Genomic DNA, 72,089 nt, shown 5'->3' on the forward strand with positions numbered 1-72,089 from the left:
AGAGATCGATGCAGAAGTGAAGAAATTGGTGAATAAAGTTGTTATTTTAGTTTTTCTGTGCATAAAAAGCATTCCAATTAAGGTTGAACCACTGGAGTCACATGGACTACCTCAATGACGTCTTTACCTTTCTGGGCCTTGAAAGTAATAGTTTTGTAGTGTTGGGGAAGTAATGGGAATGCATTACTTCCCATAAAAAGTAACAAAGTAACACAATTAGTTTTTAGGGAAAGTAATGCATTACGTTACTTTTACATTACTTTTGGGGCTTGCTTATGGTTTTTTTAATAACAAAAACCCACAAGTTATATTTTTTGGCAACTGTAAAGGCCCTTTCACACCAAAAAATAATGAAGGGAATAATGAAGCCTCTGCTGCTGCACCTCACTCCTGATTTCTCTTAACGTGGGGACAGGAGAGGTGTCAGTGAGGGAATTAATGGGAAAACAAAGTAACTTACTTATTTAAAAAAGGATCTCAGATATTTTCTTGCATATTTAAAATGTGTTACATCACTAATTAATTAAAAAAGAAATCTGATTACATAACTCGTTGGTTATATAATCTGATTACATAATAATTAATAATAATTCCTTACATTTATATAGCATTTTTCTGGGTACTCAAAGCACTTAGGGGGGATCTCATACATAACCAACACTGGAGACAGGAATCTCTCGGATTTCATTATAAATATCTTCATTTGTGTTCTGAAGATGAATGTGTTTTTTGGGTTTGGAACAACATGAAGATTAGTAATTTATGACCGAATTTTAATTTTTTTGGGTGAACTATCCCTTTAAGTATTTCCAAGGTAGGTCACGGTGTGTTTACATTCAGATACCAAACTAGAGTTATGCTGTTTCTATGAACTTTGAGTGGTTTATTCCGGCGACAGTATATTGTTTACTTGTTTTGAATTTCGTGAGCAAAGTACGATGAATCACCCTTTGGGCTGGAAAAAAATGAATTATAGTGTACTGATCGTGATCTATCATGCAAGGGTGGTGAAGTCTTACTAAAGAAGGCATTAATTTATGACCTGTTTTAGTGTTTTGAAATATACTCCACCTAACTAGGCTCAGTCATGAAGACACACGACTTCTCTATATACTCAGTATTTAGCTTTACCTGTTGTTCCAACTTGAAAACTCCATCATTTCAGTTTGCATTTTACCTGTCCCAGTTGGCCTGGACAAAGGAACTCTAAAGGACTAAATGGTCTGAAAGGCCTGTAACTATAATGCAACTAATAATAAATAAATAAAAATCTCATACCATGTTTAAAGCTAAGGGAGAACTCATTCTAGTTCACATCAGTGATATTCAGCTAATATATTACCTTCATTATTTACCAAAAATATCATTAAACTCAATATTAAAGGAAATAGGATTTCAAATCTGAATTTGTGTTAAGTAAATGCAGCTATTGGAAGGCATTTAGCAACAGGCAATGATTCAAGGTAACCTTTATTGCACCATCAAGGTCATGTCTAACTACTGCAACCAGATCTCTCTTATCTCAGTGATAAGAATAGCCTTGATCCTTTCCCTTGTACATCATTATCTGCAGACTGTTATGTAGGAGCTAGACATTATATACTAAACTCTCCATAAGCTATTCTCTGTTTCCTCACAACTACCCATATGTGAATAATTAGTATTAAACTATTAAACAAGTTCATTAATCTTTTGTACTTACAAATTGTGATTTAAATCCTATTTTGGTCACACTTTAGTTTGGGGACCAATTCTCAATATTAACTAAATATTAACTACAACTTTTGCCTAAACTTCTATTCTGCTGCTTATTAATAGTTAGTATAGGTAGTTGTTAAATTTAGGTATGAGGTTAAAATTAAGGAATCTAAAATATGTTCATGCAGAAAAAGTAATTAATTTGTGCTTTACAAGTACTAATAATCAGCCAACAAGCTTGTAATATGCATGCTAATAAGTAGTTAATCGTGAGAAATGTCTCAGACCATTTGTTAGTGAATATAGCATTAGTTTTAAAAACTAAATGATTTAATGTTTATTCAAAACTGATTATATAAATCTGAATAGTGTCTGATGTTGTAAAATATGGCACCAAAACAAAACAAATACACAAAAATGCTAACTCTTGAAACAAAAACAATATTGCAAAGAAACTTGAGAGTCCTGCACTGCAAGAAGTCACATGATGACAGCAGGGGCGGGACATAAGCACAGCTGCCACGAAAGAGGAATTAAAAACAGAGCAGACTTCAACCAAGAGCACGCCAAGAGAGGAACATGGGCAGCCTCCTCCAAATCCTGCTTGCTCTATTCATCTCTGTCATAGGTGCCCTCTACCTTCTGGGGTCTTTTCGCCGCAGACGAGCTGGAGAGCCCCCTCTAGATAAGGGCCCTATTCCCTGGTTTGGCCATGTGCTGGAATTCAGGAAGGACACGGCCAAATTCCTGCAGAGAATGAAGGAAAAACACGGAGATATTTTCACAGTCCAGCTGGGAGGCTTTTATTTCCACTTCATCACAGATCCACTCTCTTTTGGCTCCGTGGTCAAAGAGGCCAGAACAAAGCTGGATTTTACTAAATTCGCAGAACTGCTGGTTGCCAGAGTATTCGGCTATAATTCCATTGAAACCGAACACAAGGTTCTCCAAGCATCAAGTACCAAACATCTCATGGGAGATGGTCTGGTCGTCATGACTCAGGCAATGATGTACAATCTTCAGAATCTGATGCTCCATAGCGTTGGATCAGGAGATGACAAGCAATGGCAAGAAACCGGACTCTTTACGTTCAGCTACAACATTGTGTTTCGCGCTGGCTATCTGGCTCTGTTTGGGAACGAATCGGTCAAAAGTACAGGAACTTTGGATAAGGCGAAGGAAATTGACCGGCAGCATTCGGACGAACTTTTCAAGGAATTCAGAAAATATGACCAGTTATTCCCGAATCTGGCTTATGGTGTTCTGGGACCCAGCGAGAAGATGGAGGCCGAGCGTTTGAAAAGGCTGTTCTGGAGCACGCTTTCAGTGCAGAAGATGAGATCCAGAGACAACATCAGCGGCTGGGTCAGTGACCAGCAACAGGTGAGAGATGAACAGGGCATGCAGGAGTTCATGCAGGATCGATTCATGTTTCTGCTTCTGTGGGCGTCTCAAGGAAACACGGGTCCTGCGGCGTTCTGGCTGCTCTTGTACCTGATGAAGCACCCCGACGCGATGAACTCCGTGAAGAAAGAAGTCGAGGAGATACTTAGAGAAACGGGGCAGGAGGTAAAACGAGACGGGCCGCTGATTGACCTGTCTAGGGATATGCTCCTCAAAACTCCCATCCTAGACAGTGCTGTCGAGGAGACCCTCCGTCTGACAGCCGCCCCGGTCCTTACGAGAGCTGTTATGCAGGACATGACCATCAACATGGCCAGTGGGCAAGAGTACAAGATCCGTAAGGGCGACAGAGTGGCCATTTTCCCCTACATAGCTGTTCAGGTGGACCCAGAAGTTTACCCAGATCCCTACACCTTCAAGTATGACCGTTTTCTCACGCCAGATGGAAAAAAAAAGACCGATTTCTACAAAGGTGGAAAGAAACTCAAGTACTACAACATGCCTTGGGGAGCAGGAACCACTATGTGTCCAGGAAGATTCTTCGCCACAAATGAGCTGAAGCAGTTTGTCTTTCTCATGTTGTCCTACTTTGACTTTGAGCTGAAAAATCCCAATGAAGAGATTCCAGGGATTGATATCAGACGATGGGGCTTTGGCTCCATGCAGCCAACTAAAGACGTCCAGTTTAGATACAGACTCAGATTTTAAAAGGTTTCATCTTAATATTATTCCATGATCTCATAAACTGAAGCTTCAATAATATCCCTTAATGAAAGCAGGCTTTAAAACTGACATGCTCACATTTACTGGGTCCTAAATTATCCTGAAGTATCTTCTTTTTTTTTTTTTTTGCTTATCTCATAACCTGAATGTTTCAATAGTTCAATGAGCTTGCATTTATTACTCTGTTGCCCAAATACTGTATCAGTGCAAAAAACAGAGGTCATACAGCATACATAGGAGCAAGATATTTATAAAAAGGGTAATTTTGTGCATTATAAATCTACCTTTTTAAAAAATATCAACATATTTTGCTGATTACTTAAGTGCTATTTAAGAGAAAAACAAGATATATGAGGTATATTTCATGTATAAAATAAATATATTAAACTCCTTGTCTTTTTGTTGCTCCTTATTGTGATTCTGAACCAGGGGAAAAAGACTCGGTCAACTTTATTGTCTTGACCTTTGCACCAAGGAACTCTATAATAAAGGTTCAGTCTGGAAGGCCTGAAAAACGTGGTATATTTTGGTAAAATAAAACATCAGCTCTGTCCACTTCATTTACTTCACAATATGTCAGAGATATAAGTTCTTATATATTAATGTTAAACAGATTGGGACTAGTTGTCACATGAACAATAGCTACATCTTAGCTGTAATATTTTAAGATTTAATGTTTTTATTTACAGTTTTTTGTTTTCTCCAGCAGTGGTTTTGTATATTGGTTTCTAACAGTCCAAACTGATGTGCTGAAAATACATGTAGGACATTTTCTCCCCCTATTTTTTTCATCTAACTTTCTATTTCTATTTAAAAAATATTTCTGTTTGCTATTTAAAAAAACCCACTCCTGGTGCATATAAAGAATCTGATGTGCTGTTCAACTGTACAAGTTATAAGATGAACAGATTTATTATTTTTAATGCAATGTCCCAGTCTGCAAAGATTTGTGTGTAGTGACTGAAATGTGCTTAAATCTCCTCAAAAATGAATAATACATCTGCAAATGAAAATACATCTAAATGATCATTAAAATATTGCCATTGACAACATGACTAATATGCATCTAACTGTTGATTTTAAAGGCCATTTATGACTCTGCAAGAGAGGAAAAGTTTGCTATGTTTTTTAGAGTACACATTTCAGGAATAGTTCACATTTACACATTTACACAATCTCATGTTTTACTAAACACGTATGACTTTCTTGAAACACAATGTTAATGGAGTTCATATTGTTTTATACCCAATGGGGTTTATTGCATAATATTTAAAGTTTAAATAATAAAACATAATAAATATTAATAATAAATAATAAAAAATATATATTTTTGCGAATTGCCCCACAAACTAAAAACTAACTGATTAATTCCCAGACAAATTACAGTGATAAAGTGACAAAAGATTTGTAACCAAGTGTGTGTCTGTACAAAACCAGACTTACTTTATGGAGCAAAAAGTATGACTGCAAGCCTCTAACAGGTAAAATTGTATTTAATTTCCGTCTTCTGTTAAACATTTTATGAAGATTATTAGATTGACAAAATCTGTATTTCCAAGTACTTGCAAGTAAAGTATATTGCACATTGGTTTTATAAGGTAGACAGTTTAACATGTTTACATTCTGTCTGCCTTTTATGGGAGAGGAAGACATGATAAGATCTTGTTTTATTTAGGAGGCATGAAGCTTCTGTTAAACAGGAAGCAAGTGTCAGGTCAGTTTATGTAGGCAGGATGTTCCCTGGTAATTACATTTTTTTTTGTTAGAAGCTGGTTTACCAGCATACTCTTTCTGGTGAAAGATCAGTGAAAGATGGGCTTTATTATTTTCCTAATGTGGCAGTGCAGGGATCAGCAAACTCTAACTCTGGACTCTAAGAAAAGGCCATCCCCAATAGGCCATACCAATTGCAAAACAGATTACTGCGCCACCCCGGAATACAACAGGGAATATCATCCCCAATAAGGACATGCAGGTCTGCTACCGAACAATGGCAAAGAGACTCAGTCATCAATACAAAAGAATACACTTTGTTGACATTTACAAGAATAAGCTCTGAACAGAGCTGTATGTTCCTCATTTGTCACTTTGGATAAAAGCTTCTAGTAAGTAAATACATTAAAAAAAAAACGTTCAAGGTTTCGGTGTCTTTTGGGGCCCTTAATGCTCATTGCACAAGTAAAATCAGCATCCCATGTTGGCTCCAGTGTGCACAACACACCTTATGCTGGTGACCAGCTGTGATAGGAGACTTTCTAATGCCACTGAAACACTGTTATATTTAGATTTGATGTCTAGTACTGTCTCTTCATTGCCTGAGCAACAGTTCTGTATTTTAACATCTAGAAAAAATTAGTGCTGTCAAATGATTAATCGCGATAAATCGCATCCAAAATTAAAGTTTTTGCTTACATAATATACACTCACCTAAAGGATTATTAGGAACACCATACTAATACTGTGTTTGACCCTCTTTCGCCTTCAGAACTGCCTTAATTCTACGTGGTATTGATTCAACAAGGTGCTGAAAGCATTCTTTAGAAATGTTGGCCCATATTGATAGGATAGCATCTTGCAGTTGATGGAGATTTGTGAGATGCACATCCAGGGCACGAAGCTCCCGTTCCACCACATCCCAAAGATGCTCTATTGGGTTGAGATCTGGTGACTGTGGGGGCCATTTTAGTACAGTGAACTCATTGTCATGTTCAAGAAACCAGTTTGAAATGATTCGAGCTTTGTGACATGGTGCATTATCCTGCTGGAAGTAGCCATCAGAGGATGGGTACATGGTGGTCATAAAGGGATGGACATGGTCAGAAACAATGCTCAGGTAGGCCGTGGCATTTAAACGATGCCCAATTGGCACTAAGGGGCCTAAAGTGTGCCAAGACAACATCCCCCACACCATTACACCACCACCACCACCAGCCTGCACAGTGGTAACAAGGCATGATGGATCCATGTTCTCATTCTGTTTACGCCAAATTCTGACTCTACCATCTGAATGTCTCAATAGAAATCGAGACTCATCAGACCAGGCAACATTTTTCCAGTCTTCAACCGTCCAATTTTGGTGAGCTCGTGCAAATTGTAGCCTCTTTTTCCTATTTGTAGTGGAGATGAGTGGTACCCGGTGGGGTCTTCTGCTGTTGTAGCCCATCCGCCTCAAGGTTGTGCGTGTTGTGGCTTCACAAATGCTTTGCTGCATACCTCGGTTGTAATGAGTGGTTATTTCAGTCAAAGTTGCTCTTCTATCAGCTTGAATCAGTCGGCCCATTCTCCTCTGACCTCTAGCATCAACAAGGCATTTTCGCCCACAGGACTGCCGCATACTGGATGTTTTTCCCTTTTCACACCATTCTTTGTAAACCCTAGAAATGGTTGTGCGTGAAAATCCCAGTAACTGAGCAGATTGTGAAATACTCAGACCGGCCCGTCTGGCACCAACAACCATGCCACGCTCAAAATTGCTTAAATCACCTTTCTTTCCCATTCTGACATTCAGTTTGGAGTTCAGGAGATTGTCTTGACCAGGACCACACCCCTAAATGCATTGAAGCAACTGCCATGTGATTGGTTGATTAGATAATTGCATTAATGAGAAATTGAACAGGTGTTCCTAATAATCCTTTAGGTGAGTGTATGTGTGTGTACTGTGTATATTTATTATGTACACTAATTGTATTTTCCATACAGTTAATGCATACCATGACCATACATAGCCAAGCTCAAAAAAGTCTCATGAAAGTAGTAGTCCATAAAAATAGTCTGTATACTTGATATTCCAAGTCTTGTGAAGACAAAGCAAAGATGTGAGGAACACAGCATTATTTTTAATAATAAGTTGTTATTCTTCTCTGCTGCAGTGCTCAAATCTCATTTATGTTACTTGCCATGACAATCAGTTATTACACATGCATGTTTGGCATTGCTGAGGCACGTTTTCAGGTTCCTTAAGTTGGTCCTTAATTCTTTTTTTAAGATCGCTGCTATTTCCTAATGCTATTTCATTATGTTATGACAATATGATATTCCACATCATTGTAAACAAGCGATAAAGACTGAACATTACAAATACAAAACTATGCAATTTACAATAATCAGTCCCCTATTTAGGACTTTTACAAAAAAAATAATTGAAAGAGTTGACTGATGTAAATGAGATGAGAGCCCTCTGACTGAATCACGTCGGAAACCACAATAAAAGACACATACAAAGAGAAGGGAGAACAATGGCTCTATTGGCCTGTGGTGTTGCTCCTGAGTGTCACTGCCTGTACTTGGTGGTGAATGGTTTTGTGGGAAAATGATCCATTGTGTCTCTTTACTTCTCACTGGTGTGATAGTGGCAACGGTTGTGGGTTCATGATCAATTCCTGCTAATTCTAAGACTTGGTGAAGACATCTGCCATCGCTATGGAGAGGTAGGTGATCTATTCGGTGTGTTTGTCAGTGTTTGAGTGCATGGTTTTATCTGCATGGAAAAATACAGATATTTTTTATTTGTAACATTGCTTAAACATTTTAATTGAACATGATTTCCTTGTAAAACAGTGTCAAATAATCAGCACAATTTCTTTCTTTTTATGCAAAAATCTCAGTATTGTTGCTACATCTCAGAGGATGTTTCTCAGATCACAATATGTCTTCCAAACAAAAAGTTGTATAAGCAATGTTCCACGTCACTGCCATCTGCAATCTATGTCAAATCTGCAATCTAACCATGTTATCAAAATGGTGTAAAGAGTCTTTAACTGTGCAGAAGTTGAAAAAAAGTACCAGTTGCTATTATAATAAGCTGAAAATCAAACCATAAAAAATATTCATTACTCAAAATAAAGTTTAACAGACAATAAAACTGCACAATAAATTTATTTAAGTTCATTTAAATGCCCATGGTTAACACATTTTTTACCTAAAGTAACCCTGATTGTTCAGATCAAAGTTCACTTGAGTGTAAATCTCTAGTGTGTGCAACAAGTGCTTTTTAAGAGCTCTTTACTATGTTGCAGCCAAATGTGGGTTTTGAACAACAGCAGTGACCTCGTTCTGTGAACTGACTGACCAGAGAGTCATTTAATCGTGTGGGGCAGATCAAACAGCACAAAGGTACCTAGTCAGTGTTATTCTGCGCCTGTTTGCCTATGCCAAACATAATATCAAAAGCACAGTTTAGTCAGCATTGTCTTGCTGGGATTATCCTTTACAACTAAGGGGGTGTTTACACAGTACAGTGTTCAATTAAAAACTTTTGATGCATTTTGGCTGTTTATTTAAACAGAAACAGCATTTTGCGGGCCTTAAAATGCAAACTTTTGAAAATGTGTCTCAAGTACTTATTTTGAAAATGATAGCGCTATCGTGATGTCATATGCACGCGTATCACAAGTTCAGTAGGTACAGCATTTGTGCATGCGTGTAGTGCTTCTTTACAAAGGGACAATGCCAACTACTGGCCTGGCATGCATAATAAAGCATTTTTTGGCATTTTTGCATTTCCTTGTGAATGGGGATGCTTTTGACAGTGCTGTTCTCTGTACGCACAACTTTAAAAATGCAAAGGAAACACTTTTCTATTATTAGTACATTGCTGATGTGTAAACGTACCCCAAAACGGAGTCCAAACTGTAACAGCAGCGGCTCCTTTCTGCTTCCTGTGTGGTCTGGATCCACTGACAGTGCAAGGCACCAACATGATGGACTTCACTGTGAGCAGATTACAAAACAGATATATTCACTCAAACATTCCATCAGAGCTGAAACATTCTCACTGTTTGGATGTCTAATGAGCACTTAGTAAACTAATATCATTGGCAATACAACAGAGCTTTTACTGTTATTTATATCGGGGTCGGGAATGGTAACTGGGAAACATCCCTTGAAGGAGGCATACTTTGGGTATAACAAGCAATTTTAGATGTATTTATTTTTTTGGAGGCTTATGGAGAGCAGTGATTCCCAGGGGATCCTTAAGCAGGTTCAAAGAGGTGTAAACGCAGTGTGTTCCCTTGTGGTTGAGCTTCTATGGTATTTAATTTCCACTCTAAATGAGTTTTAGCATTTAAGATGCCATTTCTTTGCCCAGAATTTCTGACTTCTATTTGTTTTAAAATAGCATGATTATGTTAGCTCTTCTCACCTTAGAAAGCAGTGCTGCTGTTTAAAGGGATAGTTCACCCAAAAATGAAAATTTGATATTTATCTGCTTACCCCAAGGGCATCCAAGATGTAGGTGACTTTATTTCTTCAGTAGAACACAAACAAATTGTTTTAACTCAAACCGTTGCAGTCTCTCAGTTATATAATGTCAGTCAATGGTACCCACGGCTTTGAGAGAAAAAAAAACATACACAGACAAAACCAAATTAAACCCTGCGGCTCGTGATGATACATCGAGGTCTAAAGACATGAAAAGATCAGTCTGTGCAAGAAACTAAACAGTATTTATGTCGTTTTTTACCTCTGATCCACCGCAATGTACAACTGGTCTGAGCGCGTTCACAACAGCCGGCGCGTCTTCTTCTTCTTGCTTTACGGTGGATCGCAGACTTATAAGTGCTGCTAGACACTCTTTCTACAATCTCAATTAGGAGTGTCAATGGTCCATTTGAGAGATAGGTCAGAGAGATAGGATCAGGGGTAAAAAACGATATAAATACTGTACAGTTTCTTGCACAGACCAATCGTTTCGCATCTTTAGACCTCGATGTATCGTCACGAGCCGCAGGGTGTAATTTGGTTTTGTCTGTGTATGTTTTTTTTCTCTCTCTCAAAGCCGTGAGTCCCATTGACTGCCATTTTATGACTAACAGACTGCAACGATTTAAAAATCTTCGTTTGTCATCATCTTGGATGCCCTTGGGGTAAGCAGATAAACATCAAATTTTCATTTTTGGGTGAACTATCCCTTTACCAGATGTTAATGTTTATTGAGTGCTATACTTGGTTTTACTCAGTGGCATTTATATCTTTACATCTCTCATTCGATGCTCTCAGATCCGGTTAAATCTCAAAATATAATGCACCCAAATCTGCCATCATAATATATAACTGACAAACATTCATAGTTATTGTTTTCAAAATAAACTCCCTCTTGCACTTTAGGCAAGAAATATGCTCAGGTAGACACAAAGATTCATATCCTAGAATTGCCTCAACTAAATAAGAAGTAAATGATTTCTAGTTGGTTTCTAGTTTTTAGACAAACTATAAGTTGTGCTACTCTATCCTTCAGTAATAGCCTTTTACGTTGTACATCTAGATTGTGACAGGATCACAAAATAGTCTGATGAAACGTGGCACTCAAACTGTTATAATGCATATGTGCATGTGGAACTGAACTCATGCACTGTGCAAAAGCAGTTGTCTACTGCTTGTATCCAGTCTATTCACCTTTAATTAAATCAGAACAAATCAGGTTACGAAACAGATGCTATCTGACCCCTTTACGTTGGAAACAGTCACAGTTTTTTGGTTTTGAGATGATTACGACATCAGTAGGTTGGGGTGCTGTTTATGAAGTTCGCCCAGCCTACGGTGTTGGGAAGGGTGAACATCTCACATGGCACATAAATCGCCTGTGAAATAATGGCAGTTTTTCCAGTTTTGAGCTATTTCCTTCCAGACATTCAAGACTGTCAAGAGGCTGTAGGACGGACAACACATCAGTAGTCTCATGCATACACCGGCAAGGGGAAATGTGTCCTCATTGGAGGTTAGCACATAGTTTTTTGGGTGCAAAATAAGTTTCTGTTGCTAAAGGCTGTGCATATCCTATGTCAGTTGAATTTGGGGGCAGATCTTCACTTGAGGGATGAGTTGAGGCCCAGGGAATGGAGGCTGCATCTTCAGACCGGGAGGTTCAGCAGGGCAGAGGTTGATCTGTTTCACTTCAAACGAGACAGCCCATTGCTCCCTTTGATTCTCTCTTTCTCGTCTTTTGACTCTGGGGATAGGCAATCTGGCTCATGAATGGCCAAAGGACTGCTTATTTGCTTACTAAAACCAATTTGAATGCAAGAGCCCCCTCTACTAGAAGGCTCTATGCTTTTAAGTGTCATGTTTTTCTGCAGTGCAAGCTTGATCAGGTTCACTGTCCTGATGGTTAAGTGCAATCTTTAAATAACTTTTTTTCTGTGGGTGCAGCCTGATCATTTGATCATGATGATTTTATGTTGCATGGCATAGCATGAGTTATTGACACTGATTTAAATAGTAGTTTATTTCTTTGCATGTTATTGACGAGAAAGCCTCACATAAACTGACCGTCAATCTTATGTAAAAAGCAAACTATTAATTATTGGTTATTTTTGCTTGAAAATGTGCTTAAGCATGTGTCTGTTTTAAAACAAAATACTATATTTTGCTACTATATTTATCTCATGCTATAACATTCATACATCATTTAGTGTAGCTTAAGTGTAGCCTATATTTAGGGCCACTGTATATATATATAAGGAGGAATTTACTGTATATTCTATAAGCTTTATTTACATAGCTATAACATTTAACAATATAAACTAGGAAATGAGGCTTCTGACCTTTTCAAAGGAAAACAAGTTCAAATTCTCAACTTTATTTGGATGTGCTCCTACATCTGCAAGAAAATGTTTATATCAGCATTTCTTGTTTATATACAACAACCACCTACAAGTGGGTGAAGGTTTCCTGCACATAAATCGTATATGCTTTTGGAAGAGGTATTTTAAAATTATTAAAATCTAATCAAATACATTTGAACCCCATTATTAATTTAATCAGATTCTAATTCAAATTAGATCTCAAAAGGTTGAGATTCTGTTTAAATTAATCATTTTAAATGCAATCTTAATTTAGATATTTGATTAGTCTAGATCAGGGGTGTCAAACTCAGTTCCTGGAGGGCCGCAGCCCTGCTGAGTTTAGTTCCAACTCATATACCATGAAGTTTTCAAATAATTAAATAATGATATTTTTTTTTTTTGGTTATGGATCCTTCTAAATGAACACAAATGAGAACCATTAAACTTATTAACATGGAAAAACAGCAAAGTCACTCTAAGCTCATGGTGCACGCTGGGGTCTTCCCTAAAAGCCACTCTAAATTTTACAGCCCTGACATCTAGTGGTCTCAAAAAATAGCACAGCTGCAAATTCTGATACTGTTGATATTTTTCTAAGTATGTGATGAAAGACAACAATGAACCTAATTCTTAAAAATCTGAAACTGAATATCCCTATAAAACAATATTTATTTTCTGTTATTAATCTATATTTCATGTGGCAAATCTATGCTTCTATCTTACAAACTAGATTATTAGCAGGACAGTTTGAGTAAAAAGATGAATAGAAAATGCTCATGAATTTTTGAATTTCTAGAGAAAGTCTCATGTTTGCTTTAATGATCACTTCACAAGTGATATCGGACCATTTTGGAGAGTTCCCAAGAATGTAATCAATGTAATCAGCATTGTTTATGTTCGGGGGTGGGGGGGTTTGGGGAGCATGTGCATGAACGTAATTGGCATAATCATATTGTTGATTCTTTCCAAAATGGCAGAAGACAGTAACTCAGGGGAAAAGAGTTGTTGAATACAGTCATTATTTTTGTTTTCTTTGCGCACAAAAAGTATTCAAAATTGAAGTCGAGCCACTGATGTCACATGGACTGTTTTACCAATGTCCTTACTACGTTTCTGGAGCTGGGAACATTACAGTTGCGTTGCTGTCTATGGAAGGTCAGAGAGCTCTCAGGTTTGATCAAAAACATATAATAATTTTGTGTTTCGAAGATGAACGAGGGTCTTATGGTTTGGAACTACATGAGGGTGAGTAATTAATGACAGAATATTCATTTTGGGGTGAACTAACCCTTTAAAATAATAATAGAATACTTCAATAGAACCAGGTGAATGTAACCAATAACAAGATGTCATGCTTTAAATTCCAATTCCAAAACAGATACGAGTACTTTCCAGTGCACACGTCTTCTGATTACAGGGTAGGAGTTTCTCAACAGCCATTTGACAGAACTACCCCCAAATATTTTGGGACCAGCATGCCTGTCAAAATGTATCGCAGAAGTCTCACTAAATTATGCACATATCTTCTTCTCATGTCATGACATATATGATCGCCTGAGATAGTACTCGTGAGCGTAATAATCTTGGTCAGCGATGGCTGTTATTGCTGTCAGGGCTGAAGTGGGGAGGCCTGGGGCTCTGCTGGGCCTCTGAGGAAGAGATCTGGCTCTCCATTGCTATTAAAACCCTGGTGACCCTGGGAGTGAAGAAGAGTCCTTAGGCTTCGCCTCACCCCCTGCATGACATGGGCAATTTTGACAAGATCATGTGAAAGAGAAATAACCTCAGGCTTGCTGAAGTGTAGTGTTAAAAACTATTCCATATGACGAGCGCAGCGTCCGTGATTGTGTTGGCATGCATGCAACAGCTGTAAGCGCCACAAGTTTTGGTGTCTGTGTTCGCTTTAAACAAAAATGTTAAAATCCATAGACTTATAATGAAGGAAAAACCCAAGCCAAGACACCAAAATACTGAATACAAACATGCTAAACTGAATAGAAATGGCTTGGCAACCAAATATAACACAGTAAACCTGTGCCGGTGAGTTTCGCATCGGATGTTTTCTTCAGAGTAAAAGTTTCATCTATTAATGCTATTATTTCGTTTTGTGTTTATTATGCAATGCATTTATCTGTGACTGTCAAAATCAGATCTAGCTATGGAAAACAGCACAGCCTGCGTCTGTTAAACTGCTCTTTGTGAAATATTGTTTTCAACTTTCGCTGGACTAAAGGAAATGGAAAAAAAGCTTCTTATCCAGGAAAACCCCTCACATGTCATCTGACATCTGCAGATGTGAGTTATGAAAAAAGCAAGGTGCCCTGACGCAAGCAAGAAAAAGAGTTCCAGAACAACAAAGTTCAATAAGATATCTGTGATTTAAATGTGTTTTACAGTTTACATGTTTTAGGAGGTCATGTCTGAAATATGGCCAGCAGTTTACACACAGACAGTCATAAATCAGGCTCATGATGAAACCATTTCAATCCACTTTATACTGTTCTCTGCAAGGAAAGTGAAGCATTTCATGAATCACTGAACAGACAGAAAAATCATTTCCTTCAGCAGCCATGCTTTGAAGGAGAATTACTGAATTGCTTCTACCGTGCTTTATAAATTTCCAGGATACACATATTCTCCATATTTAGATTTACCACTTGAAATGTTGAAAGAGCACAAAAGCTCAGTGCTTTGACAGAGTTCAGTTAGACAGCAGTGTCTGAATGCTATCTATCCAGCATATTTGACATTAATTGCCTATACTCTGTTTGTAACATCATGAAGTAAATAATATTATCACATAATCAAACAGCCAACGCTTTACAATATGATTACATTTATTATATTTAAAAAAAATGTTTAACTTAAAATTATACCGTTGGGTTTGTATCCATTAACATTAAATAGAAAGTTTTATAATAATTAAATATTATACATCATGATACCTTATCAATTCAGTATGAAATCCATGTGAAAGTAGCATATCTAATAAAATAAAATTCTGCATATACTGTAGGTGGCGTACTAGAGTAGTATAATATGATCAAGGGGTCCTATAAGTATCCAATCTCACATCACTGAGTGGGTCTGGGATTACATGAAGAGAAGCAGAGGAAAACTTCTCCAAGATGCTTTGAACAAACTGTCTTAAAACATGAGGAAAGCTGTTTTACAGTTTTTCTCAGTCGCTTCGGTACATTTCTCAAATCATCCTTGACATTTGCAAAACAGTAAGTGCATTTCTCAAAACAGCTCGTACAAATGCAAAAACACCATGGATTACCTGCAAAAGCCAGTCTCTCGCTCAAAATACTTAGTTCATCTCTCAAAAATAAATATCTATGTCAATCTGTGGGCAGTCGTGGCCTAATGGTTAGAGAGTCGGACTTGTAATCCGAAGGTTGCGGTTTCGAGTCTCGGGCCGGCAGGGATTGTAGGTGGGGGGAGTGAATGTCCAGCGCTCTCTCCACCCTCAATACCACGACTGAGGTGCCCTTGAGCAAGGCACCGAACCCCCAACTGCTCCCCGGGCGCCGCAGCATAAATGGCTGCCCACTGCTCCGGGTGTGTGTTCACGGTGTGTGTGTGTTCACTGCTGTGTGTGTGCATGTTGGATGGGTTAAATGCAGAGCACGAATTCCGAGTATGGGTCACCATACTTGGCAGTATGTCTCAATACTGGCATTGACTCACTTCACTTCAATTAACATGTCAGTGCCATCAGAATGACAAGTCCTTGTTTCATTGTGTACGGATAAGACAGTCAAATTGCTTAGTCATGTTGTCAATATAACAGTGTACTCTGTTACTGTACTGAAATGCAGAAGGCTGCACTTCTTATATTTCCTTTCAAAAGTTCAAATTTATACATTACTGTATGTGGGATATTGATTGAAAGACTGTTTCAAAATGTTTGAATTATTGAGGATATCTCCCAATTTTTAGCTGCACCCTTCAGTCATTGTAAGGCCATGATTGACAACATTATTTCATTATTTCATCTGATATGCACCTCTGTCCTTGGCCTCTTCTTCCTCTTCCTCTGATTTGCCTCTGTATATTTCCATGCATCCTTACTCCTCTTCTTCCTCTCGTCTGTTGTCCCTGATCATTTTCTGGATGTTCATCCATCATCAGAATTTGTCAATTTTGTGTTGTCGTCTGTCTATATATGCATTCCAATTGAAGGGTCGTGAAATGCACCTTTGAGCTATTTCAGAGAACTGGTTTATAATTGGTTGATCTATATTCTCTTCATTAGTGAGAGTAAAGAGTCACTTGCACAATTCATGGCAAATTTACAAAAAGTCTAATAGAGATGTGTAGAAAATATGCTTGACAGTTTATGACAACTAGCTCAACCATTCAACCACTTCACGATATGAAGATTGAACAGGTAGTTTTGAGAATTTCAATTCTGATCTGAGAAATGTACCATTGTTTAGCGACAAAAATGTTTATATAAGTTAATTGATATATATATATATTATCTTATTATTATGTATATATTAACTCTTTATATATATGTGTGTGTGTGTATTTATAATATGTGTAGTATAGTATGTGTATATACAGTATAACAGATTTTTATACTATATACTGCACTTTCAAGGGTTCTGCGATCAACTGAAATTAGACAAGATTATTGACAAGATTATAGAGAATGTTAACAGATTTATCAATGTTCTTAAGTGCACCAAAAAGGTTTTAATGTATTTTTAGTTTAATCTGTAATTTTTACAGTTTTGTCCTCAAACAAGCAGTTTAAGTGAGAGCCCACTGATCTTGGAAATGAGAATGCATTTATAACACTGTACATCACATCACAGCATGCTGAGTCGCAGCAGCAGTAGATATACATTATCTTGTAATTTGTGTGACGTTCCAACAATGTCCTTCTGCACTTGATTAAAGCACTAGCCATACAAGAGACTTCAGACTTCTTAGGAAAGTTTCTTTGGCAATGTTGGCATGAACCTTTGGGCAGTTGTTCTAAGTCACCTCAGTAGATTCATGTTTTCATCAAACTCTCTGTAAGTGGCATTGACCCAAAGGAAGCCCTAAGCCTGGCTCAATGAGAGGATGTAACCAAATGAGACTGCCACAACAGAAACTGCCTATAGGTTAGCCGCCACACTAGCTGATGGGTCCACCCAGTGTGTGTGTGTGTGTGTGTGTGTGTTTGTCTGTGACTGAGGGAGAGTCAGTATATGGTAGCGGTTATTTGAAAGGGCTTTGGAGATACATGCTTGTTGTTTAGATGGGGGTTTCTGTCAGTGTTTCTCTGAGGGCACTTCTCAGTTGAACTTGATTTATTACATAAACCCTGACATCTGTGACCTAGGACCACCCCCATCAATTTAAGATTTTTGGAGAAACTAAAGTTGACATTAGAAAGAGCAAATACTGGTTGCTCACTTCACCAGCCAGTCCAACTGCATCTTTCTGATTGAAAAAAGCAACCAAACTAGCTTTGAGGACAGATGTTGCCAACCCACTATTGAAACTAATTAAAGTGATCATTTAAATTTTGTTTTCATTAACTCACTCTCATCTCATCCCATCCCAAAACATACATAATATCTTTTTTTTTTCTAGTGCAGCATGAAATGCAGTCCCTGACAAATACAGTTATACTAACCATATATTGTAAGTCAATTATTACGTAAACATATTCACCACCATATCCATTTAGTCCTGTTGAGCACCACTTTTTACCGTACATAAAGATCATGTTATGGATGTGTACTTGTCAGTCTAGAAGGGCAGAAATTGCAGATGAAAATGGTGAATCAGTGCATATTGAGTTTTCCCAGATTACTATTCATTTAAGAATAATTCATTTAGTTTTTTATAGTTACAGATTGACTACGATATCAAGCAAATGTCTCCTCTGATCATGATAAACCACAGGCATTTGCAGAATACATATATTTGCATACAATATCATCATTGCATATTGATTTTAATAATTTTGGTGATTGCATATGAAAGCTTTTGTTTACATTTTTGGAGACATACATATTTTGGAGCAATGCATGGCACATGAAGTTTTAGCAGACTCTTGTCTTGAGAATAACCGATGAGGGGTGTATGGCATTTGTAATGTGTCCTGTTGTGGAAGTGGTCAGAGAGTCATGGCCTCTGGAGGATGGAGGCCAACGGCGTATCTGAATGGGTGGGCTGCACATCCAGAGAGGCTTAAGAACACACACGTCCATGGAAGTCCACTGATAGTTTTCTGCTCACTGAACATACAATGCTCTGTCATGTCACTATGCGTACTCCCTCTAGACAACAGCCTTTCTTCTTCAGAGCTGTGATGAACGGAACAAATTAAAACCATTACATAACACAAAGATATTAAGGTTCATCTCCGTCTTTCTGCATTCAAGTACAGAATAATCATGTTGTTTGAGTTACAGGTTTATTCAGATCAATAATACTGCATAATTGTTGTGCTGCGAAGTAAAATTATTATATATTCAAATCATATTTTTTTTTCCAAGTATAGATATACACAGAATATATAAAATTTTAGTTCTCTGCAGGGTTGGAAATCAGCAGGGAATGGGGCAAAAATGGCACCAAAATGGACAAAATATGCCCACCCAATATTAAACTAAAGTCATGATTAAAGTCATTGACTGCTTCAGGGATGGGGAATGTTCATTGCTCGCTTTATTCCCAGTTTGAATAACTGTTGTGTTTTTCATGCTACTACGATGCATTTAAACTACATCATAAACAGTTCTCAGTTCATTTTCTCTATGTAACCAACACGAATACGACATGCAATTTCCCCATAGATGCATTTTAATGTATTCTATTAATCAACATTAAAAATCATTATTACAATATCAAGGGAAATAACTGACAATAATGATTTCATATTTCGTAATATTGTAAGCCTCTACCACCTCTGCAGTGTGACTTCTATTGATGTTGATGAAATTGTATTGATAACAGCCTACAGTATTCTGATTGATTGAATAATTACTTGAATAAATATTTGACCTAAAAGACAACACAAATGCATTTCATGAGCTAATTTTAAAAAGGTAAAAAAAAAGAATGCCCATGGAAATCAATTAGAAGTTTCAATTATTGCTCCTTAATGAAAAAGTTCAACAATTTGAGAAGCATGAATGATGGGACACTCATTGACCTCCCTGTAAGAGAAGGGAGTTGTCTGGAGAAAGCAACCGGTTTCTTCTTGGTGCCTGGACAAACCGGTCAAAGAAAGGAGCCCATCGAGCCTAATAAGGAGTCGATGTTTGGCTTGTTGGAGGTACTCCAGGTTGCAATGATCTGTCCAAACCAGGAATGCATTTTGAGCCCCGTCCAACCAATGTCTCCACTTTTCCAAGGCCAGCTTGACAAGCCAACACTTCACAATGGGGGTCAAGCGATATTACAGCAAGACACAAGGATGAAGCATTTGAAGTAACATGAATTCATTTTTCAGCAAAATCAACTAAATGCCACGAGCATAATCTAAAATCTACTTGAATTTTGGTTTTAAAATTTCTCCAGACTGATTTTCAGTGTAGCCTATCTCTGATATTTCTAATACTTAAACGAACGAGATCTCTTAAAAACGCTTTCATGACACAGCACTTAACATATTAGAGGAAATGAGAGAACTGTTCCAAATCAAACTTTTAAAGACCAATTGAAACCGTATCTTTGCAAGTCAGAAAATACTTGGGCACAGAGTTGGTTAACCTGCTCACCATCAATAATGAGAACTTCTGCCAACACCATATATGCTACAATGTGCCTTGGAGAACGTCCAAGCACTTTGTTGGATAAGACACGGTGTAGTGCATTGAATATCTTGTCTTTCCATCCTCACCTGGGCAGAACATCTAAATATTATGACATACAAGAGAGCATAAAATGTCAGGCACATAAATGCTTTATATTTAGTAAATCTGTCTGAAAATAGATGGGTTGTGTTCAATATGTTTAGGTTTTGTTCCTCTATAACACTTGTGTGTAAATGAACCTCCATGTAGAACACTGAGCCAGTCACACTTTTGATCTTTTCTATAGTAAACCTACTCCTTGTAGCATATTCAAGCGGTTCTGTTATGATTGCAGCACGTGAGCGAGTCATGGCAAATGTGCTGGAACACACCAGCGGTCAGTCTAGGAGTTTAAACCCTTGATTCAGGGCCATTAGCCTGAGGAACTCTTTCTCTCGCAGTTTTTTCTTTCTCTTTATACTTCCTCTCCCGACGGAGGGTGCAAAACAAGCCAGAGTCAGAGATGAGTGTGAGGCGCCGCGTCAATGAGACTGACGGTCTAGAATGTGCTCACGGGATGCGGAGCGATCTCTGCGGCTGTTAGATGATGATGGATCACGATTCCTCCTGACTTCACCGAGCGCACCTGAGATGGAGAGCTGAGGGGTCGCCGCGGTTATGACCGGATGGAGCGCACGTCTTCTGGAGGGGTTTCCTCGGCGCAACTTCCCAAGGTCCGTAGTTTCCTCATAGGATGAGACGAAAGATATCACCGATCGAAAAATCCCACGAACATTATTCGGACGTATTTATTTCGTAATAATAGGTACAGTAGCTCTTAGTATTTGGAATTTCTTTATGTCAAAAAAAAAAAAAAAAAAAAAATGTATAGGCTACTGGTAATTTAACTATTAATATTAAAGACACTTCATTTAACTCTAAAACACAAGGCAATGCAAGGTTCAAAATACAGGTAAAACACCTGTAAAAATCAATACGGATTCCTTTATATTGATACATTTTTCAAGATAAACTTTTTTTTTACATTTTGCAGTTGTTCATGCAGAATTTTATGTTTTAAGTGACTTAATATCAAGACTTACAAGTCATATTGAAGGTATATATGAACAAATGTGTGAAATAACTACAGACCATAACATAAAAATGCAGATTTTATTGTGAAATACATGTTTAATTTATCACAAAATGCATTCCCCTTTTATTTGGGTTTATACACATTCTCTGCACTATAATTATTATAATAATTAATATAATGTCTTGCAAACTGCTGAGTGAGTAAAAGGTTTTATCAAATTAATAAGTCTATACTGCCATCAGATTTCGTTCATTAATTAAGGGCATATTTTTAAGACATTTTGGCTTGCTTAATTCTATGGCAAATCATACACAGTTAGGTGCTCATGTTTTACCTCACTGAATTGTCTGTGACAGTATTTGTGTATAGTTGCACATTGTGAAAGTTTCCGTTGCAGATTTTCTTCAATTTTGTCCGTTTTATGCAGTTTTTTGGACAGAACAGATAACAGATGCACATAGTAGCCTATTGTAGCTGAAGATTTAGCCCCTATATGTGCTTAGAAATATGTAAACATTTACAACAGAATCATCTAATCTCTTTTTCAAATCTCATCTGTGTTATTAACTTCTGGAAAAGAGAAGGGGAAAATAATTAGCTATAACAACAACATAAACTGTTTGTCTTTATTTGACTACCTCCTTTTGTCATCCTTTGACATATATTTAGATTTATAATCTTCTTATTTACTCTGAGATTTTGTTATAGGCAGTTATTTCACTCACACACACACACACACACACACACACACACACATGTTGGTTTTTGTGGTTTATGGGGACTCTCCATAGGCGTAATGGTTTTTATACTGTACAAACTGTGTGTGCTATTGCCCTACACCAACCCTACACCTAAACTTAGCCCTCACAGGAGACTTTGTGCATTTTTAGATTTTCAAAAAAACACCATTTAGTATGTTTTTTAAGCCTTTTGAATTACGGGGACATAGGCAGTGTCCTCATAAACCACCTTCATATTGTAATACCCATTTCATACCCATGTCATCATACAAATTTGTGTCCTCATAAACCACATAAACATGCACACACACACACATCTTTTTGGGCCTGTATTTGAAAGTCCTTGTAATTCTACATTTGATTCCATGAATGAGACTGAAGTAATAAGGTGATGAATGATGTTGAATGTAATATAATATGCAGTGGTAACAATGGGACTTATTTTTCATTGACTGATGAATGATTTAAGTGACAAAAAAGTGACTAATAGAAATGCATAACCATAACTGAACTCGACATGACCCTACCTTAACTGACCTGGATAAATGACAACCTCCACATGTTGTTCTATGACTGTACTCTTTACCCCATGTGCACAACCTGATCACTGAAAACATATTGCCAATTACACTGAGCAAACTTGAGCAGAATGATTTATTTCATTTCAGACTCAAATCACTGTTGAGGTTTTAGCAACTTGCACACTTTTTTACACGTTCCTTTGAAAGGATCCACTCAACCAAACACCTATTTTCCCTGAGGTGTCTCAGGCTATGAGGTTCCACGAATAGTGAGTACCATCTGTATCCTTGCTTTCCTCTAAGATACACAATGTGAGCCTGTGGCAGCCATTCCTGCCGGTTCAGATGCTATGGGAGAAGGCAAATCCCACATTAGGGAATGGCATGTTGAAAACACGAACGGGGCCATTTCATATACTCCAGGGAGAAACAGTTTTTTTTTTTAGCAAACCTTTACAAACACGTAAATCTATGTCTTAACTGACCGTTTGCTAAGCTCCGCCCCTTGGGGTTGATCTTGCTCCCTCAGACTTTACATCCTTTTAACCCCTTGATTTTGATAGAGGGAGTGAGTCTACACATATGTCAGACATATACCATAATGCAACATGATTGTGACGTCACGGTGCAGATTGTATCAAGTTACCCCTGCCCCACGCAACTCTATAATATACGAGATATTTTGAGATGAAGCTGCATAATACTTGTTGCTTCCCCTAAGCTGACTGTTTGTTATACAGTCATATATTATTGTATTGCTATTTAATTTGTTTGTGCAATATTTTCTCCAACTGTCCAAGCAGCAGGAAAAAAAAAAAGTAAATAATAAATCAGCTTCATAATACATTCTAAGTGATCAAGGATTTAGGACTTTTGCTGTCAGCCTCTTCCAGTTATTTTGGCAGTACAAAAACAGTTCATTATGCTGCTTGATGTTGCAAACTGGAATTTGTTATCATTGTTTGAATTTATTATCATAATTATAAACACACTAGTTTGTAGTGCAAACTGCTTACTGTACTTTCTTAAGCTGGTTGCACAACAGACGAGAAGCGCCACACCAGACATAATAATAAAAAAGAAGTCTAGCAGAAAACAGAAAATAGCTTACTTTAGTGATGAAAAACTAAACTGAATGTAAAACCAGAATATAGGGAATAACCAGAATATAAAACAAATTAGGCTAAAAACTTCAAGAGGGATTCTGATTATGTTTAGGATATATTAATTAAATTTAAATAAAATAGTAAATCATTCCTTAAAAAAATAACATTACAAATGAAGAGTTCAGATGCAAAAGCCTCTAAGTGCAACCTGAAATTTTCTTCTAAACTGAGCATTTTTCAGGCTCTCATGTGTAGGTTCAGTAATTTCACTTTAATGGCTATGAATAGGTTCTTTCACTGCCATTAAAATTAAATATCTGAAAATAAATATAGGAGCCAGAGAAAAATGCTCAGTTTAGAATAAATTTTCAGATGGCACTTATTAGAGGCTTTTGCATCTGAACTCTTCGTTTGTAATATATATATTGTTTTGCATCTTTTGCATCTGAACTCTTCAAATATAGAATTGAATAGTATAATAGTATATGTAATAAACTATTATAAACTTATACTACCTTCCAAAGTAAGTAAATCAATAATGCAGTACCACCCAAAGTTTTAGTACCTTTTAATGCATTTTTATACCTTTTAATGCAAAACAAAACATGTAATGTTCAGAATATGCATGTGTTTTAACAAATACCTGACCGTTTTCTATGTATGATTTGAATGGTGTTTTGAGTAATTTTTCTGCAGGTAAGGTAACAGAATGTGCAGTTCTTTGATATTGTCTGTTATGCAATGAAGCAGTATTCTCTCTCACTACACACAAATCAAGTCATTTCCGAACTCCAGTTTATTTCAGGTCACAGTGCATTATTCACAGTGGTCCTTTGCAGAGTATATTTGATTTATTACAAAGAATGTTGTACCTCTTGTTGTATTTAACTTACAATAGGCTATTTTAAGGATTTTGCATGTACAAGCTCAGCCCATTATGTTTATTCTCCAGTACCTCAAACACGTCAGACATCAATTAGCTTTTAAAGGAAAGTAGAGGTGTTCTTTCAGTCACAGGTTGGTCCAGAAAAGAGTGACGTTGAGGCAAGGATCTATTTGTTAGCAGTCTTTATTTACATAACGAAGGAATCCAATATCACAGCATAAGATTAAAAAAAATTAACATAAGCAAATATGATTATGTGTTATGTAGGTTAACGAGATGGGTCTTTATTTAAAGTTCTGTCATCATTTACTCACCCTCCACTTGTTCCAAACCTATATGAGTTTCTTTACTAAACACTTGCTGGTAGCCATTCATTTCCATAGTATTTTTTCCATACTATGGAAGTCAATGGCTACCATCAACTGTTTGATTACCCACATTCTTCAAAATATCTTGTTCTGTGTTCAACAGAAGATAGAAAAAGTTTTTGGAATAATGAATGTTTTTAGACTAATGAAACCTTCGGTATGGTTTTATAGCACAATGATCTCCTTTATTTCAAAACATGATTTCTCAGATCATGACCCTTTAAAAATCATTAATCATCACTATGTTCTACTTACTCTGAAAGCTGACAAGTTGATATGAGCTTTCAGGGTTTATGGTGTCTGTTTGGAACACCCTAATATCTAGTACATCTACTGAATTTTCACAGTGCAATCTGAAAAGTTTTGCCCTGTTTAACAGATTTGTGTTATGATTATTAATATGATTATTAAATCCAGTCATGCAGCAGGCTCTTTTGCCACTCAGTCCGGCTGAGGGGGCATGTTCCGGCGGGAAAGTGGCATCAATGCATACCCTCTATACCTAGTAAGACCTTGATTAGCTGGTTCAGGTGTGCTTGATTAAGGTTGTAGTTAAACTCTGCAGGACACCGGCCCTCCAGGACCGGGTTTCCCAATATTTGAGTTTTTGTTATATATTTTTGACATCTAAATCTTGCACCCTGCAAACATCACTGATATGTTTTTTTTTTTCGGAATGTTGCCTTGTTAATGAAGCTGCAAAAGTTCATGGCAAACAAGTCTTTTGTGTCAAAAACTGTCATTTTCCCAGTATCTTTTATATGAATGCATGTGGATTTTTTTTCCGGCTTACATTTCTCATTTTCCCTTATTTGCAGAACATAAGTAAAGAGTCTCTGTCACCAACATGAGTTGGAGCTTTCTCACTCGACTGTTGGAGGAAATCCACAACCACTCCACGTTTGTGGGGAAAGTTTGGCTGACTGTGTTAATTATTTTCCGGATCGTTCTGACCGCAGTGGGAGGTGAGTCAATCTACTCCGATGAGCAGACAAAGTTCACCTGCAACACTAAGCAGCCCGGCTGTGACAACGTATGCTACGATTCCTTCGCTCCGCTGTCACACGTCCGGTTCTGGGTGTTCCAGATCATCATGATATCCACCCCCTCCGTCATGTATCTGGGTTACGCCATCCATAAAATCGCCCGTACCTCAGAGGAGGAGCGGTGCAAGAACCAGATTTATCTAAAGAGGAATCATCACAGTCAGTGGAGAAATGGACACCACCTAGAGGAGGTCTTGGAGGAAGACGATGCAGAGCCAATGATCTATGAAGAAGACACTTTGGATGAGCAGGAGGTCAAACCAGAGACAGACAAGGGCAAAAGCCAAGATCCAGGGAAGCATGATGGCCGCCGTAGGATCATGCAAGAAGGCTTGATGAGGATGTACGTGCTTCAGCTTTTATCCCGTGCCATCTTTGAGGTGGGGTTCCTCACGGGTCAATATCTCCTTTATGGCTTCCGTGTTAACCCTTCGTATGTCTGCAACAAGATCCCATGCCCGCACAGAGTAGACTGCTTCGTCTCACGACCCACCGAGAAGACCATCTTTTTACTCATCATGTATGTGGTGAGCTGTCTTTGTCTGCTGCTCAATGTTTGTGAGATGTTCCACTTGGGGATTGGTGCCTTCCGTGACACTCTTCGTAAACGTCGAAGCCATGGCCAACAACCTCCATACGGCTACTCTTACTCCAGGAACATTTCTAGCTCTCCGCCAGGGTACAACCTCGTGGTTAAATCTGACAAACCGGGTCGCATTCCCAACAGCATCATCCTACAAGACCAGAACATGCCGAGAGTGCTGCCTGAACAGCATTGCACAAGTCCTGATGAGAATATTCCCTCTGACCTAGCTACACTGCACCACCATTTACGAGTAGCTCAGGAACAACTTGACATGGCGTTTCAGACATATAACACAAAAAACGCTCAGATCTCCAGAGCTAGCAGCCCTGTGTCTGGTGGCACAATGACAGAGCAGAACCAGGTCAATACAGCTCAGGAGAAACAGGGCGCAAGACCTAAAGCCAGCACTGAGAGGGCAGGGACAATAGCAAAAAATGGAAAGACTTCTGTGTGGATCTGACTAGTCATGAACCATTATCCTCCAAAACATATTGTTTAGTTAGTGAGGGCATGACTGAACATTATGTACACAAGTTCTGTTGAACATTAAACAAAAATGAAAAATAAATATATTGTAGATGGGTAGTATTCATTTCTGAAACTCTTTACACTGCTTTATTGTGTTCTCCCTTCCTCAGAATAATTATTTAGGTGCTTCTGTACATATGTTACATATATTAAGTGTGACTTTTCTCTAAATTCCAATGCATGCAAGTGTATTGACCATATTGGAAGTCTGTCAGATAATTTAGTCTTTAATGGATCATTGATTTAATTTGACTATAAGAATGACCCCTATGTATCTACTCCATTCAAATAGTCCTGTGAGACCTATATGTTCTGTTCTTTATGTCCTCCTATTATTATTAGTCTGTGGCTCTGTTCCAAACCAAAGTGAGCTGCCCACCTATCCCTAAGTTTTAAAGTGTATGCGGCAGTAAGCAGTAAGATTATGCTGCATTATAAAATTCCTTATTTTGGCCAGATTCTGAGGCTTCACAGGTACTGTATACCTTATGGATAAAGCAATCCCAGAATGCACTGTGACGAAAATGTGATCAAAGATGGTGGATGAAAGCAAGAGCAACCCTACTATAAATATACTTTCTGTATATATTATAAAAAATGTATTAATCAAAATTGTTATTTTATTAAAAATGCACTTTCACACAAGTGAATGTGCTATATGTATTTTTCACTTTATCACAACATCACATCTTGCCAAATTCAATTGGAATCAGTTGTCGATTGTGAGTTATTTGTGCTAATCAGTGACATTTAATATTGTTGCTACCTACTGTATGTAAAAGGGCTTCACTTTAAATAGGATGCTTAAAAGATAATAGAAAGTGAGGCAGCTCACAAGGTTTTGGAACGGAGCGTTCAAATGTACAGGGATACTTCTCATCATTTATTCACGTTCATGCCATACATGAGATATACATATGACTTTCTTTCTTCTGCGGAAAAAAAATTAACAGAGAAAATATCCTTCTTTGTGAGTCCATATAATGCAAGTGGATGGGTCTCCCAAAGTTGACACCTTTAAAGCCATGCAAAACACAACAATGTAAATCCACACCACTCAATGTGTTCTGAAGCAGAACTAATATTTTAGACTATAAAACCATTGCTTTCTAACTGTCAACCTGCTGTGAACATCAACATGTCGTCGTGAAGCACGATGTAAGCATGTTGTGAAAATTGCATGAGACGTGACAGTCCTCTGTGCTTCTGTGTCACTTCTTGTAAAAGATCACAGGTGGTGAGTTTGATCAGGGTTTGAGCTAAACACCCCTCCAGGACTGAATTTGAGGCACCCTGGAGTAGCGTCTGTGCAGGCAGCCTTGTGTTGATGTATTCATCTCTATTATGTAATAAAAATCAGGAATTAGAAAACAAGTTGTTTTGGCAGCTTAGTTTCAATAAAAACTGTTTTTATAGACCAAGGACCTATTAGATATCAAAAGATAAGGTGAATGTGATTTCTCAATTCATGACCCTGTAAGCACGTTATGAAAACTGCACGAGAAGTGACATCCTCTGTGCTTCTGTGTCACTTCTTGTGCAAGTTTCACAACACACATACATCACACATCAGGTGTGAACATATGAACCTGCATTTGAGAGTTAGAAGCAACTAGATGCTATGGTTTATAGTTCATAGTTTTACTCTAGAAGACATTGGTTCATCTACTGGGGTCATGTTACCACCGTGTTCATTTTTTTTTTACGACATGTCGACTTTGAGAGACCCATCTACTTGCATTATATGGACTTACAGAGATGAATTATTTCTCTAAAAATTCCACAGAAGAAAGAAAGTCATGTACATCTAGAATGGCACGAGGAAATGATGAGAGCATTTTTTGGGTGGGGATGCCTTTAATTAGTCTAAAAAAAGATTATGCTGATTTTCTTGGTTTCTTCTTTATCAAAAAACATGGATGTGCATATAATATTAATGTGCATTTATAAATTCTTTTTGCATTTATATTATGTGGCACTAAAATGATGGATTGAGCCTGCAATGATAAATTGAACCATTGTCTTATGAAGGCATTTTAAAGGAGCAGTTCATCCCACGATTTAAATTTTGTCATTATTTATTAACCCTCAATTTTCTTTCTTCTATGGAGCAAAATTTGATTACAGTAAATGAGGACTGAGGCTTTCAAAAAGTGATTCATATGATTTGTGTGTTATATTCAAGTCTTCTGAAGCCATGCTCTGTGAATTTAAATCATTATTCACTGAAAATCATTTTTATTTAATATAAAATTCATGAACAGTTCAAATTATTTGCCATGTTCTTGTTCCTTGTAAAACTGGGTGGTATTGACTAAATTATGCATCAAATACAAATACATAAGCCTGAATATCCACATGAAATTGGTCAGGTAAGAACGTCTCAATCATTGCACACCTCATCGGCATCATGCAGCATTTCTTGTGAATTAACTTATTTTCCATTGTTTCCAAGACTATTGCACACAATTTACCTCTGAGCTGCAACTATGAGTAGATATAACTATGTCTTGGTGTGTTGGTGGCAAATTCATTTGACTTTTTATGATTTGATTCTTACAAAAACAAACAAATTTTAGCAAAAAAGCGAGTATTATTTTGTAAGGATTCTTGGGTAGGACTTTTGAGAAGTAAGATTTCAAAGCTCTGTAAAAAAAATATTTTAGAATCACTATTCCACAATGTGCCTTTACCAATTACAATTTTACTGATGATGTTTTATGATGATTAAGAATAAAAATAAATGTAGAAACAAGATTTTTGAGTTTTTTTGGGAGGGGTCTGATCAGAATATCTTATTTTTTTTCTATTATATACTGTTCACTAAAACATTATTTCAGAAATGTGCATTATTACAAAGTCCACGTATAAGGTGCGATAGCTGACCAAGAACTGGATCACTTGGCATGTCAGAGGTGAGCTCAATTTGTATTGTTTTTTTACTTTTTGCCCGGATACGGTATGTTCGGATAAGCACATGGATAACAAACCTGTCTAATAAACCTGCCACTGTGTATTACAAATAGTGTTGGCTCTTTTACAAACTACTTTATTCTTTCTCTTTTGTAAGTTGGTTTAGGATAAAAGCATCTGCTGAATGCATAAATGTAATTGTAAATGGATAACTTGAATGTGGATATCATCTGTGTGAACATAAGTGCATCAATCATAACAAAACCTGAAGGAAGCACTATGATCATGGAAGAATAAAAACCTTGCATGTCAGCAAACACTACTAGATCTGTATTACCAGTTAATATTTCCAGATAGGCTATTCTTGATAAACTAGGTATGCATCCAGATTGAAGTTTTGATACCACACTATGAAAAATGCTCCATTGTGTTCCTGTATTCAATTATTATTATGTAGAAACAAGTGTAAAAGTACTCATTGTGCAGTGGTTTCTGACAGTGTATATCAGTGGTTCTCAAACCTGTCCTGGGGACCCCCAACCACATCATGTTTTGTATGTCTCCCTCATTTAACACACCTGATTCATCTCATCAGCTCATTAGTAGAATCTGCAAGACTTGAGCTGGGTGTGAGAGAGACATACAAAATATGTGGTGGCTGGGGGTCCCCAGGACAGGTTTGAGAACCACTGGTGTATATGATATTTTGGGATTTATATAACTACGTAAATGTTTATATACTGTTGGATAACCAGGAAAAAAACTACAGGAAAAATTTAATTAATTTGAATTTAAAAATCCCATGATCAGTCTTCTAATAAACCCCATTTTTAGTAAATGTAAAAAGAATTAGGCCTAATCACACTTGAGTATTTTCAGTTTTTCACAAAGTTCCCAAACAACATTGGGAAGTTTAGTATTAGGTTGACTAGAAATAAGGAACAGGGAAAGGCTTACAAAACAGGGAGCTGAGACTTAAGGAGCTGCACCTGAAATTGCATACTTTAAAATTAGTATGACATTTTATTAGCTTTTCGAAATAATCCAATAGAATCAGTTGCGATTTGAGATGCGTGCGCTGATATATAGGCTATATATATATATATATATATATATATATATTTAGTTCTGTTTGCTGCACGTTGTCTTAAGGACACGCCCACAACAGAGAAATCTTATGAATATTCATGTCAGTGCCACCAAATTTCAGGAACCAAATATAGTTCATATGTTATTTTTTTTAAGAAAGCGGCGTTTCAAAGTTTAAACGGGCGAAAGAAAACACTCAAATATGAACCCCTTTGGCGTTCAATACAAACAAACCGATTACTACGGAGATGTGTTACCTCATAAATATTAATAAAGCACGTAAATGATTGGACGGGCCAGGAAGGACGCACGCGATTATATTATGAATATTCATGAGGTACACCTTCACCATAGTAGGATTAGAACATGACGCACGCGCAGTGCAGTATGGGAACGAAAATGGAAGGTGAGAGACAACATAACGCAAAGTTGTGTCGTTTTGAGGAACTTTGAGCTTTAATAGTTGCTCTGAGGAAAACAACACAATGCAGAGGGTGATTTTGTTTAGCAGTGCTTTCAGAGCCATCCCGACAGGATCAGGGGGACTTCACGCGCGCTATCTTCACTGTTCGACACACGAGACTCAGATCAGAAAACACTCTCGAGATCAACCTAGCAATAACACAGCACACTTCAGCTGTTTCAGCTTACCGCACAGGACTCTCGTCAATGTGTCTGGACAAGACACGAGCTCATTTCTTCAAGGAATAATAACCAATGACATGGCTCTTCTGGAGGAGGATGCGATATATGCTCATATTCTCAATGTTCAAGGCAGGACACTGTACGACATCAGCCTTTACAGGTAATAAACTACATATTATTCAGATTAATGTGATTTTAGAGGTGGTGGAGTTTTGTAAATAAGGTTAGTAAGATGTGGGTGTCACCCCAGCATTATCTCACTGTCCCACCCTGGGATACTAACTTAACTTACTGATAGGTTCCTCTACATGTCAGTAAAGCATGGTTTAGAAGTTCATAAGGAGTTGATATATAAAGCGGCTAACAAATGAGAATAATTTAGGCACATGTCATCAATGAATAGCTCATCCACAAATTAAAACTTGCTGAAAACGTACTCCTTCTCAGGCCACCCAAAATGTTGGAGAAATTAGGCATTGCTTACCTCAGCAGTGAATGGGTGCCGTCAGAATGATTACAACCTCACAATAATCCACTCTTAATTCAAGACATTGTTAACTTCCTCTATTGCTTTTTCCAGTGAAAAGTCATCTCATTTGAGTCAGGAGAGAAATTTGCACAGATTAATTTATAGTTTTGAAAAAGCATCAATATTTTACCATTTACTTTAGGGTTGCATCATAATGTGTATAACTGATAATCACAATCGTTAATCATGATTATTGACATTTGAGGAATTTCAATAAGAGTTATTGCACTTTCACATTAGTACAAATCAAGCAAACGTCAACTCAAATGCATGATTTAATTTCCTTCATCCTAATTTATTATGTTCAGCCGATCATATAATGAACACTCTCTTCATTGAAAACAATGTAAACCAGAAGCATCTTTCAGAAGCAGAATCATCTAATATTAAGTCAAACCAAATTGTTTTTCTGTTAAAAAAACAACAATGACTTTGTGACACAAAAGTTGCGCAAGTACATTTTTCAGCAGCAAGTAACAATCACAAACAGCTGAGATCCATATTTAGATTAAAGTTCATTATTGAGACGTTTTTATTGGAGATTTAGTTGCAGCAAACAGCACAAACATCTGCGTGAAGAAACCAATCAGTATGTCTCAGTAAAGATCTCTGAACTTTTTTAATATCAATTTTCATTAGGTTTTATTAATAGCTAATGAAAAAAACGAGGTAATGTTTCTGTGTGACAGAATGTGTTGCGTGTAAAAATTGCTAGTAAATTTAAAGGGGATACTCCACCCCCAAAATGCAAATTTTGTCATTAATCACTTACCTCCATGTCGTTCCAAAGCTTTGTTTGTCCTCGGAACAAAATTTAAGATATTTTGGATGAAAACCGGGAGGCTTGTGACCGTCCCATTGACTGCATAGTAAATTACACTGTCAAAAAATTACATTTTGGGGTGGAGTATCCCTTTAACAAACAACTATAAATAAATAATGCAAGTAACACATTACATTCTGAAGTAGAAAACTTTTTTTTTTTTAGAGAATCTGTGCTAAACAGTGTAAAAAGAGTTTTGCATGTTTTTCATGTATGTATTAATGGAACTTGTTTTTGTTATTCAGTTTAAAAGGAAACCCAGATGGATTTAATGGTGTGCTTCTGGAGTGTGACAGCACTGTACAAGACTCCATTATGCAGCTTCTGAAGGTTTACAAGATACGTCGCAAAGTAAAGTTCAGCTTGTGTCCCAGTCTCTCACTATGGGCTCTGTTACCTCAAAATAAAGCTGCAGTACTGGGGAACTCAAAGCCGGTTATTACTGCAGCAGATAAAGTGTTAATACTGGAGCGAGACCCAAGAACTGAACTCATGGGCTGGAGAATGATCACTAGCGGTCAGAATAACCCACATGAGATCGTCTCTGCTTGTCAAGAGGGCAACACTGAAGAATACCACAGACATCGCTATGAAATCGGTATTAAACGACTTGTATTATTACTTCGAATAAGTGGATGCATGTTGATCATTGTTAGTCTACATTGTCCTGGACTTAAGCATGCGGTTCTCTGTCTTAAGAAAGTGTAGCTATATGGATAACTGACTTACTAACTCTTAAGCAACAGTCATCATCAAAGTGTATATGGATATTGTTTGGTAATAGCAGCATTTTGTCCTTTTAAATGTACTAAATTGGTATTGAAGAGTCAGCACATCCTTTGTGATCTGATCATTTCTTGTAATCAGTCCTGTAATTTAACTCATTTCTACAGGACTGCCTGAAGGAGTGAAAGACCTTCCGCCAGGTGAGGCCCTTCCGCTGGAGTCGAACCTCGTCTACATGCAGGGAATTAGCTTCAGCAAGGGATGCTACATCGGACAGGAACTGACTGCCAGAACTCACCACACTGGTGTGATCCGAAAGCGCCTGATGCCTGTTACCATGTCTGCTCCGGCTGAGACCCTGGACCGAGGTGCCGCTCTTGAGACTGAGGGGGGCAAACCAGCTGGGAAACACAGGGCAGGAATCGACAAGCTGGGACTGAGCCTCATACGCTTGGCTCATGCCAAAGAGCCACTAAAACTTAAATCCTCTGACGGCGTGACAGTGACTTTACAGGCTACTATACCTGACTGGTGGCCAAAAAACAGTAAAGATCAATGAATCAGCAACACTGGAAAGGTCAAAGGCCCACCTGAATTAATTGTGATGCAGATAATATTTATTTAGTTAATTAAAAAAATGTAAACTATAACTTTCATACAGAAATCTGATGACTGTTTTAGTTGACACCTTAAAATAAAATGCTTCAAAAATGTTTAATTGTTGTTGCTTTTTTAAATACTTTACAATACTTTATTGTTTTGTTTACAATAAATGGGTGCCAAATTCCCCTTATGTGGTATCCAACAATTGTATATGTGACCATGGAGCACAAAAGCAGTCATCAGTAGCACAGGTATATGGGTAGCAATAGCCAACAATACATTGTATGGGTGATTTTTCTTTTATGCCAAAAAGCATTAGGATATTAAGTAAAGATCATGTTCCATGAAGATATTTTGTAAATTTCCTACCATAAATATTAAAACTTAATTTTTGATTAGTAATATGCATTGCTAAGAACTTCATTTGAACAACTTTAAAGGCGATTTTCTCAATATTTTGATTTTATTGCACCCTCGGATTTGAGATTTTCAAATAGTTGCATCTCAGCCAAATATTGTCCTATGCCAACTAACCATACATCAATGGAAAGATTATTTATTCAGCTTTCAATACACTGACCCTTATGACTGGTTTTGTGGTCCAGGGTCACATGTCATTTGCATAAAGCAAACACATTACTGAAATCTTAAACATGAATAAGAAACCATCTACTAAAACATTGTTTTATCAATGTTAACATAACATTGTAATGCATTACTTTTAAAAGTAACTCCCCAACACTGTTTATCATAATAAAAATATAATGACAGCATAAACAACAATTGCATAACACAAATATGTTAAAAGAATATATTAACATTTGCCATAGCTGATCTTCCACATACAGTATAGCTTTTATACAATGGTTCGAACAGCCTCTCTGATCTCCTGAAGCAGTTCCTCAGGTTTGAAGCTCAGAGTTGAAGGGTCTAGTCTCTTAAAGTCTTCGTTGCTAAGCATGCTCTCAAATATATGCAATACTCTCTGAAGGTCAAAGGCCGAATGCTGAGGGCCTAAAGCACACAGACTTTCGGCAAGGTGGTCTTGGCAATTATCTGCATTTCTGGGACATGAATTTAAAAAGGACATTCGATTATTTGTAATAGTCTTAAGGAAAGATGCAAACTCCCCATAATCGATTCCTGTACACGATTTCATGATCACCTGAAAAAGAACATAAATCAATGCATTACCACAGGAATATTAAAATGATGTGGGTTATGATTTTTCAGTAGTACTGCAGCACATAGTGAATCTTAGCCGCATTTGTTGGACCTAAAAAGGTGATTACTGATAAAAATAAAGCGTTACCTGACAATGCTGATGCCAGGTGTCCATAGTATCACGCCATTCCTCGATTTCTCTCTGGACAGAAGAAAGTTCGTCTTGCAGAAACTGCCACATGATATCCAAATTACAGCCATTCAGCCAGTTATGATTGATGGAAATGGTATCCTCCTATTATTAAAAGATGCATTATTGAAATTGAGTCGGTCAAGGAAGATTTTTCTCATAAGGAATGTATGAGAATTAGGGGCTGGAGAAATTTTCCTAGTTTCTCCAAAGCCAAAAGATCTTTATACTACAGTCTTTCATAAAAAATATTAAAGATAACTTCTAGTACAGAGGTGTCCAGTCTTGCTCCAGGATGGTCACTAATCCTAATCAAACACACTTGAACAGGATTACACGCCTGGACTCCAGAGGTACTGTAGATGATTTACAAATTCTAATCCGTTATTGATTCCACATTACATGCCAAAAACTGTACTTAGCAACGTAATCCATTACACTACGCATTACATGTAAATCAGAAATAACATGAGACAAAAGCCTTCCAAAAACAAAGTAATGCATGATTAAATAACCCTCTGAGTGATAATTCAAATTAATTTCCTCTTCTAGGATCAGCAAGTTCATTTTTTAATGATTTCCCTCAATTTCAGGTTGATTATCTCTGGTGGTGGATAGGAACATGAAATGTTCAGAGTAATCCGTCTTCTATGGCATTGGCAGCATTCTGCTGTAAAAATGTCTGAGTTTCTGAGACTTCTTGGTTACAAAGCTTGGGCTAGTGGAAATCGGTGGATAAACCGGGGAATAAAATCTTATGCATGTGGTTTGAGAAATGAACAGATGTAATATAAGCAAAACGATACTGTATAAATTAACTGTATTTTACAGTAATCATGTTTATGACTGGCATAGAATAACGCATTCTTGTAAATGAGATTTAAAACGGTGATTCTGGACATTTCTTAACCCTCCTGTTGTGTTGAGGTCAATTTGCCACACACTCAGTTTTCAAACTGCTCAAAATACTGGTTAAATTATATAGTTCTTCTTGAATTTTTTTTCAGCCAAAAAAATCTGGCAAATGTTGTTTTTCGTTATTAGTTTTTATGGATCTCAATTGCTGTTGCAACACTGAATAGAAGTGTGAGAAACCCATTTTACCCTCTCCAGGGTTTGAGAAAAACAAAAAGACAGAGCAAGCAGAAATAGCAATAATTACTACTTGCATTAAGTATTAGATATATTAGATACTCTTTATATTTATTTGTAGCTATTTGTACCTAAGTGTGCAAACAGTCACTACAAGTAGTAAAAGAAAAAACGGTTTGTATATGCAGGTAATTTTCAACATAAAAATGTAGGTTAAATTGACCCTCTAACGCAACAGAAATAACACAATATAAACAGATAGGCATGTTTACATTTCTCACATATTTTATATTTTTTACTCTCTGAGAAGCTAGAGGTTTTCTGTAGAAAATTTCCAAGCATGTGCATTTGGGCAGATTGGAGCAAAACTCTGCAGGACACTGGTCCTCCAGGAGTAGGATTGGACTAAACCCCTGTTTTAATACAACATATATAGACACCATTAAACAATTATTACTTACCAAATTGTAAACCTGATGATGCCATCCACTAGGTACAAAGATGATCTCCCCAGCTTCTTGAATGATCTCTAAAGGCTGACAGGCCTCTTCAAACTGTGGATACAGACCCTTGTCTTGAAGTACGGGTGCTGTTACGTCATAGGCCAAGTTGCCATGACAGTCCCGCAGAAACTCCTCTTGGCCTGGAGGGTACAGGAGCCATTTCTTACGTCCACAGATGTTGGCAGACCAACTGTATGAGCGAAACACATCTGCATGGAAAGGTGTCCTAAAGGCAAGAACAAAATCACTGACTGCATGACATTCAAAGGGGTGACAAGAAGTTTAAATGTGACCCTGGAGCACAAAACCAGTCTTAAGTCTCGGGTATATTTGTAGCAATAGCCAAAAATACATTGTATGGGTCAAAATTATAGATTTTTCTTTTATGCCAAAAATCATTAGGATATTAAGTAAAGATCATGTTCCATGTAGATATTTTGTAATTTTTTTTACCGTAAATATAAATATATATTTCTTACCGTACAAAAATACATTTTTGATTAGTAATATGCATTGCTAAGAACTTCATTTGAACAACTTTAAAGGCGATTTTCTCAATATTTAGATTTTTTTGCACCCTCAGATTCCAGATTTTCAAATAGTTGTATGTCGGCCAAATATTGACATATCCTAACAAACCATACATCAATGGAAAGATTATTTATTTTCAGCTTTCAGATGATGCATAAATCTCAATTTCGGAAAATTGACCCTTATGACTGGTTTTGTGGTCCGGGGTAACATATGTCCAACATTAAACATTGGGGGTTCAAAAGTCTGAGATCACTAGTGAAAATGCTTCTGCAATCTTAATATAAAACTGAGAAATTTCTAAAAAAAACTAAAAATGGTATGTCTTCTTTTTGCTTTAACGACAGCACATGATTCAGCACTATTTAAGAATGTTTGAAATATCACATTTCCAATGGAATCTGACCCTTTTGTGCAAATTACATAATGCAGAATAATAAATATTTCATAATTTTACATCATAATGTTTCATTGCATTTCTTCAAAACCCAAAAAATGTATTATTTACAGGACCAATGTAACAAAAAACACTCTAAATTTGGATACAGATATATGTATATGATAAATAAATGACACAGTACCATGAGCCCTTAGGTCCCATGTAGACAAACCGATAATCATCCACTTCTATTGTGTCCCAATATTCATTCAGCCAATCAGAGGAGAAGTAAATTGGGGTCTTGTAAGTATTATGTTCAGGAAAGTTCCTAAAATGAACATAAACATATTCAACATTATGACAATAAAATCATCTATTCATTCTTTATGTTACTACAGTGTTTCCAAACTAGTATTGTAGTAAGCTATTGTACAATAACCCATGCTACATGCTTTTGAAGAGCTGTACCTTTGCATATGCCAGTCTTTTAAGTAAAGACATCCTTTTGGTGAAGAATGCCCATTCTGAATGTACTCTCTCCAGTACTGGATAAACTCCTTAAAAGGCATGATCTGCTTCGGGTTGGAGTTGTATTCTTTTGCACTGCAGTTTGCAACAGGAACAGGAGTCTCATCTGCATAATAAAATGAGGCCATTTGTGGATATAACAATATTGAGTACACATTTGTGACCCTGGACCACAAAACCAGTCTTAAGTGTCAATTTTTCGAAATTGAGATTCATACATCATCTGAAAGCTGAATAAATAATATTTCCATTGATGTATGGTTTGTTAGGATCGGACAATATTTGGCCGAGATAAAACTATTTGAAAATCTGGAATCTGAGGGTGCAAAAAAAATCTAAATACTGAGAAAATAGCCTTTAAAGTTGTACAAATTAAGTTCTTAGCAATGCATATTACTAATCAGAAATGAAGTTTTGATATATTTACGGTAATACATTTACAAAATATATTCATGGAACATGATCTTTACTTAATATCCTAATGATTTTTGGCATAAAAGAGATGAAGCAGGAGCTATTTATAATTATTACTAACTTATAATGCATGAAACATTGATGCAAGAATGATAAAATATAATTAAAACGCATTCTTTGCTCACCAAATTCTTGCAGAAGTCTTTGTAAGTTAGGTTTTCCATCAGCTGTGACCCATTTTTTTCTGCAGTTCCAGTCTTCGGTGAATTTTTTGGAGAACATGCAAGGTTTGTTCGGGATCAAGTAGCTCTTGAAGAATTTGGAGTAGGGTATTTCTCTCTCTATGTACTCAATGAAATGAGAGGAGCAGTGCTGTTGATGGATCTGCCTGGGCATTTTGACCAAACTGCAGCAGTTATGAAAGGTTTCCCTATCCATGACATGAGCTCAGTTTATTACACACGTTATTCCATGCTTGATATAATGATATTAAAAACAAAACCTTAAATAAAACTCAATACTGTTGACTTAATAGCAGAACACATTTTATCAACCTCATGCTTCTCTGATGACAGCTATGCGTAGTTATTTTTAGGCTATAGAAGCGCAACTAATGTATCTTACGCTTACGTGTAATTAAATTATCGATACGAGGCGATTATCTTTTTCTATATGTTTATAAATCGAAAATAATTGGGTTTTTCTGCGCCAGGTTTGGAACGTGTCTACCCAGTTTCCCACCGGAAAAGAAACGTGTGCACACCAACCCAAAGATTAGCTTTTCTTCGTGCGTACAAAATGACCTGTATAATACGAAAAAGCAAGTTAATTGAATATCATTATATTACCTGTAAATAAATCTAAATCGACGCCCTTAATTAGCCATCGCCACATTATATATATGTGTGACGTTGAGCGGAACCTTTATTCAACTATTTTTTTTCTTGCACGTCGGAGTGTAAACATGAGCGCACTTCAGTCTTCGCTTCAGCTGTGTTTACATCGCTACGACGCGACAGGGAAACAGAGTCGGATGTTTTTTACATTTCTTATTTAGGTCTATGTATTAAACGTTAACGGGAAACACTGAGGCGGAAGAGTAGATGTCTGACTACGATGCGTAGAGATATTATTTTTATTTTAATGCGTGAAATACGTCACCCCCTGCTGTAGCTGTCACTTGAAAGTCAACACCATCCTAAAAGGTATGATATAAATGATCTCCGTGCTGTTTGTTTTGCGTATATCACACCACTATCTACTGTTACTGCGCATACAGAACCAAAAATAAATGTAAAGGGTCTTCAAATTATGTTTTTAAATCAAAAATTGGATTAATAAACCACTATTTATTTTGTGATTCCAGAATAATAAAAACGAAAGAAAAGAAGCATTTCAATTCTTCATCTTTTTGTTTTTAAAATAATTTAAATTAAGATTAATATTATTAATTATTATAAATTAGTGCTGTGAAACGATTAATCATATCCCAAATAAACGTTTTTGTTTACATTATATACGTATGTGTACCGTGTATATTTATTTATATATAAATACACACACATACAGTATATATTTGGAAAATATTTACATGTTTATGCATTTAGATATTCATATTTTTATATTATATATAAATATATTTATTTAATATATAAACATAACATATTTTTCTTAAATATATACATGCATGTGTGTGTATTTATATATACATAATAAATAAACAGTATATACACATATATTATGTAAACACAAACTTTTATTTTAGATGTAATTAATCGCGATTAATCGTTTGACAGCACTAATAAATAATGGAAATAATCTTTCAATAAGTTATAATAATCAACAAATAAGTTTGTTTTCCTCTTTTGTTCCTCTTAAGAAAGAAAATGGTACAGGGCTGCTTTTCCCAAAAGCATCGTAACCTAAGATTGTAGAACTATTATCACCAATGGAGCTACGATCAACTTAGGATGCTTTTGGGAAACGCAGCCCAGGTTTGTGACTGATGATGACTGCTTACTAATGTTCTGTATACACCATTCACTTGGCAGGTGAGCTCCCTAAGTCAGGGCAGCTTTGCCAGATAATCAGAAAAAGATGAGCCAGGATGCATCCATCCATAGCTGGCCCGGCTCTTATTACATCAACAGCGAGAAACGCTGGGCCAGCGGCATCCTCTCCTTAAGCCGCACCACCCTACGCTTCAACTCTGAGCAGAATCAGGAGAGTCTCATTAGCCTGAGGCTCTCCTGCATCATGGAGATCAAGATGGAGTCATCCAGCTTCATTTTTAGTGCTCTTACTGTGTTGGAGCAGGGAAACATCAAGCACTGGTTTGGGTCTCTCAAGCCTTGCCGTACTGCCGTTTACCACGTGCTAGAGCACTTCTGGAGGGAACGGCTGCTGTCCCCCACAGAGCCCCGTGGAGCTGAAGCTCCTCTCAGTAAGGGCCAGGAGCTGATCAGCCTGATATCTGGAGCCCAGCGGAGGCTGGAGGATACTGGAAAAGTCCTGAACCACCAGGGAGAGCAGTTTGACAACATGATTCAGGGCCTGGACAAGATCGAGTCAGACCTGAGCGTGGCAGATAAGTAGGTTTTGCTCAGATTCAGAAACTGTGATGCATAACTTGTACTAGAGACATGAATGATACGTCAAATTTTAATGAGGTCTTTCACAGCTTATTGTGCTTCTAATAACTCATTTTAATGTTAAACATGTCCCACTCTATACTTTCTCATTCATCCATGTTTCTTTGTCACTCTAATGTGTAAATAACCTCAATAAAGCTGTGCAGATATTTTTACATATGGACATAATCAGGAACGGTTTGTTTTTGGTTCATTACATTTATGAAGCAATTACAAATTGGAAATGTATTTTCCTAATTTCTCCAATACCGAAAACAGGTCCAATACCGTCAGAGTTTCTTGATTCTACAGTCTTTCATAATTGAGTGATTTCATAGTTGAGTTTGTTGCATTCCTCATTTGCAAGGCGCTTTGTTTAAAAGTGTGTTAAATTAATAAATGTACATTATCTTCATTGGGAAATCAAGAACATCCACTGTCACCATACACAGCCATGTGTTGTTTTTATAATATTAATGATGACTTAATGACTTAATTAAATGATGCCATTTTTTTTCTCTTTTGTGCAGACTACTCTCTGAACTTGAGTGTCCTTCTTGGTGGCCGTTTGGCAAACTGCCCTGGAAGAGCCACCAGGAGGCCAAGGCTGAGGCAGCGGCCAAAGCGACCTGTACTAAAGCATCGGTCAAGGGCCAAAAAGTCATAACCAGCATTCCAGCTATTGTCTCCCGTGTTGGTAGCTCTGGAACCATGAAACCAGGTAGCCTGATAGTGTTGGTCTCCTCTCTGGAGGTTCGAGATGCAAACGGACAGCTCATCCATTGCTTTGAGAAGGAAGAGGTGGATGATGTCTATGTGCACAGCCCCTATGAGATCAGTGTTCGGCAGCGCTTCATCGGAAAACCTGACATCTGTTTCCGAATTCTCTCTGCCAGGATGACTAAAGCTTTATCTGTACTGGAGATGCAGTATAAGAAGAAAGTTGAGATCACACGTGACTATGCAGCATTTCATGCGACCTTGGCAACCACACCAGGAAGCCCAGAAGATGGAGGAAACATTTGGAATGCAGGTGCACTTATTATGTCTTTATTTCATTGTTAGAAATTCAGTGCCAGCTTTTATTTTAATGTAAACAAAAGTAGATTATATGACAGCAGACATAACCTGAGACATGCTCTCTGCAAAGTCCTCAGGCACACCAAAATGTATACTTTTATTAGTCAAGGATACATTTATAAACTGATCAAATATTACAAAAAAAAGTCAATTTTTAATTCTAATAAATGTTGTATTCTTCAAGCTTTCAAATAATGAGCCTTCATTTGCACTCCCAAAACTTTGCATGGTATCCTTAGCAGCATGAAAAATAACGTTTGTATTAAAATTATGAATGGGTTATGTATAGAAAGTGAGCAAAGTTATATACAGAAACTGAGCTAAGAGCATTTCCTTCATAATAAATTAAGCCGATATAACAGTTCAGCTGCAGCGCAAGCCCAGTGACCGTGTGAAAACTCCCATTACAATAATTAAAAACAAATCTGTGTGCGAAGCTGAGCAAACTGCGGCACATTGAGAGTATTCTGACTATCTTGAACACCTGATTGACCATTGCGTTCTCGCACTCGACACACGTCTGTGATTGGCTAAACTGCTCAAAGCCAGAAAAACATGTTGTAAATAGAAACCTTTCACGCTTTTCACAGAGCATTCATAAATACACACAGGAGTGTTTGAAAGCAGCTGCCTATCATCAGGGATTGATTGGGATTTTATATTGGGTTTTATTCTAAGAGAGTTATAAAGTAAGCAGTTCTGGCTTTTTTATGGCCTTTATGTAGTTTTTATGGCTTTTTTGTAGGTAGAAATACTATCCTTCCATGCAATGAAAATCGCTCTATTTTTGTTTTCTCCCAGCTGTGCTCCAATTTCCGATTGTACTCTTTATACCAGTGTGTGAGACTGTTCTTCTTAATCTTCTTAAAGCACTAAGGACAACTTGGTCTAACGTGCTAGAAAAGAGAGTCTTAAGTTTCTGTTGTAACATCATCTAAGTTGTATCTTCCAGGCAAATCAGGAAGTTTAATAACAAAGCGAACTTTATTAGTAGAAGTGATAGTTCTACCATATTTGTAACAAGGGGAGATTTTGCAGTCTTCACTAAACCAATACATGAGACTAGTTAATGATCTGATATATCATTGCTCTGCTGCAAAATTTCAGTGCCTACAATATAGGACAAAATTAAGTGTTTAAACCTCAATAAATGCCTGTAAATGCCAATCCCAATGCATCTTTTTTATTATCTACACGAATTTTAAGATCACCAACAATTAACAATTTAACTGAATCCAGCACTAACTCAGATAAAAAATCAGAAAAAAATCTGTGTTCTACATGGTGCCTTGGAGGCCTGTATATGAGTGTATGAGGCCAAAGTGACATTTACAAATTGAAAATTGGAAAAAAAAATGTTTTTAACAATTTGGACATTGAGCTGCATTGAGATCTATAGGATTAAAAATGAAAACTACAAAAGAAAAAAGTATTTTCTTAAAAAACAAGATCTAAAATTAGGCCTATATTAAGAAATGTTTAATAGTTGAGTTACAGGCATGCAAACTTTAGCACAAAAAAACACTCAATAATTTAAATAATGATGCTGCCATCAGTAATTTTTTTTACCCCCCCTGTTACTTGGCTCACAATTTCAGGTGAAAATTGTCATTTTGACCCCATTTGCTAAACAGATTACAAATATTCAGTATTTAATATTTTGGGTTTCATCTCTATTTATGTTTGTCTTTCTTCATATAGATTTCAGAAATATTTATATTTATATATTAAATATTTTTTATATAATATGAATATAAATATATACATGTACATATTTTCTAAATATATATTGCATGTGTGTATTTATAGATACACTCCCCTCCAAGAGACAGTGAGGCCAATTCCTTTATTTTTGCTGTAGACTGAAAACATTTGGGTTTGACATCAAGAGATTTACATGCCGGCTTTTGTTTCCAGGTATTTTCATCTGGATCTGACACACAACTTAGAAGATATTACCTTTTGTTTGAACCCACCCATTTTTCATGTGAGCAAAAGTATTGGAACATGCGACTGACAGGTGTTTTGTTGCCCAGGTGTGTCCTATCACAATGATTATTCAAACAATAATTAGCACTGAATGTCTGGTCAGTTTCAGATTTGGGTTTTGCCTGTTCAAACTGCATTTATAGTTAAGAGGTGTAACCAACATGAAAACCAGAGAGCTGTCTATGGGTGAAAAACAAGCAATTGTGAAGCTGAGAGAAGGAGGAAAATCAATCAGAGCCATTGTACACACATTGGCCATAGCCATTTCAACCATTTGGAATGTCCTGAAATAGAAAGAAGCCACTGGTGTACTAAGTAACAGACATCGAACAGGTAGACCCAGGAAAACAACTGCAGTTGATGACAGGAAAGACCCTAAAACAACTGTAAGTGAGATCAGCAACAACCTCCAGAGGGCAGGAGTGAAGGTATCACAATCTACTGTTCGCAGAAGACTTCATGAACAAAAGTACAGAGGCTACACCAGAAGATGCAAACCACTCAATAGCAAGAAGAATAGGAAGGCCAGGCTGGAATTTGCCAAAAAGTACAGAGATGAGCCTCAAAAATTCTGGGACAAAGTTTTATGGACTGATGAGACAAAGATTAACCTTTACCAAAGTGACGGAAAGACTAAAGTTTGGAGAAAGAAAGGATCTGCTCATGATCCCAAGCATACAAGCTCATCTGTGAAACACAGTGGAGGTAATGTAATGGCTTGGGCTTTCACCGCTTCTTCTGGGACGGGCTCATTAATCTTCATTGATGATGTAACATGATGGCAGCAGCAAAATGAACTCAGAAGTCTACAGAAACATTTTGTCTGCCAATTTAAAGAAAGATACAACCAAACTTATTGGCAGATCCTTCATCATGCAGCAAGATAATGACCCAAAACACACTGCCAAAACAACAAAGGAGTTCATCAGGGGCAAGAAGTGCAAGGTTTTAGACTGGCCAAGTCAATCTCCAGATTTAAACGCTATAGAGCATGCCTTTTACCTGCTAAAGAGGAGACTGATATTAAGTCTTTTTCACTTTAATCTATGTTAATTCTATCTGTTCCAATACTTTTGCTCACATGAAAAATGGGTGGGTTCAAACAAAAGGTGATATCTTCTAAGTTGTGTGTCAGATCCAGATGTAAATACCTGGAAATAAAAGCCGGCATGTAAATCTCTGGTCTGATATTCATCGTTTGATGTCAAACCCAAATGTTTTCAGTCTACATCAAAAATAAAGGAATTGACCTCACTGTCCCAATACTTTTGGAGGGGAGTGTACATGATGAGTAAATCATTTGACAGCACTACACATGATAAATGTAATCTGAAATTACAGGCTCATAAACTAAACAAAGCTTAATCCATGACATTTTAAGGTTGAGATTTTTCACATGAAAATTTTGACAATGGATAGATGTAACACTGTAAGCCATTAAGTATTCCTACCACATGGTGGCAGTCACGCCCCAACATCTACTACAGGTCATTAAAAGAGAGCAATTCCATTGTACACTTCTTAGTTAATGGTTGCCAACATTTTCTCCTATCTTAACAACAAATCTCAAGGAAATATATGACTTGGTTCTGTGTCTCCTCAGGTCATGGGCAGGATACGGAGGTGCCAGTGGAGATGCCTGCTGGTGAACTGACACAACTGCAGCTTCATGTGCTTCAGCCCACTGTAACTGAGGCAGAGGCACAGGAGCTAAAACAGGTTTGAAATCAGTTGGTTTCAATTTTACACAAACACACATCATTTTCCACAATAGACAAATATTTTAGAAGGATGTGGCCTCATGGGGGTAGAAATGATGAGCTCACATGATCAGTTAAATATTGATCTTGGTGACCCTTTCATGTTGGACACTTTTTTTCAATTAACAAATTACTCCCGAATTAAAGGGGTCATCGGATGCTCATTTTCTGCAAGTTGATATGATTCTTTAGGGTCTTAATGAAAAGTCTATAACATACTTTGGTTAAAATTTCTCAACAATAGTGTAAAATAACACACTTTTTACCTTGTCAAAAACAGCTCTGTTCACAGCGAGCCGTTTCAGTGCATGTTCCTTTAAATGCTGATGAGTTCTGTTCACCCCGCCCCTTTAAAAACAAAAGTAATCCTCTGCGTCTTCAGCGGCTCAGATGTCAGGAGTGATGACTACTATGTTCATTATTACATCCAACAACAAAACACCTCAATCGCTTAGGAGACATTCTGGTCTACACCTGCTCCGGCATCGAAACAATGGCGGTCTGATGACAGCTCACTCAGGGAGGGTCTAAGATAAAACAGCAGTGTCAATCAACAATCATGGGAGGGGCCTGTGCAGAACTACACCACTCTGCCAAGAATCTCAGAACAGCCTGATCTGAGAAAGTGATCATTATTATTGGGATTTAAAAAAAAAAAAGCACTAGGTGGATTTTTATCATTATAGGGTGGTTGTGTACACACACTGCCAACACACATTAATATTCAAACTAGGGTTGCGCCTATACAGATATTGGTATCGGTTCCGATACTGAGCTCCTGTACTCATACTCGTTAAAATACCCCGATAACCAAACGCCGATACCACACAGCAAGTGCCATATTGTGATAAGTGCCATATTCAGACAAAGAAACACAGACAACAGGACAACAGACAGTAGAATGGAGTTATTATTAGAGATTAAGGATGTCTACGAAGTATATGTATACAATTAACATAATGTTAAACATTCAGTATTAACGCCTCTATAGCTGATGCTTGTCGAGTTAATATCCCCTTCTCTCAGACATCACTGGAAAGTTTGTTGTTCGGTCGGATATGTCAAAAACAAGCAAGTAAAACAATGCAAGGTATTTAACGGTAGGGAGAGAGAGAGAGAGAGAGAGAGCACTTCTGTTTGCATGATCTTTCATGTTCGCTCACTTAGCACACGCATCATTTGGATTAAAACTAAATCATAATTATAAAACAACATTTATAGGGGCATTCACTATCAACAACATTTATTTTCAACCTTAAGCATACACGACTTTATGGTGAAAGTGAAATTATCAGCCAGTGTAAATGCGCTAGGCTGAACTTGTTTCTCTTATTCTGTACCAATGCTTCATGACTGTTTCTGCATTATAAAATATAATCACAGCACGTTTCAGATGAAAAAACGCTACTTCTATTTCTGAAAGATTTATAACGAGTGGTTCAGTTCCCTGCATTATTACAACAAAACGCGTGATGAGCCGCTGCAATGGAGCAGCTCTAATGCTATTAAATTAAAGATGATGTACCATAGAGCAAAAAATAATAAACAGTGAAAGTAACTAAAACTTGTAAAATACATTTTAATGGGCATAATTAATTGTGAAAATAACTGAAGGATTAATCTATTTGATAAATGAAGTAAACAAATTAACATTATACATATTCATTTGGTTTTTGTACCTAATATTGAAAAAAAATTACAAATACAATGAAAATACCAGTATCGGTACTCAGTATTGGCATGTACCAAAAATTAAAGTATCGGTATTGGCCGAGTACTGGAAAACGTAGTATCAGAGCATCCCTAGTTCAAACACCATGTAAAAGTGAATTTTGCATCCGATGAGCCCTTTAAGCATTTTTTTTTAATAGTCTTGATAACTGTAACGTGTGTTTAGCTGAATCCACACCTTTAGGTCTCAATATTCAGTTAAAGTCATCTTGTTCAAAAGTTTACACCCCTGGCTCTCAGTGTTGTGTGTTTCCTTGTGCACTTAGTGTTGTGTGAGTCCCTCAGTTGTCCTAAGTGTGAAATGAAGGATTTCATAATCGTATACCCAGTAATATATCCTGGAAAAAGCAAAGAATGTGAAGGGCATGGACAATTTTTCTGAAGAACAGTGGGCAGTTTAACTATCACATAACTTAAAGACAGTTGTTGATCATCCAGGAACCGACGATGGGAATCAGACGCTTAAGATTTAATTTGTTTGTAAACTTTTGAAATGGAAATCATTTTGAATGTAAATTAAATTGTTTAACCCTCATGTACTGTTCCCGGTCATTTGACCCGCCTATTTTAACGCTCTAAGGCAACTCTACAGACCCAAAATAATAACATATCTTGGTTATATTATGTAATTTTAGTTTTTTACTATCCTATGATGCAAAAAAAGTAGCTCTTTCCCACTCATTTCAATACAGAAAAATATTTTGTCAGCCAAAGATGGTAAAAATTAGCTATCGTTGCTTTTTTCAATCTATCTGAAAAACTATTTAACTCATGTTGTTTTTCTTGAAGTTTTGTTACTTTTTCTCATTTAGGGTCATGAAAACGCATACACTGTTTCAACACACTGATGTGTTGTGAAATGTACATACAGAAATTATTATACTTTTGTGATGTTCGTGGGTCAATTTGACCCGCATAGGCATCCATTCAAAAGCAGCTGAAATACACACAAAATAACAAAAAAAGTCCTGTGTTGTATTTCAACGCTTCTCAACTCTAGTCCTGAAGTGCCTCCTAGTGTCAGTGTCTTGATGAGTTTAACAACTTTTTAATTTCAAAGTTTGTGAAAACAAAACTGTTTAGCCTTTTAACTGTAAGTCACTGTTTTTGAGCATCATATAAAAATGACTTTTTAAAGGTAAAACATCACAGGTTATTGTAGAAGTAAAAAATAGTTATAAAAGTACATTTATAAAAAAGTTATAAAAGTTTAAATGTATGAAAATAATAAATATAAATTGTATATAAAATAGCAATTTTACAAAACATGTTTACCACTAAATCTTCAAGAAAATCAAAGCCAATCATCTGAACAAGTTTTGTGCCAAATTTTAGGTTGATATCTTAAAAAATGAACTTAAGTACGATTTTGTGGATGCAGTACCAAACTTTTCCACTATATGAAATACAGAGACTCTTGATTTCCATTTATTGTTTGAGTGTTCTGAACTATATATTTCCCTACTTTTTAAAATATTTATGAAGTAGACATCCTATTCAGAAATAATTTTGGCAGTAACTTTAATATTTGATTTGAATTCTACCTCTAAGACACATAAAAACATACGTATAGAATAAGAATGTGTTTGGCACCATATCACAAATGGAGAATCTATCGCTATTCATCTATTGCTCTGTCATTTCTTTGAAAAACAGTCACCAAATATGAAAACTAGAGTACGAAACCTTTCAAATGATATATAATTTGTCAAGATTACTTTAGGTTTAGACTTATCTTTTAAAAACATGCAATCGCAAACATCTCACAGGTCTGGGGTAGTCAAAAATAGTAGTTAAAAACATTTTTATAAATCTTAAATTCAGATATTCATTCTTTGCAATATGTGAAAAGTACTGATATTAAAAGTTTATTGATTGTATGTTTTTTTTTTTCATGCCGTAATTTTTGTGGAATTACATTGAATCCAATACGGGTCAATTTGACCCGGACCGTACAGGAAGTCACCTGTTTTTGAACAGTACATGAGGGTTAAACTGTATTATTATTCAGTGGCGCTTGGCCTTGCAAACCTCTCCATCACACATTGTCAACTTTTTCAATATTGCTAGGCAGCTGCTAGAGATTTACTCTGCTGTCCATAAGGTAGGCTGGATGTTAGCGCATTACTAAGTGATTGCAAAAAGGCCCATAAGAGTCTATTCTATGATATTCCGGTCCCTCAATGGCTCAGTTTCCTCCTTTGAGTCTATGGGATTTAGATTTTCAGGCATTTTTGATTATTTAGAAAAGTAACAGTACACCTCTTCTCAACAAACCTGTACAATTTTAGGTATAATTTATGCCCGTAGTAGTAACGGGTTGGGACAAGTTACATTTAACAGGCTTAGGCGTTTGTTTAAATCATAATTTTGAAAAATATTACACAAAAACTGAGCGAACATACTTACACTACAGCGTGACGTGTCTGTGGCTTGTGTTTTTTTTATGAGACAGGAGTGGGAAGCTGACTCTAGGCATTCCCCCACCGCACAAAGATATAAGGTCTCAGTGCCATCATCCTCAGACGGCCACAGTGCCAGCTGTAAAACCCTCTCAGTGCTCAGCCGAGGTGCTGCATGGTACGCAGCAACCAGACATAAACACTGACGCAAAAACCGTAAAGCGTTTTTCATTGAGTGCATTATAATGGGGATGTGCGGAATGGTGCTCTTCGTGTTGAACCATTTCAAAACACAATGTTATTGCTATGACCAGAAATAATTGATGGTTGGTCAACCATCACAGATATCACTTTTCAGGATGGTTTTGGGGTTGAGAAACACTAAAAACAAACATGTTAAAATGTCATGCGGAGATGGAAAATAAGTTTTAAAGGAATGAGGCAGGGCAGCTTGTCTTATAGAAGACTGGAATACGTAGACTCGGCACAGGCTGTTTATAATAATGCAAAATAAAAAAAAGGACTGTAACCTGTCATTCTCCACAATAGGAAGGAAAACATACAAAATATTGCTAGGCCTGTCATCACAGGCCTGTTTTCAGTGATTGAGGATGTGGGGTGCAAGGAAAAGAGTATAATACCTTATATTTTTTTTATTTGCACCCCACATCCTTAATCACTGAAATGATTGGCCTTATGAACAGAACATTGAAAGTTTACATACCCTTGAATCTTAATACTATGTGTCAATTCCTGGATAATCCACAACTGTTTTTATATTTTGTGATAGTTGTTCATGAGTCCCTTGTTTGTCCTGAGCAACTGCCTGCTGATCTTCAGAAAAATCCTCCAGCTCCTGCACATTCTTTGGTTTTCCAACATCTTCTTCATATTTGGACCCTTTCCAACATTGTCTGTATGATTTTTAAATCCATCTTTCAACACTGAGGACAATTGAGGGATTTGTGCATAGCTGTTACAAAAGGTGAAAACGTACTGATGCTCAAGAAGGCCACACAATGCATTAAGAGAAGGGGGGTGTAAACTTTTTAAATTGGATGATCAGGGTAAATTGTACTTATTTTGTCTTCTGCAAAACATTTATGAAACTTCTGAAGTCCAGTACTAAATGAAAAAATATGATCGCTAAACAAAATGAGAAGAATTTACACATCATCATCCTGTTAAAAAGTTTACATCCCCCGGCTCTTTATAAATTCAGTTATTATTTTGTCTTGTGGAGTATATGTAAGCATCTGTTATGTGAAGTAGCTTATTCAGGACAGTACTAAAAAAAAAATAGCAACATAATTTTCATGCTCCCTCTTATTTTGTTTCGATTATTAACATTTTGCACATTCTGCAAGGGGTATGTAAACTTATGAGCACAACTGTACATATACAAACACACACACACACACATAAAAACTAGCCAAATTATAGATGGATAAGTGGTATTATATTTAAAGATACACAGTATTTTGTCTAAGAGTAGCAAAATAGATTAGTCTTATTGTCATTTTTATCACATCACTTTAAAATCCATATTGGGTGATCTGATCAGAAAATGGACAGTAATAAATGCAAGTGTATACACCTGGATTTCCTCATTACTCAAACCATTCAGAGGAAGTTAGAAACACATGTGACTGCATCGCTATTATATCGCCTTGATGTCTGCCGAACACCAGCATCTAGACTGATCTAGACTCCTCTGTCAATCAATCACTGTACCAAAACTATTTGTAAAAAATGTAAAAGTCAACCCCCAATGTTCATATTATATCTATATTTTGGACTCCAGCCCCAAATATTCATTATCCACATGATTATGTTGTGCTCTGTTTGTGTAGATGCTCCAGCAGCTGAAGAATCTAGCCCTGGAGGCTGAGACAGAGCTGGAGCGTCAAGACGAGGCTCTGGATGAATTGAGCTGTTCTGCTGACCACACCACCATGAACATTAACAGACACACTCGCCGCATGAGGAAACTACTGTGAACTTAATGTCACCAGATTAATGGTAAGATATGCACAGGTGTACACAGGAGTGTGTTTCTCAATAGAGCACTCTTTATACTTGAAAAATTCATTTGATCTTTATGAGTAAGATTTGGCTATTTAGAAAGCTGTAGAGCTGAAAGCACTAATGTTGTAGAGGACGGATGTCTGATCATATTAACATACACTCACTGGCCACTTTATTAGGTACACTTTGCTAGTAACGGGTTGGACCCCCTTTTGCCTTCAGAACTGCCTTAATTCTTCGTGGCATAGATTCAACAAGGTGTTGGAAACATTCCTCAGAGATTTTGGTCCATATTGACATGATAGCATCACGCAGTTGCTGCAGATTTTGTCGGCTGCACATCCATGATGCGAATCTCCCGTTCCACCACATCCCAAAGGTGCTCTATTGGATTGAGATCTGGTGACTGTGGAGGCCATTTGAGTAAAGTGAACTCATCGTCATGTTCAAGAAGCCAGTCTGAGATGATTTGAGCTTTGTGACATGGTGCATTATCCTGCTGGAAGTAGCCATCAGAAGATGGGTACACTGTAGTCATAAAGGGATGGACATGGTCAGCAACAATACTCAGGAAGGCTGTGGCGTTTACACTATGCTCAATTGGTACTAAGGGGCCCAAAGTGTGCCAAGAAAATATACACTATTACACCACCACCACCAACCTGAACCTTTGAGTCAAGGCAGGATGGATCCATGCTTTTATGTTCTTTACGTCAAATTCTGACCCTACCGTCTGAATGTCGCAGCAGAAAATGAGACTCATCAGATCAGGCAACATTTTTTCCAGTGGAGTCATTCAAATTCCTGGGCACCATCTCAGGACCTGAAGTGGGATATTCACATAGACTCCATTGTCAGAAAGGCCCAGCAGAGGTTGTACTTTCTTCGCCAGCTGAGGAAGTTCAATCTGCCACAGGAGCTGCTGAAACAATTCTACTCCGCCATCATTGAATCCATCCTCTGTACTTCAATGACTGTCTGGTTCAGCTCAGCTACCAAATCTGACCTCAGAAGACTACGGAGGGTAGTCCGGACTGCTGAGCAAATCATTGGTACAACCCTCCCCACTCTCCAAGAACTGTACTCATCCAGAGTGAGCAAAAAAGCTGGTAAAATCACTCTGGACTCCTCACACCCAGCACACTTCCTCTTTGAAGTGTTACCGTCTGGTCGACGCTACAGCGCTCTGAGCACCAGAACGACCAGACACAGGAACAGTTTCTTCCCTCAGGCAATCCATCTCATGAATTCTCAACAATAAACGTGGAACACAACTATAATACATTATCCATTCACCACACTCACTTGCACATACTTGACCTGTACATACATAGTTGTCTATATTATATATTGTGTTTTTGCTGCTTTGTACATTTCCTATTTGGATATTTGGATATTATTCTTTTATTATCTGTGTCCTGTCCTGTTGCTGTCTCTCTGTTGCACTGTGGAGCTTCTGTCACTACAACAAATTCCTTGTATGTGTAAAGATACTTGGCCAATAAAGCTCATTCTGATTCTGATTCTGATTCTTCTTAAGCTTACAATGCTTTTGGGAAACGCAGCCCAGATCAATTAAATATGGATCTAGCAGATTAACTATTTGGGTTCCAGAAAGGTAATTGTGCTATAGAGGAATCATCAGTGTTCGGTCCTACAATATGGACTTGGAGGATTGTGTTGTAGACTTAAAGGAATAGTTCACCCAAAAATGAAAATTATTTTCCTTGCACACAAAAAGTATTCTTGTAGCTTCATAAAACTACTGTTGAACCACTGATGTCACATGGACTGTTTTACCGATGTCCTTACTAGGTTTCTGGCTCTGGGAACATTTCAGTTGCATTGCTGTCTATGTAGGGTCAGAGACCTCTCAGATTTCATCAAAAATATCTTAATTTGTGTTCCGAAGATGAAAGGTCTTACGGGTTTGGAACGACATGAGGATGAGTAATTAATTTTTGGGTTAATAAGCTGGTCAAGTCATGTCTGCTGACAGGTAGATGTGACTTCATGTTAGAACAATACATCGACCTGGCCTTAAGACTCAGCTTCTCCCTTTACACTCCCTGTGGTCCCAAGTGTGGTGGTCCGGTGATCCTGGAGGCCCCAAGTCTGAAAGTCCCTCCACTGTCAGCTGTACTTCCTGTAATGACAACCGCCATCTTGTGTGTTTGGGGCTCCTCTGATGTGACCGTGTCCACTACAGCATCCCCTAATCTGTCTTTTTGCTTGGTTACAGACACAGAGTCTGTCCCTGAACTCTCAGTGCCCCTGTAGGCTCTGTTAACTCTCAGGGCTACCCTCGTGCTCTCTGTCACGGCCACGGAGACCATCCCTAAAGTCTCTGTGCTCCCTGCCAGCTCTGCTACATCCACTGAGGCCAATCCTGAACTCTGCTATCAGCTCCATTATGACCACATTTGTGTGTCACATTTGTAGCATTTTTCTGCTACGGCCACAGAAGCCAATCTTGAAATCCCTATGATCTTTGTCTCAGTTCCGCCAAGACCACTAGATCCCCAATGGTCTTCTACTCTGCTATGGTATCCTGTTGCACCGGCTCTGCTACGAAAGTCCTTGACTCGGCCGTAATGGTCCATTGTATATTGTTTTTTTTTTTTCATTGGACGGACATTTCTTGGTCCTACACCTTCGACAGAATATATGAATACATATAAATACATTTAGACCACTTAAATTAATGATTGCTATCGGCATGTGAAGAGACTTTCAACCAGCATAACAAAAAATGTTTCTGAAGTTATGAAAGCACCTCACAGATCTCTCTCTCACTAAAGCATGTAACAAAGTTCACTGGCATTTGCATCCTTTTGTGCAGATACAAGTTGTAATGTTACGTCTGTTATGTATCCAAGTTATCTGATTAATATCATAGGATGTGTCACAGAACGGGCTTCAGTTTATTGGCATAAAGTCACTCATCAGCTTCACCTCAGGCAGCTATCCCTTTTTAGATGCTTCTTTTTTTAATAACATTGCTGCATCATAATCATAATCTAGCAGTATTCACGTTGTCATAGACAGTTTTTTTTATTTTTAACATTCATTTTCATAACTGTCTTCAGATATTTTCATTACGGCCATGGCCCGGCCCCTGAGTACTCAATTAATCGTTTTTTTAATGCCCAATAAATGCCCATCCCTATTCCCAACCCCATCAGGGTCTTCACCACCTCCAGCTCTGTCATGGTCTCCAGTTCCGCTCTAGCTCTCCGCTCTGCCCTGATAGTCATGATCTCCTGGGATACTCGGCTCCACCCTGATGGTCATATATGCTGGCACCACCCTGCTGCTCTCCATCTCCACCGACTCCACCTTGATTCTCTGTCAGCTCCTCCTTGGTCTGTGGCTCCATGCTGGTTCCCTGCTCTGCTTTGGTCTCCAGGCCCCTTTTTACCTCCTCAACTCTGCTCCTTTCTTGTGTTTTATTTATCGTAGTTAGTAATATTTATAAAAATGAATCTGCACTTAGATCCTCTCTAATTCTCTAAGCGCTACAATGACATTTATTTTATGAAACTGTAATTCTAACAGATTTTTCTCTAACAAGCAGATGAAAGTATTGGCATTTCTGTCTTTTATTTATATAGGACAGTGCAGTGAGTAACAGGAAGCAAAGTGGGAGAGGGGGCATGATCGGGAAAAGTCCACAAACTGAGATTCGAACTCGGGACGCCCAAAGCGTTAAAGCGCTACATGTCAGCACGCTGCCCACAGGGATATCGGTGTCGACAACTCATGTTAATTTAGATCATCATTAAAGTGGTTTTTAAATGTAATATTTCATATGCAAACTAATGTTGTTGTTAGGTAAAAAAGGTACCACAGATCCCCCAAAACACAGCATAAACGTAGTTGAGAAGTAAAATAAAAAAGTGATATCAATTTGTATTATTAAAAATGCAATAATACGATATGACATAATTGCCTAGGCAGCTGTTCTCCATGATTTCTGACAGTGTCTGATTGTTGGATCAAGTTAAAACCGTATCTACAGCAGCATACTATTGTTGTTTTTTTGGCTATAGTTTTGATTGCTAGTGTTACTTTCATAATGTGACTGTTGAGCTCTATTGGGGATCACAGCAAATGTCTTTATTTTTATCCTCAGGTCCACATAGATCTGCAACCAGTGTGATTTTGCATGGCTTAACAACTTCACCCCACTGAAAGGAATCAAATGAGTGAACTACGGCATAATTTAAACACTGTAACCAATTTAGTGTCGTTGTGCAAATTGTGACATTTCAAAATTTCACAAGATTCTGTACATTGTCAACCCTTTAACAGTAATGCATTCTATCGAATCCTGCTTAATTGTCATTGTTTCGTGTGTAGTTATTTTTTTTTAAACTCATAATGCTATATTTATTTATTATTACTGTATATTATTTACTGTATTTTTTGTGATCAAGGCAAGTGTAAAATAAACTCAGACACTCGTTATTTGTTGTCACTCTTCTGTGAGGGTATTGATTGGTTGATTTGATGATAAACAATTTTCAGTTCAACAATACAACAACAATTGTTTTGAGGCTGCTTCACAGTATTAAACAGAAAACTAACAGCATATGTTGCTTCTGTAGCTCTACAAGACAATCATGTCATTAATCAACGATTTAGTTTAATGTTGATTCAACGTAGGTCAAGAACTGTCAATGTTGCAGTTCATCAATTATGAAACAAATCCAGTTTAGCTATAAAGCAGATCTACAAACAATAATAGTGCCATTATTGATCTCTATTTAGTTCAATGTTGATTCATTTTACATGACAATGTACTAAAAATGGAAGTTTCTTTTTTTGCACTTTTGAAAAGTTTCACATACAGACGACAACATTGTCTAAACGATCTCTGTTTACACTGATCCTTGAAAAAAACTAAAAACTTTGTATTATGCATGCCAGGCCAGTAGTTGTCAGTTTGTAAAGAAACACTGCACACCTGCGCACATACTAATAGACTGAAAACGTAATAAGTGCAGTGTTTGTTTGCGTGTTTCACTTCTGTTGTGGAAAATCTAGGCACATTGACCCATCCTAAGCATTAACCCCAAGGATACTCGCTTGACTGCTCTCCTCTCCATTGCGTGATAAACAGCAAGCTCTTTTGGGATTTTCTGTGTAAACTCTTAACACGTACCTTTCAGCTACTTGGATTGGGTAGCCTGAAGACATGGAGAGAATGAACACATACTGGTGTGGTTAGAAGCAGCCATGCAATGTGAGGAAGTGGCGTCGGTCTGGCCCAACCACAGTCGCTGTACTTGAGATCCGGCTCTGCCTTGCAGCGGATGGTGCGGAGACGCTAGTGATTTTTACTGGCCTTGACTTACTGGTCTGTTTACATGATGGACTTGGGGTGGGCAACTCTGGGAAGATGGGTGTCTCTATTGATGTTAAATCAATCAGTTTCAGCCACAGTTATGGGAAACGGTTGATGAGGGTGTGGACTTTGATTCTGTAGAGTGGTTTTGCTTGGTTCCAGCGTACAGTTTGGATAGAATGATTATGAAGTTGAGTACTATTGGTTATAAATTTGCTCTTGTTGAATAGCTTTTTCTACATAGGATACTCAGTTATGGGAAAAGGTTGATGAGGGCATGGAATTTGATTATGTATAGTGGTTTTGCTCGGTTCCAGTGTACAGTTTGGGTAGAATGATTATGAAGTTGAGCACTATTGATTATAAATGTGCTTTTTCTTGAGTTGCTTTTTCTACATAGGTTACTTTGAACTCCAAATATGCTTGTTATTACCAAGCATGTCAAAAATAATCTTGGATATCAATGCATTTTTTTTAATGCAATCCTTTTATTTGAAGAAAACCACATGAATTTCCATGCATATGGCATATGGTGGAATATATAATTAGCACAAACATGCAACAGACAGGAATTACACCTCAAATCATGATGATTGTTGTGGAGAGCTTTGCTAAAAATAATTCAGAATACCCTAGCATTGTGGTGGTGGGGTTTTCTTCAGAAAATGTAAAAATCTAGTAATGCCTACTAAAAACTGATCTCCAAAGTCTGAGACATTTATTTTTGTCTGTGGCTCTAACTCATGCAAATATACATACACAGCTTGCACATGAGAACAGCCCAATTAGAACATGTCTGAATGTGGAACCTGACTCATGTGTTAGCTGCTCCAGGCTTGCTGCAGGTCTTTCTTCCTCTCACTCTGGTTTGCTGTGAGAGGTTTGGGTTACAGGAAATCAGCCTTGTTGTTTTATGTTGGACCTCAGTCAAGAAGAGAGCTTGTGGAAGGGTCCATTTGTGAGTTCTGGAAAACCGATAAGGTCGTCTGTAAACATGTTGTTTCTAAAATGTCTAGTTTGATTAGCTGCATCTTGCTTTTGGCGAAACCTTATTTTTCTCTTCCATTTGACACTTCATCTTTAAGTAGCTATTACATTTATTTAGACGTATCATTAATCTGACCAAATACTCTGTTTATTTACGATTTATAATCTTTCCAAACTCATTGAGTCAAGGTTTAGATCATTTGGTACAAATGTCTTTTTCAGCACTCCATTGAGGCCTTAAATATCTTGGTGGTTTGAGGGTTTGCCCTTGTGCCCTTAAGAAACCTATCCCAAGAAATCTGCAGGTGTCTCTTTCTGTGGTTTAAATGGGAAGTTACCTAAATCCCAAATTGTTTCAAATGCCCTTTAACTCTCTGGTTTTGCTCGTGTGGCAGTCAAATATATATATATTTTTATTTTAATTTTGGGGGGGGGGGGGGGGGGGGGGGGGCTATGCTAGAAAACCAATTTTCGAGCATAGACCTAGAAAGAAATTTACAAATTAAATTGTTGTGAATCTTGAATGCTTTGGAGCACAGACTTAAGATTGGTCTCTGATTTAAGGAGTTACAGAAGTTTGTTTATTATAATGAAAAATGCACAAAAATACTATTTTGTTTTTAATTTTATATTAAATACATATTTAACTAAACACGTTTTACTTTAAAACTGAATGACAAACAAAGATATAAATCCAGACAAGTTGTGTTCCAAATTTGAGGTTGATATCTCAAAAATGAGCTATCAGTAGGATTTTGTTTGTGAGTTGTACCAAAAGTTTCCACTAGATGAAATTCACTTCCCATTCATTCAGTTTCAATGTGGTTATTTTTGACCGTGCATAGTACAAGTGTGACTTTTTTTTCAGGACCATTTTACCTTTTCCAATCATATTCATGATTTGTGTGTGTGTGTGTGTGTGTGTACTTGTTTACGTTACATTGTGGGGACCAAATGTCCCCATAAGGATAGTAAAACCTGAAATTTTTGACATTGTGGGGACAGGCCTGTGGTCCCCAAGAGGAAAAAAAAAAAGAATAAAAATAGTAAATTATGTTTATCTGAAAGTATAACAATGCAAACAGGTTTTGTGCAAGGGGTAGGTTTAGGGTTAGGGGATAGAAAATATTGTTTGGTCAGTATAAAAGTAATAGAAGTCTATGTAAAGTCCCCACAATTCACAGAAACAAACGTGTGTGTGTGTTGTTTACCAAGTTTCATACCATTCTGAGAAGAAAAAAGTAAAATTTTTTGGTCAAAAATGACTGAAAAGCACCAGAGCTTTAAACATCTCTGTTGCTCTGGTAAGCATCAACTAGAGGGACGGGCCACATACAGCTTGCAATGTTTTTAAGTACAGCCTGCTAGATCACATTATACTCGGATGATCAATTTTAAACATTCGAAAAGTTTGCTTTCAGTTTATGATGTTAATACTAACTCCAACCAGGAGAAGTCCCTAGTTTCCAGCCACTCCCCATGTTAATTACAGTGTAGTAGGATGTGTTCTCTAATGTCAACATTTACTAACATTATCAAAATAAAGAAGTATGAAAGATACACCAGTGACACCAGAGTTGCACTTGCCTCAAATTTCAAAAGTAAAATCCATAGTGAACAAAACATTTTTGCCAAATGCATGATGGAATTTTTTCTTCTTTTTTTTAATAAGCACTTTTTATCTGTCCTCTTAGGTTGTGTTGAGAATGTTCTATACACTACTAATTAAAAATATGCAAATTTACAAACAATGCAATTAACATCTTTACATTGGCTTGTTGGGGTAATATTGCTTGTCAACTAAAAACTAATCTCATTTGAATTTGCATAACAGCACAAGTTTTACAATTAATAATAAAAACAAATTACATTAATTATACTTAGATTTCCTTCAATAGATCGTAAATTGAGTAAGACTGTGTCTGTCTGGGGGATCATGTGACACACAGCAGCCACAACAGCAATTATGTTTTCTTTATTTTTTTCCTTTTTATTCGAAACATTCCCAAAAACATGAATATATCATGAAATATCTTGATTCTCACCTTTATAGATTATGTTAATTGTTAATTGATCTAGTGGGCGATGGTCAAAGTAACCTAATTATGTAATCTATTAACTATGCATAAAAACCTGTTTGTTTACTTAAGTAACAGATATGGGTGTCATGCTATAACACGTTTTTAATATGACTGACTTTATATTTACTGTGAATTTAACATTGAAAGTTAATGTGAATAAAAACATTGTAAGTTAGGCTACTAATCATAACATTTTCATTGTACAGAAAGAGAGCAAAGAACATTTAGATAGAGTCATATCTATCAGATAGATTTCAGTGTGTTAGAGTACAAAATCACCTATCCAATGATTTAGGTACATCAACTGGTGTTCCGCAAGGATCTATCTTGGGTCCAATGCTTTTTGCTATATATATAAATGATTTTCATCTTGCATGTCCTGGCATTAATATACAAATGTATGCAGACGATATGTAATTTCAGCAAGGCTAATCGGCAAGAGAGAATTGCTTACAACTAAATGTATCCAAAACAGTATGTATGTTGTTCTCTAAGTCTAACACTATTATTAAAGAGCCAGATGTTTACATGTCAGGGGTGAGGCTGCAGGTAGTGCCTCAATATAAATATCTGGGAATACTGATTGATTCTAAACTTACATTTAATGCTCAAGTTAAAAAGGTTAAGTTTAATCTCTATAATTTTAAGTTTAATAGAGATTACAAGTCATTAGAGGCAGGTAAGATGTATATGTATTCTATGGTTATTTCTCTCATGACTTACTGTTTAATCACCTGGTCTCAGGTGAGTTCAGTGACTCTAAAACCATTAGAGTCCTTATACAAACGTACACTTAAAGTCTTCGATAAGAAATCGGTACATTCTCACCACTGTCCAATACTGGAAAAATATAATTTGTTAAGTTGGGAAAACATGATTAAGTATGCAAATGTATGCTTGATATATAAAAGTATTTATGGTTTATTTTCTCCCCCTCTTGGTCAGTTAGTTCATATTAGAACAACTGATTATCGCTCTACATAAGAGGCGCATTAAGAGGAGACTGTATCATACCGCTTAGACAAAGTAATTTTAGTCAGTCTGCTTTTTCTGTCAAAGCTGCACGAGAATGGAATACTATTCCGACAACTATAAGAGATCTAGACACATATGCTTTATTTAGGGTTTAATTGAAGAATTGGTTAATTAGTACTCAGATTTGTCAACACTAGAATCTTATATCTGCTAGCTATCCTATTATCGTTTGTATTTGTTTGCATTGTATTTAATTGATCCTATTGTTGTCAATATGAGTATGATTTGTATTGTGTAATTATTAAATTTTCTAGTATGTATTTTTAATAACATTTTCTTTAGGGTGACATCTTTTCCGGGGACAACAATGTCCTTTGGCTAATTATGGTACATTTACAGGAATGTTTTATTAATGTACAATGTTCCTGTCAACTAAATAAATAAATTAAAATAAAAAATGCACATTATCAAAGAACATTTTCACTACAGTCTAGAGTTCAAGCACTCTCAAAAACTCCCATTAAAATCACCGAAGCTGTTTACACTATAAAATTAATATCTTACAGATTCGAACACCCATTTGCACTTTGTTGTTTCTAACAAGAGAATTCACCAGAAAGTAGTATTCGGTCAGCGAGCGAGTGAAGAAAACACCGGCATTTTAGCGATGACTCATCTGAACGCCTCTGATTGGTCATTGCATTCATAAGCAATTCATAATTTAGCAGCTGATGATATATGACCCGCTGAACCATCTAATCACGCCGGTGTGATTGTATTAAATATAGAACATATTAATTGGCTATTTTTATTGTCTTTTGGAAAAAAATCTGAGGGGGCACATGCCCCCTCACTCTGAATGGGCATGACGCCTCTGCATGTGACATAAAGGTAACAAAGACTGATTTAAGCTGATCAGACTACAGCATTTTAGTACTTCAGTGGGAGGTAATACCTTGCAAAGATCCCCGTCTCAGCATGAATGTCCTCAATGTGACTGTAATGGACATGCCTTAACACTGAAGGTCCATGCAGAGATGAATCCGATATCATCAGCCTCCTGCAAATATTATTGTTATTATTCCTTTGGTCATGAATAGGTCTTTTTTGTTTATTTAGAGATACTGTATACTTGCTCCATTTCATCTTAGCTGATCTACACACAGGCCAAGACTAACAAACAGTAATGTTCACCCCTATGCATTCACTCCATCAGACTGCTTGAAAAGCCCGCTCATTACTAATATTTTAAATCAGATACAGTATACAGAAGATCGTAATTTGTTTAGTTAAAACAGTGTAGGTGCAAAGTATTCCTTAGTGGGTCAGGCATTGAGAATATGATCAATAATGAGTTTAATTCTCTTTATTATCACACCATGCATATAATATAATAGCTTTCTAGCAGTCCTCCACTGCTCTGAAAGTGGCAACACTGTCCTTTTTTTCTTTCACTAAATTAAGAGCAAATACTTAGTAGGTCCAGCAGACTTCAACATGAGATGTCATTACAATTTATTTTTATACCAATGCACTGATCTATCATACAATACGCACTGAATGTCTTCACAATGAAAACAAATTTCCAACTTATTCATGGCTCTTGTGAAATACTCACTCATTCTCTGAGTGACTTATGATCCATTTCTGCCAGAACACCTCCTATGACCATTCACTGAGTACTGACAAAGCACCTTCCCAGAAATATATCTTAAAAGTGGAAGCAATCAATCTAGGAAAGTCCCAGTTGCCTCAAAATGCTTTCCCCTCAATATCCATCCATCTCAGAGTAGCCAAGTTTTTTATTAGCCATAATATTACACACAGTCACAGAGTTTTTTTTTTTTTTACTTTAGTTCATACGGAAAGTTACTTATAATTAGGTGGAATTACTTGAGTGTCATTCTTAATGTTATGGATTTGTATTACAAATAAAAGGCAGGCAATACAACAACACCCAAAAACATTTAGAGGGGCAAGAATTATTTTTACTATTGCTCATGGTAGTGATATGAAAAAAAAACCCTAACCTCCTAGGTATTAAACTACACTTTAAAAAAGAGGGAAATATATTATCATATTATTTGTCATCTACAAAACAAACTTGTGTTTCTCTTCTAAACTTGATGTCTTTGCATTCAATGAATGTACGGACACTGAGACTGTTTCCAGCATGCTTTGCATGGGTCTTAATGCGGAGATTAAAACATTTTGAAATTAAGCATTATTTGTGTGCTTGTTTGAGCAAGATGATAAAAATGGGAGATTTAAGTGTACTATTTTTAAAATTTTATGTAAAATAAAAAATTGTCAAATTTAAAATTGTCATAAAATTAAAGCCATATGTCTAAATGTGGTATGTTAAAGAAGTTTAAGTTTACTGCAAAGAAAATGTACTGTACTTTTTTTATTTTATATAAAATAAATATTTGACGAAATATTTAGACATTTTAAATTGTTATAAAATTAAAGCCACGCTGTTAAAAAAAAAAAAAAAAAGTTTCAAAAAGTTGTTTCGACTTAAAATAATTTTTTACCCTGCTGACTTAAAATTTTTAGTTTAGTTAACTTGAAATTTTAAGTTACTCAATGTTAATTTAAGGGACAACTGGAATATTTTAGTTGACTTAATTAAAAATTTTAAGTCAGCGGGGTAGCAAATTATTTTAAGTTGAAGCTAATTTTTTTTTTTTTTTTTACAGTGCATATGTTAAGATGAGGTATGTTCCAAATTTGAAGTTGATATTACAAAACTAAAGTTCATGTGAGATTTTGTTTGGGCACTATACCCTGCTAAAGGATTTAAAGTACCATTTTTCATGTTAACGCAATGTCTGATTTCAAAATGGTTTTCATAGAATGAATTTTGAGTATTTAAGCTTTCGAATTATATATAATTGATATCTAATTAATATAATTGCTATCTAATGATTATTAAAACATGTGATGGGGAAAAAGGCAATAAAAAACCGCCAAAGCTGCTTTACTTAAGGAGCAGACTTAGTATTTAGCATCATGCTAAAATGTGCTATTGCTCACTAACAGTTTTTTAAATAATTAGTACTCTCACAACTGAACCTTCGCAAAGACCCACCCCCTTCATTACTGTTGCTACGTCCGACAAGCTATGCCACTCTCATGCCATACATCAAGTTGTCACGCAGTGAAAAATACATCACGGAGCATAGAGAAAACTGACAACATGCCCACAGAAAAGACAGAGCAGGTTACTTTAACAAAGTCTCAGCTTTCAAATTTTGTCATTTTTTTAAGAAATTCAAACAATAAAAACCATTTTGAGTCTCTTTAATGTGTTGTGACAGATCACATTTGACATTTATGCATATAGCAGACGCTTTTATCCAAAGCGACTTACATTGCATTCAAGTTACAGTTTTTACATTTTATCAGCTCTTGCTTTCCCTGGGAATCGAACCCATGACCTTGGCGTTGCTAGCGCCATGCTCTACTATTTGAGCTACAGGAAAGCCTTCAGATCACTGTAGCGCCACAGTTCAAGCGGCACGTGAACCGATTATCTAAAAAAAATCTAACTTGAAACTGATTGATTTTTGCCTGCTGGGTGGTAAAAAGTGAAAATATTCCATAGACCTATACATCCATTTTTGATTTTATGAGAGGGCGCCCCAGAAACCCAGATCCTGCTTGTTTTTAGTGGCCCTGGCTGCGAATGGAAACACTTAGCTCCCACAATAAATTACTCAGCCTCAGTGATGCCATAGCGCACACAGGGCTCTCCACCTCTGCCGGGCCACAGGCTGAGTCATAAAGGAGCGTTCAGGAGCATGTGGCTGGGAGGGGGCTGCACGGTTATCAGCGGCAGGGTGGAGATAAAGTTTCAGGCCAAGTCTTCCTCTCCAAGGGTGGAGGTGGTATTCTTATAGAGACTTGGTTTTGTGCTTTGAGCTTGATATGGGGAGACTTGTGTTTAATGTGTGATTGTTGTGTTGGACTGCTACAAACAAGTGCCATGAAAGCAATGAAATGTTCAAGAGAATATATACTAAAATACAAGAACACCACTATTTTTGAGATATTCAAATAAATAATTTATCAGATATGCATATTAAAACTTTCTTTTCTGGAAAAAATGGACCAAAATATGTATGATTCGCATTGCACTTAGGCCATATTCAAATTTGTGTTTTTAATTGCACACAATTTTTATTGAGCACTTACTATAAAAATAAATGATGTTTAATTAACAAAGTTCGGGAGGAGCACGTCAGATACTTAGCCTAATTAGACACAAGTGGCACGTAATCAAGTTCATCAGTACATGGATATAAATACAGCCGTCATACCTCCATTCATTTGACGATTACTCAGCATCCCTCCACCACCCCTTCTCCTCCATTTTCCATTCAGTTCTCACCACATGGGGGGTACTCTGGGTTCGGGCAGTTCCCGAGCACAGAGCCCTTCCCCAGGACAGCACGCCAATAACGTATTACCATACTCGCCAAATACGCATTACGTTTATCGTGCTAAATATATGTAAGTGTGAACTCGTGAATATATGAATATAAAATTATCCCATGGTTTCATAGACAAGGCTTAAGCCGAGTCCCAGACTAAAATGCATGTCTGGGCTGTTTTAACTGAAAGAAACTTCCATAGTAGGAAAAACAATACTATGGAAGTCAATGGTGCCCCAGAACTGCTCTGTTTCCCACATTCTTCAGAATATATTCCTTTGTGTTTAGTTTGTTAGCAACTGGATCCTCTTCTCTGTCTCTTTGTAAAAGACCCCAGCGTTACAGAGTTGTTGATCTCAAGGTAAGCCCACAAATTAGTGTCTACTAAGGTTCAGTGTTCATACTGATCCATGTTCAGTGCTCACCTCAGAATGCCTATATAATCATCTGATGTAAAATCCTGACATATTTTACTATAAAAATAAACAAAACATGGGCAGATGTTGGCTTGGATATAGGCCAAAAATGACGTAAAAAAAAAAGTGCCTAAAATTTAATGTCCTGAAAGCCAGAAAACGGCTCAATATGTTGTCAATGACAAATTCGCATAGTATAATAAGGTGTTTTTATTTTATTTTCAGCAAAACATAAGGACATTGAGGCTTTAGTGCACATGAGCATCAATGATTCATAGTACTTTTCAGTGGTGAAGGATGAGAGCCTCACACAGCAGCATATGTGCTTCTGGCAAGACACAGACTGAAGAACACGGTTGCAGTAAAGTACAAAAACAAGGTGAAGATAAAAAAGTGAAGATGGTGGCAGCAGTGTCCATTTGACATCTAATATGTGGATTCCCATGAATATGGATTATTGTTATTAAAGCTTCCTGAAACACACACAGATGAGCACATTAAAGAAGCAAAGACTGCTTTACTGGAGTCATGGGGAACAAAAGACAAAGTTACATTCCTTATTCCAGACTATGCCTCAATTGTACATATCTTTGTTGTCTTACAAACACCCGGATCCAGATCAGATGGTGGATCTGCACCTAGAGATGACCTCTACAGCCCTGAACGTCAGCGGAGACCAGGACAGCTAGATGAGCCCCAGAGACTGATCCCCAGTGAAGACCCTGTCTCCTAGACGGCCATCGGGACAAGACCACAGGAACCAGATGAGTCCTTTGCACAATCTGACTCTGCTTTAGCCTAGATTTAAACTGCTGATTATGTCTGGCCAGAGGAGAATGACACTATTTCGACAAAATATTTCCCCGACTAAATACTGTAAAGCTGATATAAAGCCATCCAGCTTTATATCAAGCTGATGTAAAGCTGCTTTGACACAATTTGCATTGTTAAAGCGCTATACAAACAATACTGACTTGACTTGACAAACAGCCAAGATCAGTGCCATTAGAGATCAGTACAGAAGAGGGGTTACCTCATTTGATCAAATGCCACAGAGAAACAGTCTAAATGGGCAAGCCAAAGATGAAACTGATTCAGGAGATGGAAACATGGTGGAACTGCACATTTTATCATGCTTCAAAGGTTATATGAAGAACATGAAACAGTGCATTTAACTTCTTTGAACACCAGCATAATGCTCTTGGACAATGGACAGTTTGAAGTTATCTCGCAGTGTCTCCATGCTCTTTCATCTTTCAATCACACCTCTGAAAAAGTGATTCAATGGAGTTTTGGGGAAAAGACAAAATAATAATTTCTCATCTCTCAGTACCAGGAACATCTGTGCTATATTAAAGATTTTTTTCCAAAGCAGAAATTGTTACAGACTTAAAGTTCGCATGTGCTACTGTAATAGACACATGCACACAATTAATCAGCAAATATAAGTTTTTGCGGCCCATTCTCGACTGCAAGCTCTATTCTTCACCCACAACTGCAATATAACAGAACATTAAACAGATCTCTCCCCATGTCAATACTGTGCAAAAACACAAAATACACTTCATTCTATATTTACTCTTGTAGTCTGAGCCAAAGCATGCTGCAACTCATTCAGTTTTAGTTTAATATAATCAGTTATTGAGTTCACTTTTTTTTTTTATTAAATACAATGAATTGTCAGTAATATTTGAGTGAAGGTTAGGTTTTTTTAATGCTTCATTGAAAAGAATCATCTGAAGCAACCATTCTGTAGAAATGAGTCTTGCCATTGCTTCCAGTTGTGGGTTCGAGTCCCCGGCCGGCAGGGATTGTAGGTGGGGGGAGTGAATGTACAGCGCTCTCTCCACCCTCAATACCACGACTGAGGTGCCCTTGAGCAAGGCACCGAACCCCCAACTGCTCCCCGGGCGCTGCAGCATGGCTGCCCACTGCTCCGGGTGTGTGTGTGTGTGTGCATTTGTTCACTACTCACTGCTGTGTGTGTGCACTTGGATGGGTTAAACGCAGAGCACCAATTTCGAGTATCTTACTTGACCATACGTCACGACTTAAAAGTAACATGTTACTTTAAAATTTACAAGAAAATATGTGAGTTACTTTTTCAAATGCAGGTTACTTTGTTTTCTCATTTATTAACTGACGGCTCCCCGTGTTGAGAGAAATCAGGAGTGAGGTGCAGAGGCTTTTCCTTCATACAGAGGCTTATTAATTTCACTTTTGGTGTGAAAGGGCATTTACAGTTGCCAAAAATATAACTTTTGGGTTTTCTGTTATTAAAAATTAACAAGCACGCCCAGCTCAGGTGACAAAAAGTAACACGAAAGTAACATAATGCATTACTTTGCGTAAAAAGTAACACAATTAGTTGCTTTTTAGCATAATATTGTAATGCATTACTTTTTAAATGTAACTTTCCCCAACATTGGTGGTGAAACAAAATGCTAAAACATCTGTTCAGTTCAAACTAGAATGGTACCACAATGATTTGTCTTTTATCCGGTCCAGCTGGTATCACCTCAGCAGACTGAAAAGATTCCTGGAGTTGCTCATGGGAAAACAGATTAGGAGACAGAATTTTTGGCAATTCAATCCACTACAATATGCTTTAGAACCACAGTGGAAATAAGGTGTAAGACTTAATAGTACAACTAATTTGCCGTTCCATGCCAAAAGAACTACAATGTCTTCCTGGAATTGAAGTGCACACCCACTGAAACATATGTCCCAACAGTTGATTTGTAGACATAACTTGGATTCAGTAAGTTAGGTATGAACAATGACTTTTCCAGTGTAAGTCATAACCTTGGAGTCCAGCAGTTGAAACAGTTACAGCAGTGCTCGAATGACAACAAATGTCCTCAAAGATTACCCTCTGGGTACATTATAAAGGGAAGAAATATGAAAAGTTATCAAACTGGGAATGCTCACTATTGTCGAGACAGTTTTGCTAAAATATATTAATGAAAATCACAGTTGACATCACTTGCAAAACATAATGCAATCTATGATCAACAGTACGCTGAAGAGTCCAAAACTGTAAAAGCCTTGAATAATAATGAAAAACTAACTTTGAATGAAACATGTGTTACATCTGGAGTTGTGCGCGCTGGACAGTCAATGTTTATACAGCAGAATGTCCTTATGAATTGGTAATATTGGCGTATATGGTATCACACCTGCGTAGATAAATTTTTCCATAACCATATCCATGTTATGACTCTCAGCTGAGTTTCATTTTTACACTTTGGATTGTTAATGATGGGATACTTGCAAATGCACTTATATTACTATTAAATTGATATAATTGTTCCTTGGTCTTTTGAAAAAAAGAAAAGAAAAAAAGGTTGTAATATGACAGCATACAGCGTTTTGAGCTCAAATCTTCATCACCAGTTCTTAAAAACTGCTTATTGGTTAAATACAACAGTCTGGAATTATTACTGTCACATTTACACATCAACAGCTTGGCCTGTTGGCATGTTCTCCCAGTGCTGGTGTGGGTTTCCTCCAGGTGCTCCAGTTTCCCCCACAAGTCATGTCAAGTCACTGTAAAGGGGACCTATTGTGCAAAAATCACTTTTATAAGGTGTTTGAACACAGTTGTGTAGCCGCAGTGTGTGAAAACAACTAGCCTATAATGTTAAAAATCCACCAACTCATTTTTTTTTTAATAAAACCAATAAATCATAAACAGTCTCTCCAAATGAGCTGTTTCAGATTCTCCCTCTGTGCATGTCACTGAGGGGAAAAAGTCCCGTCCATTTGTGAAGCACTCTGCCCTATTAACATAAACACAGCCCTGAGTGAGAAGATGCGGTCTGCCATTACTGGAGATATATATGCAATATCAGCGCCAAAGAGGCTTTACAAGTGTTGTGTTTTGGGATGCACTAATGAACACAGGAGTCATCATAATCTCCCCTCATCTGAGCCGAGGACACTGTGGTTAAATTTCATTTTCAAGGAAATATCCCGGAAAAAAATGGTAACGTCCCCTAAATGTTAAATGTTGGAATTAGTACTAACGCTTCATGCGCGAACGTCAGCTCCAGACAAAGTAAGTATCACATGTTTGTTTTCCAAATTGCCCTTCTGAAAGAGCTTCATGGCACTCTGTAATGCTTATTGCTAAAGCTATCATTGTCTCTGCCTGTTTTCACTGATGCTGCCTTCAAGTGCTATCAGAATGATCGTGAACAGGAATGTGGTAGTTAAAAGTTGCATATGAAAGCAATGCGAGTCAATCGCTTGAAGTTATCGAGCTTATAATCAGAAGTTGAATTTATAAAGTTTGTGATAGCATGAGACCAGCTATGTTGTTATTTTTTATCCCGCCGTGCTTCCTGTCTGTGTAATTCATAAATGTGAATTTATTATGCACAGTATAATCAGATGACTGACTTTGAAACAGAGTATGTTTTCTGTAAAGATAACAGGCTTGTATTAATAGTGGAATGTTTATTTGCAAAGGCTAGCACTGCTAATGCCGGAGCTGGAGCTCTTGAAGCTCCGCCCTCTTCTCCGGGAGCAACAGCTCATTTGCATTAAAGCAACATACTCAAATTCAGAGCGTTTTTGATCACACCCTAAAAGTGGCAATTTTAACAAGCCATACAAATGTATCTGTGGGGTATATTGAGCTAAAACTTCACATGTACGCTCTGGGGACATCAGAGACTTATTTTACATCTTGTAAAAAGGGGCATAATAGGTCCCCTTTAAAGCACAGTAATGAACAGGAAAATAACAGAATCAATGGTGCAAACTTTATCAAACATAAGACAAATTCAAGTTCTGCTATAAAGCAGCTTCTACAGAGACAATAGTGTTATTAATCAGTTCAAGTTCAGGTTAATAACTGTGTAAAATTCATTAATTGCGAAGCATCTAAGGATCCTCAAATGCAAACTGTGTGTGTTTTGCTTCAAGAGAGCAACCATACATTAGTGTTGTTTTACTTTCTTTCTATTATATTAATTTATTCATCATTTATTAATTTATAATCATTTATATGTAATAATTTTGTTATTCCATTTAATCATATAATAATTTATTATAATCATTTTAAACCA

General features: G+C 37.0%; 5 protein-coding genes across 6 annotated transcripts; 4 read left to right on the plus strand and 1 right to left on the minus strand.

Annotated features, from left to right (window-relative positions):
- Positions 1-2,222: 2,222 nt before the first annotated feature.
- On the plus strand, positions 2,223-4,236 carry LOC306881116 (5-beta-cholestane-3-alpha,7-alpha-diol 12-alpha-hydroxylase-like). Its single transcript, XM_079435030.1, has one exon. The coding sequence runs from the start codon at positions 2,278-2,280 to the stop codon at positions 3,808-3,810; it is 1,533 nt and encodes a 510-aa protein (XP_079291156.1). The 5' UTR covers positions 2,223-2,277; the 3' UTR covers positions 3,811-4,236.
- Positions 4,237-20,659: 16,423 nt separating this feature from the next.
- On the plus strand, positions 20,660-27,073 carry LOC306880861 (gap junction gamma-1 protein-like). The gene is made up of 2 exons (XM_079434657.1): positions 20,660-20,874; positions 25,676-27,073. Exon 2 carries the CDS (start codon positions 25,705-25,707, stop codon positions 26,947-26,949), a length of 1,245 nt encoding a protein of 414 aa, XP_079290783.1. The 5' UTR covers positions 20,660-20,874; positions 25,676-25,704; the 3' UTR covers positions 26,950-27,073.
- A 4,289-nt stretch (positions 27,074-31,362) lies between these two features.
- On the plus strand, positions 31,363-34,745 carry iba57 (iron-sulfur cluster assembly factor IBA57). The gene is made up of 3 exons (XM_079435402.1): positions 31,363-31,824; positions 33,262-33,614; positions 33,910-34,745. Exons 1-3 carry the CDS (start codon positions 31,505-31,507, stop codon positions 34,299-34,301), a joined length of 1,065 nt encoding a protein of 354 aa, XP_079291528.1. The 5' UTR covers positions 31,363-31,504; the 3' UTR covers positions 34,302-34,745.
- jmjd4 (jumonji domain containing 4) lies at positions 34,340-39,905 on the minus strand. The gene is made up of 6 exons (XM_079435401.1): positions 39,332-39,905; positions 38,673-38,838; positions 38,407-38,532; positions 37,253-37,520; positions 35,658-35,804; positions 34,340-35,510 (listed from the first exon to the last, which is right to left on the minus strand). The coding sequence occupies exons 1-6, from the start codon at positions 39,582-39,584 to the stop codon at positions 35,202-35,204; spliced, it is 1,269 nt and encodes a 422-aa protein (XP_079291527.1). The 5' UTR covers positions 39,585-39,905; the 3' UTR covers positions 34,340-35,201.
- Positions 39,906-40,089: 184 nt separating this feature from the next.
- Positions 40,090-58,340, plus strand: LOC306881445 (synaptosomal-associated protein 47-like). 2 transcript variants are annotated; one of them, XM_079435553.1, is made up of 6 exons: positions 40,090-40,351; positions 41,198-41,737; positions 42,307-42,809; positions 46,449-46,564; positions 52,592-52,760; positions 52,989-54,288. In XM_079435553.1, the coding sequence occupies exons 2-5, from the start codon at positions 41,244-41,246 to the stop codon at positions 52,736-52,738; spliced, it is 1,260 nt and encodes a 419-aa protein (XP_079291679.1). In that variant the 5' UTR covers positions 40,090-40,351; positions 41,198-41,243; the 3' UTR covers positions 52,739-52,760; positions 52,989-54,288. The 2 variants fall into 2 exon arrangements, with proteins under 2 accessions (XP_079291679.1, XP_079291678.1); XM_079435552.1 differs by lacking the exon at positions 52,989-54,288 and adding an exon at positions 56,902-58,340 and having other exon boundaries at positions 40,093-40,351.
- The last annotated feature ends 13,749 nt before the right edge of the window (positions 58,341-72,089 follow it).

This window comes from Barbus barbus (assembly GCF_936440315.1).
Source record: "Barbus barbus genome assembly, chromosome: 15".
Taxonomy (NCBI): domain Eukaryota; kingdom Metazoa; phylum Chordata; class Actinopteri; order Cypriniformes; family Cyprinidae; genus Barbus; species Barbus barbus.

What these genes read in the sequence shown, in the direction of transcription:
- LOC306881116 (XM_079435030.1), top strand. Translation starts at nt 2,278, where the DNA reads ATGGGCAGCCTCCTCCAAATCCTGCTTGCTCTATTCATCTCTGTCATA.
- LOC306880861 (XM_079434657.1), top strand. Translation starts at nt 25,705, where the DNA reads ATGAGTTGGAGCTTTCTCACTCGACTGTTGGAGGAAATCCACAACCAC.
- iba57 (XM_079435402.1), top strand. Translation starts at nt 31,505, where the DNA reads ATGCAGAGGGTGATTTTGTTTAGCAGTGCTTTCAGAGCCATCCCGACA. An exon ending in TACGACATCAGCCTTTACAG is followed by an intron (nt 31,825 to 33,261) that starts GTAATAAACTAC and finishes TTTGTTATTCAG; the next exon opens with TTTAAAAGGAAACCCAGATG. An exon ending in CAGACATCGCTATGAAATCG is followed by an intron (nt 33,615 to 33,909) that starts GTATTAAACGAC and finishes TCATTTCTACAG; the next exon opens with GACTGCCTGAAGGAGTGAAA.
- jmjd4 (XM_079435401.1), bottom strand. Translation starts at nt 39,584, where the DNA reads ATGGATAGGGAAACCTTTCATAACTGCTGCAGTTTGGTCAAAATGCCC. An exon ending in AAGACTTCTGCAAGAATTTG is followed by an intron (nt 38,839 to 39,331) that starts GTGAGCAAAGAA and finishes TTTATTATGCAG; the next exon opens with ATGAGACTCCTGTTCCTGTT. An exon ending in AAAGACTGGCATATGCAAAG is followed by an intron (nt 38,533 to 38,672) that starts GTACAGCTCTTC and finishes TGTTCATTTTAG; the next exon opens with GAACTTTCCTGAACATAATA.
- LOC306881445 (XM_079435553.1), top strand. Translation starts at nt 41,244, where the DNA reads ATGAGCCAGGATGCATCCATCCATAGCTGGCCCGGCTCTTATTACATC. An exon ending in GACCTGAGCGTGGCAGATAA is followed by an intron (nt 41,738 to 42,306) that starts GTAGGTTTTGCT and finishes TCTTTTGTGCAG; the next exon opens with ACTACTCTCTGAACTTGAGT. An exon ending in AGGCACAGGAGCTAAAACAG is followed by an intron (nt 46,565 to 52,591) that starts GTTTGAAATCAG and finishes CTGTTTGTGTAG; the next exon opens with ATGCTCCAGCAGCTGAAGAA.